Here is a 72,089-nt window from a genome sequence, read left to right as displayed (position 1 = left end):
TTCCGAGTTACCAACTTACACACAAAGGCTCCTGAGTAGCGTGCTTCCAGACTGTTCACCTCAAGATTTGCTTATTGATTGGGTAAAGCAACTCCCGACTCTCCCATCTGATGTCCCGAGGGACGTAGTGGTTCGGCTCCACTATTTACATGTGAAGGCGAAATTTATGACGGCGGTGAGGGACAAAATAAATCTCCCGAACGACTACAACAGTGTCACAGTATTTACTGATCTATCTCCAGGGACTTTGCAAAAACGTCGAGCTTTTTCTGGTGTCACGAGATCTTTGAGGGAAAAAGGAATCTCATATAGGTGGATAAACTCAACTCAGTTGTTGGTCCCATACCATGACGTACAACACCGTATTACCAGCCCGGAGGAGGGCCAGCGTTTGCTAACTACATGGAACTCTGCTTAAGCTTTTTCGTTTGAACATTACAGCCTTATCATTGGATACTCCTAGGTCTCTGACCTTTTTTTCCTGAGCATTCTTTACTACCTTTTAGCTTTTGATAATCTTCTATGTATATTCATATCAGCATAATCTAACACTCTCTTGCTTTTTGTTGTCGTGTGCCCTTTGTTTCCCTCCATCGTATTGTTACTTATGTGCTACGACTAGCGAGGTTGTATATTATGTGATCTTTAAGCATACGTCAGCTGTTGTTTATCCCAGCCTGTACATTGTCATTTTATTATGCCATTGTTTTCCAATCTATGTTTGTTATAATTATGAAAATCTTTCAATAAAAACTATTGAAACATATAGGTAATCTGGGATGGGTACCTGTAATTTGGGGTCGTTATAGGCAATCTGGCGTGGTTACGGGCAATCTGGAGAGGGTCACTGGCAATTTGGGGTGGTTAGAGGCAACGTGCGGTGGTCGGAGGCAACGTGCGGTGGTCGGAGGCAACGTGCGGTGGTCGAAGGCAACGTGCGGTGGTCGGAGGCAACGTGCGGTGGTCAGAGGCAATCTGGGGGGAATTACGTGTGATTAGGGGCAACATGGGGTGGTTACAGACAATCTGCGGTTACGGGCAACATGGGATGGTTACAGACAATCTGGGGTGGTTACAGATAAACTGAAGTGCTTATAGGTAATCAGGCGTGGGTACATGTAATTTTGGGTGGTTACGGGCAATCTGGAGGGGGTCACTGGCAACGTGTGTAAGTTAGAGGCAACGAGCGGTAGTTAGAGGCAAGGTGCGGTGGTTATAGGCAACGTGCGGTGGTCAGAGGCAACGTGCAGTGGTCAGAGGCAACGTGCGGTGGTTACATGCAATCTGGGGGGTTACGGGCAATCGGGGCTGATTATGGACCATCTGGAGGGGGTCACTGGCAATCCGGGGTGGTTACGGTCAACATGTGGTTATAGGCAACGTGCGGTGGTTATGGGCAACGTGCGTAGGTTATGGGCAATGTGTGGTGGTTATAGGCAACGTGCGGTGGTTATAGGCAACGTGCGGTGGTTATGGGCAACGTGCAGTGGTTATGGGTAATGTGTGGTGGTTATAGGCAACGTGCGGTGGTTATGGGCAACGTGCGGTGATTACATGCAATCTGGCGTGATTACAGGCAAATTGGGGCGGATACGGGCAACCTGTGGTGGTTACGGGCAACCTGGGGCGGATATGGGCAACCTGCGGTGGTTACGGGTAATCTGGGGGGGTTAGGGGTAATTTGGGAGTAAACTGCAATTATTACTATAATAAAAAGTGTGTGTTTTATTTTTTTGTATGTTTTTCACTTTTTGTACTTTATACATTCATTTTCACTGTATTACTATGATTACTGTGATATTTTCTATCACAGTAATCATAGTTCAGTGACAGAGACCAAATTGGTCTCTGTCACTTTAAATTTTCCAAGATAACTGATTCTGGAGCGCATGCGCACTTCAGAATCAGCCTGGACGTCGAGGAGGATGGACCTCCCTGGATCAGGTAATGTATATGGGGAAGGGGGGTGACTGGGGGGCGACTTGGGGGGCGACACACTGACACTTTTTATCCCCTGTCACCAATGATTTATGGTGACAGGGGATAAAAAGTGCATCTTTGCACTGGGAATAGGCGATAAGCGGTATATAGTATATACCGCCGATCGCCTGCTCCGGGACCACACGGGGGGGGTCCCCGATCACTACCCCATGCTCTTCGCTACCTCCGGTGGCGGAGAGCATGGGGCTTTGATCATTTATTCATTTCCATCCCTGCAAACAAACATCGTTTGTTCGCAGGAATGGGGGTGGCCATCTTGGATGTGATGGCCGCCCGGGGAGGGGAGCGGGTTAGTGATCGCCCACTAGGGGGGCTGATCTGGGGTCTTATTTATACATTTTCATCTCCCCCCACCGTGGATTCACGGTGGGGGGAGATGAAAGCTGGCGGCGGTGCAGGTAATGCCAGGTACCGGCGGATCGCCGCTATAACGGTAATAGCGGCGATCCGCCGATATCGGGGGACGCGGGGAGGGGGCCGGGGGACATACTGGTAGTGGCGGTGGGGGGAGGCAACGTTCTGCAGCCTCCTCCCCGCCGCCCGATTGGCGGGAGGCCAGGAATCTCCCCATAGACGCTGCGGTCGCATTGACCGCAGCGTTTATGGGGTTAACTGCCCGAGGGGAGCGCGGCTCCCCTCCGGGCAGAGGCAGGGGGAGGATGCTGTGTGACATAGCCTCCTCCCGCTGCCCGATCACCATTAGGTGTCACTAACTCATCTGTTTGCAGTTGGTCACAGGAGTAGTCCCGGAGCCGATCCCTGCCGATCTCCAGCAGCTCGGTTTGCAGTTCCTGAGCCCGCAGCAAAAGCGCCACCACCCCTTCCAGCTATACCCACCTGGGCTCCACAGAGGGCGCAGCCAGCTGGGTCCTGGGAAGCTGTAGGAGGGCAAGCTCATTCTCCTCTGGTAGATACCAGGCTGCTAGAGAGGTGATGGGGCAGGTGTCGAGGGATCATTTTTCCTGACCTCTTCTTCCTCCTCCTCTTTGGCTTCTTCCTCCTTGCTCTGGAAGGGGTTCGCACTGACCACACCAGCTGACCTACCTGCACCGCCTGGGCCTGATGCTTATCATGGAGACATGAGCCATGCCGGGAGATGTTGTTTCCAAGCCGGCGCCATTTTGACTTTGGTCCACGAGTTACAAAATCTTAAAACAGAACAGTGCGGGAGAGGATTCGATTGTGTGGGGAGGGCCTGGGTGGAATGCCCCTTTAATCATTTTATGGTCATGTGTGTACATTAATTATCACTATTGTTTAATGTACTAGATAACCTGATGAAAGGGTCAGTTATATCATAAACCACACAGTCCTAAACAAATCACCATAATCCATCTACAGAAGCCAGGGCAGCGTCTTCAATATGGCTGATCTGCAGATTCATTGGTCCCTGTAGTGTAGAGGGTAGATTATTACTCATATTATGTAATGGTGGAGCTCATGTAGTGTGGCCTTAGAGCTGATGGTAATAGCAGACCTGTCCATGTCAGGAACTGTCGACAGCAGTATCACAGCTTCATAGAAAAATTTTCCAGACTGGAATAAATACAACACTTTCTGCAGAACATACAGCAGTTGATAAGTACTGGAAGATTAGATTTTTTAATAGATGTAAATTACAAATCTCTGGCACTTTCTGGCACCAGTTGATATGAAAGAATTTTTGCTTTGCTGGAGGAATCCTTTAAAAAAAATGTCTTTATTGGATTTATCCCAGAAGAAATTACTCTGTCTAAGGCCTCCTACGCTCAGTTATTGTACACAGACGGCCATATCCAGGAATAAGCTTCCTCTGAAGACCCTTTTTGACCAGTGTACAGTCTGCCTCACAGTATGGAGATGGCGGTCCTGCTTCAGGGACCATGTCACCAAGCGGAAACTACATTTCCCAGCAGCACACTGCATCAGCTCCTTCCTCCCACTCCTCTCCTGTATAAGTGCATCAGACAACTGTAGCGGTAACTCCCATCATCCCTACACACGTCTGTCCCAGCTCCTGTGCTGTCTTCTAGGAAAGATCCTCCTATAGGTATATACAGTGCATGTGGTGACAGCTGTCAGTGAGCAGTCTGTACTCAGCTTTGCCAGTCCCCTTACTGCACTCCACTATCTACCACCATTGTATCTATCTGTGACCCAACACCTGTGCTGTGTATACAGTCAGAGGGTCTCCTCTATGTATATACAGTGCAGGAGATACTGGGACATACTGAGTAATCATATACAGTATAAGACACTTACATGGGACACACTGGGCAAAATCTGGGGCACATATAAATATTATAGTAAATTATGATTTGGACTTATAAACACTAATGTATATATAATAGCATATATGTCAATAAAATACAAGTGCGTTTAAAGGAGAAGTCCGGCGGATTATAAAATCCTGCAGCCGGCAGGGGGGAAATTGATTACAAGTACTAACTAACCTCTCCCCGTGCCCGCGGTGAGTAGACAGTCCATCAGCCGGGTCGTGACCTGTCAATCTCCGGAGATCCCGGTAGGGGTCCCACGATCGGTTCAAACACTTACTGCAGGCACTGGGTAAGTTAGTACTTGTAATCAATTCTGCCCTGCCAGCCGCCAGATCTGATAATCCAACGGACTTCTTATTTAAAATGACAGTACTATATAAGGTCCAAAAATTGCATAGACACTAACACCACATATATAACCTATAATACCATGAAGTCGGGTCTCTGAAAAGATCATGATTAGAGATGAGCGAACCTGGAGCATGCTCGAGTCCATCCGAACCCCATCGTACGGCATTTGATTAGCGGGGGCTGCTGAAGTTGGATAAAGCCCTAAGGCTATGTGGAAACATGGATATAGTCATTGGCTGTATCCATGTTTTCCAGACAACCTTAGAGCTTCATCCAAGTCCAGCAGCCCCCGCTAATCAAATACCGAACGTTCGGGTTCGGATGGACTCGAGCATGCTCCAGGTTCGCTCATCTCTAATCATGATCTTTGCAGCCGCAGAGTTGTGATGCGGGCACATCCGTGCGCGCCTGCATCAGATATCCCCACTGCACACTATTACCTAGGTTGTATCCATGTTTTCCAGGCGGTACTCGGGCTGTCTCCATCTTCCCCACGGAATGGAAAAGCATCAGGAATCAAATGACAAAGGTTCAAGAAGGTTCGAGTTTGAATGAACCTGAAAATTCCCGATGTTCGATCATCTCTAGTGACAATTACGCTTGCAGTTTGCTCATTCACACCAGTATTCTTGGAGGGTGACAAGCCACTTGGATCTTAAAACAGCAGTGTATTATCTGGTCCCTTACATACTACATTTCATTCGTCCATAAGAGGTCATTTTATTAGGTAGGATATATACAAAAATCATATGGTGTACTATAGGATAGTAGATACCAAACAGGCTAGTCCTATTCCTTTTGATATGTGACCTTTTTCTGTTTGGTGTAAGTGTTATTACCAGTCAGCAGAAAATAATGCAATAGAATGGAAGGTTTACACAGGATACACACCCTCCGCAATGTACAATGACACTATCTATACTAAACAGCAGAGGGGGTATAGCTCAGTGGTAGAGCATTCGACTGCAGATCGAGAGGTCCCTGGTTCAAATCCGGGTGCCCCCTTGTAAGTCCTGTTTTTCCTGTAAGTCCTGTAAAAAGTTATTTATAGTAATAACACTCATATCACCTGGGAGCATAGCCAGCTGGAGGAACTGCAGAGATCACATACTACCACTCATACAGAGTATCTGACGTGTGGTAGGCCCAAGTCATGTGACCATCATGATGGTAGAGGCCGGATTACAGAACTGAGACAGGATCTGTATTACATTATAGGGATGTCTTATTACATGGGGGTCTGTCTATGTATTATATTATAGGGGTTTGGGAGGGCATTATTACATTCTGGGGTCTATATAACATTATGGAGTCTGGGGTCTAAATTATATTATAGAGGTCTGACTGTGGACATTTATTACGTTATGGGGGTCTGTCCCAGGTAAGTATTACATTTTGAGAGTCTGTACTGCATTTTGAGAGTCTGTATAACATTTTGAGGGTCTTTATAACATCATGGGGGTCTGGTTACATGATGGGGGTCTGTCTGTGGTTTGGCTACATAATAGGGTCTGTATTACATTATGGGAGTCTGTCTGGGGGTCTGTATTACATTATTGAGGTTTCTCTGAGGTCTGGTTACATAACGGGGTCTGTATTACATTATGGGGGTCTGTCTTGGGTCTGGTTACATAACGGGGTCTGTATTACATTATGGGGGTCTGTATTGGGTCTGGTTACATAATGTAACCTGTTTAATTATGGGTTTTTTTTGTTACTTACAGAATTATATTATATGAACTGTTGGCTACATTTTAGTTATCTTCATCGTTGGCGCTATCAATGATGTTATGTGTTCTGACTATTTGTGCCCAGCAGCAATCTACTCTAGAAATTTTATTATTCAGTCCTTGTGTAAGACATAGGGCTGGGCGATATGGGCAAAAAATTAAATCTTGATTTTTTGGGACAATTCTCGATTTAAATCTCGATTTTTAAATTTTTTTGCTAAATAAACAGAACATTTTCTCCCTGCAGCATCAGATACTATTTTAACCCCTTAAGGACAGAGCCTGAAATGGCCTTAAGGACAGAGAAAAATTTTATGAATATGACCAGTGTCACTTTATTCATTAATAACTTCGGGATGCTTTTACCTATCGAGCCGATTCTGAGATTGTTTTCTCATAACATATTGTACTTTACATTTCTGGTAAAATGGAGCCGATACTTATAACAAATCTTTATGAAAAACACCAAAATAACGTGAAAAATTGTGAAAAAATGCATTTTTCCAACTTTGAAACCTTTCTGCTTATACAGAAAATGGTTATACCACATAAATTATATATTAAATAGCATTAGCAACATGTCTACTTTATGTTGGTAGCTTTTATTAAACTATATTTCATTTTTTTTAGACAATAGAAAGCTTAAAACATTAGCAGCAATTTTCCAAATTTTTAGTAAAATTTCAAAATCAGATATTTTTAGGGACCTCTTCAGGTTTAGGCTGGGTTCACACTACGTAAGTTTCCGGCCGTAGCGCGTTCCGTGAATAAGCGGCCGGAAACTTACGTAGTTTGCGTACAATGTAAAGTATACGATCTACGGCCGCACAGTTCACACTACGTACGAACTTACGCCCAGATTGTATACGGCGCCGTAAAAAATGAACCAGACCATTATTTCGGGACGGAAATGCCGTAATTTACGCCCGTAGCGTTACATGCAGTCCCGTACGTAGTGGTGATTTCTTCATTTTAAAAGCTTGTTGTGCCGATCCAAAAGGTTCTGTGGGGTGTCCGAGGCTAGGCGAAGATTTCCAAGGAAAAGACCGCTGTCAGATCGCTACGAAGAGCGCTCAGGAAGCGTAAGTACACTACGGGCGTAAGTTTGCGTTCCGTACGTATCCGGCCACAACTTGCGTAAAGTCTCGGCCGGAGTTTCATACGTATGCGGCCGGACATATACGTAGTGTGAACATAGCCTGAAAGTGTATTTGAGGGGACTGTATGTTAGAAAGCACCACAAAGAACCCCATTTCAGAAGCTGCACCCCCCAAACTCCAGAAAGTTTTTTAACCCTTTAGGGGAGTCACAGAAATAAAAGCCAAGTGTGTAAGAAATTAGAAAATTTTATTTTCTGTGCAGAGATTTTATTGTAATCCAATATCTTTCATAATGATAAACCTATTACCAGAGAAATGCACCCCAATATTGATTGCCCCGTTTCTGCAGTTTATAGAAATACCCCATATGTGACCCTATTGCGCTATTTGACGCAACCACAAGCCTCAGATATAAGGGAGCGCCTAGTGAATTTCAATGCCTCCGTTATATTTGGTCATTTCTGACTGTACCACTTCAGGTTGGCAGAGGCTCTGGGGTGCCAAAACCTAAACAACACCCCTAAAGTGACACCATTTAGAAAACTACACCCCTCGAGGAATGTAACAAGGGGTGCGGTGAGGATCTGGACCCCACAGGTGCTTCACAGATTTTCAGAACAATGTGGTGTAAAAAAGGAAAAATTCTATTTTTTACACTAAAATGTTGTTCTAGCTTTCATTTTTCATTTTTACAAGGGGATAAAAGAAAAGAAAAACACCAAACATGTAGCGCAGTTTCTCCCGAGTACAGAAATACCCTACATGTGGACATAAAGTGCCAAGCGGGCGCAGGACGAGCCTCCAAAGGGAAGGAGCGCCAATTGGCTTTTGGAAGCTGTATTTTACTGGAATGGATTTCAAGGGTCATGTCGCATTTACAGAGCCCTCGTGCTGCCAAAACACTGGAAACTCCCTACAAGTGACCCCATTCTGGAAACTACACCCCTCAAGGAATCTAACAAGGGGTGCAATGAGGATATGGACCCCACTAGTGATGGGCACAAATGTGGAACAATGTGACGTGAAAGTGAAAATTTTCATTTTTTCACTTTCACGGCACTAATGTGCCCGTCATCAAGGGGTCCATATCCTCATTGCACCCCTTGTTAGATTCCTTGAGGGGTGTAGTTTCCAGAATGGGGTCACATGTGGGGGGTTTCCAGTGTTTTGGCAGCACAATGGCTCTGTAAATGCGACATGGCGTTCATCATCCATTCTGGCCACATCCAGCCTGCAAAATCCAAATGGCGCTCCTTCCCTTCGGAGGCTTGTCCTGCACCCACATGGCGCTTTATGTCCACATGTGGGGTATTTACGGACTCGGGGAAAATTGCTCTACAAATTATGTGTGTTTTTTACTCTTTTAACCTCTTGTGAAAATGAAAAATTTAAGGCTAAACCAACATTATAGTGTAAAAAATTTAATATTTTATTTTCACGCCATATTGTTCCACATTTGTGCCCGTCACCAGTGGGGTCCATATGCTTACTACACCCCTTGTTACATTCCCTGAGGGGTGTAGTTTCCATAATGGGGTCACTTGTGGGGGGTTCAACTGTCTTGGCAACACAGGGGCCTTTTGAATGCAACATGGCCCCTCGAACTCCATTCCAGCCAAATCCAGCCTCCAAAAGCCAAATGGCGCTCCTTCCTTTTGGAGGCTTACCCTGCACCCGCATGGTGCTTTATGTCCACATGTGGGGTATTTCCGTACTCAGGTGAAATTGCTCTACACATTTAGTGTTTTTTTTTATCTTTTAACCCCTTGTGAAAATGAAAAAATCAAGACAGGATCAATAATTTAGTGTAAAAAGTAAACATTTTTTACACTATATGTTAGTCTAGCCTTGATTTTTTTCCTTTTCCACAAGGGGTTAAAAAAGAAAGTGAACACAAAACGTGTAGGGTAATTTCCCCTGAGTACGAAAATACCCCACATGTGGACATAATGTGCCATATGGGCACAAGGGCAAGCCACCAAAGGGACAGAGCGCCATTTAGAGGCTGGAATGGAGGATGGAGGCCATGTCGCAATTAAAAAGCTCCTGTGCTGCCAGAACAGTAGAAACCCCCCACAAGTGACCCCATTATGGAAACTACACCCCATAAGGAATCCAACAAGGGGGTACAGTGAGCATATGGACCCCACTGGTGATGGGCACATATGTGGAACATGTACCGTGAAAATAAAAAATATTTTTTTTTTCATTTTCACGCCACAAATGTGCCCGTCACCAGGGGGCCATATCCCCACTGCCGCCCTCGTTAGATTCCTTATGGGGTGTAGTTTCCAGAATGGGGTCACTTGTGGGGGGTTTCTACTGTCCTGGCCGCACAGAGGCTTTGTAATTGCATCATGGCATCCTCTAATGGGAATGGCGGCCATACCTATTTAGCTGGGGAAAAGGGACAATTCTAATTTTTTTGGGGGGGTATTAGGCCAATTATTAGTTTATAAGGTTGAAAATGACAGGTGTCCATCAAATTCAACCTGTGTTGATCCAGAGGAAGGCAAAAAAAAAACCCTCGTAAGGCAGACGACAGAAGCCTCATCACAGGGGAAAAATTCCTTCCCGACTCCATAATGGCGATCAGAATAATCCCTGGATCAACGTGACCCGTGAAATAGGAATAAGGGACAGAATTTAGAAAATGTAGATCTCCAATAACGTGTGGAGCGCCTTGAAGCGATGCTGTATGCAGAGGCCGGGGTGATCAGGACATGTGTCACACTGGAAAATGGTGTCCTTTCTGATCCCCCTGTTACCCCACACTCTGCACTTCTTCTGGGGTCTCCTGTTTTCCAGTGTGGGGGACGTCACCTGGAAAATGTTGCCCTGGTGCGATACGGGGTCCTTCATATCCAGAAGTGCTGGGTCCGCTCCATGGCTGCTAAATATGAAGGCTTTATTACTGCTTCTGATATTTTCGGATCATGCCGCAAGCTACAGTAGCTCGGGCAGTGAGGGACCAGAAGAGGGGGTGCTGGTATAAAAGTTATCCCCGTACAGGTGGTAACCTTTATCCAGCAGTGGGAAGATCAGTTCCCAAACGATCTCCCCACTAACTCCGAGGATGGGGGGGCATCTGGGGGCAGGATTCGGGTGTCCCTTCCTTCATACACTGTAATGGTACCTGCACAATGCGGAATGGCGAAGGATAACCCTTTGTGCATTCCGCAGCTGGCACCCGCCGGCGGACTGATGCAGGCGTGTGTCTCCTCTCGTGTCACACTCCATTCTATGCACGGGCGAATTCCGCCCTCTGTCCAAAGAATGAACGTGTTCATTCTTTGGACGGACAATGGAATCCGCCCGTGCATAGAATGGAATCTATGACACGGGCGGAAACGCGCGCCTCCACCAGTCCGCCGGTAAGTGCCAGCTGCGGAATGCACAAAGGGTTATCCTTCGCCATTCCGCAGTGTGCTCGTACCCTGGATCTGTAAGTGCACCCTGAGGTACGCTCACAGAGTTTGTAGAATTTCACGCCATACCGTGATCTCTTATTGGGACGGTACTGGCGGAAAAGACGTGTCTGGGGGGCAGCGTACGCTACGCTACCCCCAGACACGTCACTGGATGATAAGGACGATGAGGATGAATGGAGGAACGAAGGATCCCCCCATTCATCCTCACTGGCTGTTTCGGTGTCTGAGGCAATAATAGCGTATGCCTCTGATGCCAAAAACACCCTGGGGGCCATCTTTATCCGGGGATTGGTATATGGGGTATGTAAATGTGTAGTGGTGTAGTGTAAAACTTTATTCCATGTAGTGTGGTGTAATGTAGTGTTTTTTACGTGTTTTTGACAGTAAGAAAAAATATCCCTACGCCAAGAAAGGAGCTGCTGATAAATGCCGCACTTATGTGCGGCACTTATCAGCAGACAGTGGCGGTAGGATATAGGGGGGGAAAAAACGCCCCTACGCCAAAATGGAGGAGTTGCTGATCAGCGGCGCACTTATGTGCGATGCTGATCAGCATTCAGCGGCGTTAGGAAAAAAAAATTAAAAAATCTTTTTAACCCAAAGCAACTGATCAGTGAATGATATTCACTGATCAGCCGCTAGGGGGCAGTAGAGCGACACTGCCAGAGATTGCCGAGACCCGCCGAACCCGAGCGTTTCCGAAGATTTCCGACGCTGGACGACCGAACCCGGAAGTGAAGCGAAGAAGACGCGAGGACGGCGCGGACCGCAGATCTTCGCTCCGGACGCCCAGATCAGGTGAGTATGGTACACCTGCACCACACACACCTGTTCTGCACCCCTCAGCTACCTAGCTGAGGGGTGCAGAACTCAGCACAACTGTGTTTTTACAGTATGATCGCCGTGATGGGCTGGCCAGTACTTGCCGGCCTATTACGGCGATCGTGGGGGTGGCATCGGCGCCATCTTTGGTGGGGACACTTATGGCGATTGGTGCTATCTCAGACAGCACCAATCGCCATTGCTTTCCAGGTCACCGGGTCACCGATGACCCGGAAAGCTGAATTTAGCTGCTATATGCTGATCTGTATTGATCAGCATATAGCAGGGATCGTCGGCACGGGAGGGGTTAATCACCCCCCGTGCCGACGAGCAGAGATGGCCTGCTATACATTATAGCAGGCCATCGTCCCCGCCGCTGTGTGTGAACACACAGCGATTGGGGAAACATCGGGCGTAAGTATACGCCCGTTTGCGTTAAGGCCCACCCTGCGGGGGCGTATACTTACGCCCGATGTCGTTAAGGGGTTAATGATATTTCAGACAACAACTGTATTGCTTTCCAGTGTAACAGAGGCCCCATATAGTATAGGAAATCATGTTTGTGCCTCCATCTACGTAGGGTGTAGTAGTGGAGGTATAGTGGATAAGGGGTGTAGTAGTACAGGTATAGATGAGGGGTGACTGGGGAGGCTGAGGGGGAATGGGGTAAAACTAAAGGGGACTGGGGTGACACTGGGGGACACTGAAGGGGACTGGGGTGACACTGGGGCACACTGAAGGGGACTGGGGGGACACTCGGGGACACTGAAGGGGACTGGGGTGACACTGGGGGACACTGAAGGGGACTGGGGTGACACTGAAGGGGACTGGGGGGACACTGAAGGGGACTGCGGTGACACTGGGGGACACTGAAGGGGACTGGGGTGACACTGGAGGACACTGAATGGGACTGGGGTGACACTGGGGGGACACTGAAGGGGACTGGGGGGACACTGAGGGGAGACTGGGGGGACTGTGAGGGGACACTGCGGGAACTGGGGGGACACTGAAGGGGACGGGGGTAAAACTGAGGGGGGACTGAGGTGACACTGGGGGGACACTGAGGGGACACTGAGGGGACTGGGAGGAAGGGAGGGGTCTGTGGAAGTGGTGATCGCGTCGCTGCGGGTCACGGAGCTATACAGCGGGAACGGGGGTCTGCACTGAGCCCCCGATCCCTCTGTATAGCTCCAGGACATGCAGCGCCACGATCACCACCTACTGTAGTCCCTGCGGCCTCCTCCTTCACAGACCCGGGACCTCCACGTCTGGCCGGGAGGGGAGGGGGACGCTCAGTGGAGGGGGCGGGGGCAGGTCAGCGGCGGCACTGTCAGTGGCTGGAGGCCGCCAACACCACATCGCCCCTCTCCAGCCTGGCCACCCAGCATCTTCTCCCCGCTCACCCACACCGCCCCTCTACGGCTCTCCCGCTGGCCCGCACCGCAACCCCCCTTCCTCTCAGCTCCTCTCTGGCACCGCAGCCCGAAATTATTTTTTGTGAAAATCGATCTTGCGATTTTCACAAAAAATCTAATCGCTTTCAACGTTCTGGATGATTAATCGAATTAATTCGATTAATCGCCCAGCCCTAGTAAGACATTAAACTGTGTTTTTATGACAACTTAAAAAGACTGTATATTTCTATGTTACTACATAAATATTTCATTTGCAGCTACTTTATAGATCTTGAAACAACTATGCATTATATGGTCCCTCACATGTAATGCTACACTCCCCTTGAAGTGACAAGGTTTATTGTTTTGAGAATACACAGGGGGTATTTGACTGCAGATCGAGAGGTCCCTGGTTCAAATCCGGGTACCCTCTTGTGAATCCTGTTTTATGAATTAATTGTGGAATATGCTATAAAAATAGTACGGAGTCTCTGATATGCAAGGTCATGTGACCATTATGCCCTTTTTGAATGGTAGAGGCCACTGATTGCTTTAGTCTGCAGCCTGGAAATGGCAAGGATGACAGTCATAGGTCATGGACTGTATCCATCTTTTTCAATGGCCGAGACATCAGGTTCATTTACGCCCAACTTACTGTAAGTTCACTCATCTCTAGTCACAGAGTTTCTCCATTGTAGGTGTCAGCAGAAGGATTCTAACTGTTGCGCACTGCTCCGAGTGAGTATATGTCCTTAAACCCTCCCTTCACAGGGCTGGTGAGATTAGCTGACATCACATTCTCATGATGGATAAGAATACATCCTTTTAGAATGGCTTACAATATTTGATTGGTTGCATATATGAGAGCTGCTATTGGTGCTATATGTTTTTTTTTTTACTGCTACTATAGAAGTGATAGGACCTAGGACATAGGACTTAGATTGGAAACATCCAGAGGGGACAGTATTTTTTAACCCTACAACTATGGGTCCTCCATACTGATGTACATTGCAGATACACCAGTCACTAGCCTTAATCTAGTACAGTACCACTAGCCAGGAGACCTTTATTACACTTTTCTATTAATTATTTTGGGCTGAGCTTTTAATATCACCATTAATAAAGATAGAGAGTTAAAAAGTTCTTTTGGGTGGGTAACATATGGTGAGCCGTGACCACCCTGGTAGTCTAATGGTGCTACTACATGGGCCGATGGCAACCTGATCAATACTGTAAACGAGCGCCGATCTGCTAGATCCGATTATAGCTCCGTGTAATAGGGCCCTAAGGCCACATTCACACCTTCTGTGTTCTGCATGGAACACGATAGATAAAATAATCTAAAAGAGATGAAAGGCGCCATAGGGTGATACCATAAAAACAGTAATGACAAGGGGAGCACAAATGGGTATGCTCACCTTTAAGTGTTGTACGGAGGGTGCAGCGCTATCAGTGAAGATAGACAGAGGGGCCGCAGCAGCCGGTCCACAAGTTCAGTCTAAGATCTTGAGGCACAGGATCCAAGACTTCAGATGGGTATATTCGTGTCACAGCCTCGGATGGGTTACTGTTATCTACAATAAATAACTGATACTTTTATCTACTGTTATCAAGAGCCGCTCAGCGCCGAAATAGGTCCTATTCACCTCATCCACGGTTAGGTCTGAGGCTCTGACACAGCAAATCTATAGTGTTTTAGCCATTTAAAATTTCACCTCTCCATGTCTAGTGCAGGAAAGGATTTCCACCATTAAGGCCGCATTCACACGTTCCGTGTTCTGCACGGAACATGGCCGTGGAATGTATGTAACGGACTTCTCCCCCGCGTGGGCAGCGTCTGTGATAAGATGCTGGGAGCGGGGGAACTATATTCATATGCACCGCTCTGTAATGAATCAGCCGTGCGGCGCTGTCATTACAGAGCGTTGCATATGCATACAGTTCCCCCGCTCCCAGCATCTAATTACAGATGCTGCCCGGGCGGGGAGAAGTCCGTTACATGCATTCTACGTCCGTGTTCCATGCAGAACACGAAACATGTGAATGTGGCCTAAGAATGTGTATGAATAGTTACAATTACAACCTCCATCCAAATAGGTCTGACATGTTTTGATTGTCCTATTGTCCTGCTTAGCGTATTGGTCCATAAAAGTTTAGCTCAAGCAGATTTCTGGGATGTTTGCTGGGGTGTGGTCATTGTGCCTGTGATCAGGCAGCAGGATCCCTCACCTCCCCACAGTTTAATTCCTCAGAGTGTCACATGGAGGGAGTTTGCTATGGATTTCATGCTGCGGATTTGCTACTCATTGCTTTCAACGGGTAGTAAATTCACTATTAAAAGGGTTATCCAGCGCTACAAAAACACCGGCCACTTTTCCCCCTACTGTTGTCTCCAGATTGGGTGGGGTTTCAAATTTAGTTCCATTGAAGTAAATGGAGCTTAATTGCAAACCACACCTCGACTGGAGACAAGAGAGGGGGAAAAGTGGCCGTGTTTTTGTAGCGCTGGATAACCCCTTCAACTTGCAGGCAGCCGCTCCATTGGTCACATAGTAAGTACATTTATTTATTATTTTTTATTACATTACGAGGCTTGTGGCATTATGGGGCATTATGGGGCATTAGGGGGCTCGGGTTTGTATTACATTATGGAGGTCTGTAATATAATATATACAGTACGTACCACCAAAAGTAATGAGTATATTTCAGGAGTCTGTCTCATGTCTGTATTACATTTGGGGATCTGAGGGTGGTATGTCTCTTGGAGGCATATATACATTTTATATGGCAGCACCGAACAGGAGTACTCTCAAAGGGGGACATTTATCATGGAAAATGGCCAGATGTGAATAAATTCATTTGTAAATGGCCGTTTTGCAAATAAATATTCGCATCTGGCCATTTTCCGCCCAGTACACCATAGGGACGGGGTGGGGTTTTGAAGGGGGCGGAACGGGGGCATCTACTCAGAGTCCGCTCAATTTATAATTTTTTGGGCGAGGAAAACAGTCAGGAAACCTACTCCAGCTCTGAGCTGACATAGGTTCCTGGCGCGCACACTGATGCGCACGGGATGTATGTACAGGCAGTGCCCCTATACATAAATCTCCGTACTGTCGGAGCTTCGAGGACATTTTTAAGTCTGGCGCAGAAAACACTGGACTTAATAAATGTCCCCCATAGGGTATATTTACAGGGCAGTGTGCTGAGGATTTTCCACATTCATACACAAAAAATCTGTAATTTACACAGAATCAGCTCCCAGATTTGTAGTAGTAAATCAGCAAAACATGAACACCAAAAAAAAAAACACCATGTGAGGACACAATCTTCAGCAAGTGGAGTTCCCTTCTGTAATTCACCACCACATGTACAAGCCATGGCAGCTGGCTCATCAGAGAGAACACCCCACTAATATATTCTCTTCTGTTTTTGTTTTTCAGATACCCGTATCCATACAATTACATCAGAGTTTTTTTTAATTGTCAAGGAGGGGAATGGGGGAATTATTATAATAAAATTATTTTACAGTTCTTTTCTTTTACTACTTTAGTAGTGAAGCTGTTTAATAGAGGGCATCCAGGGCTTAGTATTACCTCCTCCCCCATTATATTCTGGCCTACACGTACCTTCCCTGCACCCCTGTGCCCAGTGGGTACTAAAGTAATAAGGAGGGGGTTGGTGCTAGGTGTTTTATATGCTAGCACTAAGCCCCAGATTAATATATGTTTATAGTTAAAGAAAAGGGATCACAGCTGAGGCAGCTAACTAGTACCCTACACCCAGGGGCGTAGCTAAAGGCTGATGGGCCCTGGTGCAAAATGTTAGCTTGGGGCCCCCCATCTCACCCGATCAGGGAAAGTCATATCTAACGTTATATCCAATTACTCTAATGTGCCACCATGTTCTAATGCACTGCCACTGCCTCCACCTCATGTACTGCACTACTGCCCCCCTATAATTAATGGACTGTACTGTGTCATTGTCTAATCATTGTATTCCAATCTTTGACTCTCCAGCTGAAAAACTACAACTCTCATCATGAACTGCCAGTTGGATATGATGGGGGTTGTTGTGCTGCAACCTGAAGAGCCACATGCTGCAAAACTCCCATAACAAACTATCAGCAGGGCATGATGAAGTTTGAACTTCTGCAACCTGGATAAGTCACCTGATGTCACCTGCAGTCCTATGTAACAGCACAGATAACACAGTGATATCCCTCTGAGTACAGATAATGTAGTAGATGTGTCCTGCAGTCCTATGTAACAGCACAGATAACACAGTGATATCTCTGAGTACAGATAATGTAGTAGATGTCACTGCAGTCCTATGTAACAGCACAGATAACACAGTGATATCCCTCTGAGTACAGATAATGTAGTAGTCACCTGCAGTCCTATGTAACAGCACAGATAACACAGTGATATCTCTGAGTATAGATAATCTAGTAGATGTCACCTGCAGTCCTATGTAACACCACAGATAGCACAGTGATATCCCTCTGAGTACAGATAATGTAGTAGTCACCTGCAGTCCTATGTAACACCACAGATAACACAGTGATATCTCTGAGTACAGATAATGTAGATGTCACCTGCAGTCCTATGTAACAGCACAAATAACAGGGATATCTCTGAGTACAGATAATGTAGTAGATGTCACCTGCAGTCCTATGTAACACCACAGATAACACAGTGATATCTCTGAGTACAGATAATGCAGTAGATGTCACCTGCAGTCCTATGTAACACCACAGATAACAGTGATTTCTCTGAGTACAAATAATGTAGATGTCACCTGCAGTCCTATGTAACACAACAGATAACACAGTGATATCTCTGAGTACAGATAATGTAGATGTCACCTGCAGTCCTATGTAACACCACAGATAACACAGTAATATCCCTCTGAGTACAGATAATGTAGTAGATGTGTCCCTGCAGTCCTATGTAAACAGCACAGATAACACAGTGATATCTCTGAGTACAGGTAATGTAATAGATGTCACCTGCAGTCCTATGTAACAGCACAGATAACACAGTGATATCCCTCTGAGTACAGATAATGTAGTAGTAACCTGCAGTCCTATGTAACAGCACAAATAACACAGTGATATCTCTGAGTATAGATAATCTAGTAGATGTCACCTGCAGTCCTATGTAACACCACAGATAGCACAGTGATATCCCTCTGAGTACAGATAATGTAGTAGATGTCACCTGCAGTCCTATGTAACACCACAGATAACACAGTGATATCTCTGAGTACAAATAATGTAGATGTCACCTGCAGTCCTATGTAACAGCACAGATAACACAGTGATATCTCTGAGTACAGATAATGTAGTAGATGTCACCTGCAGTCCTATGTAACACCACAGATAACAGTGATTTCTCTGAGTACAAATAATGTAGATGTCACCTGCAGTCCTATGTAACACAACAGATTAACACAGTGATATCTCTGAGTACAGATAATGTAGATATAGACCCCTATGTAGCCCCCTCCCACAGTATAGACCCCCTGTGTAGCCCCCCACAGTATAGACCCCCTGTGTAGCCCCCCACAGTATTGACCCCCTGTGTAGCCCCCCACAGTATAGACCCCCTGTGTAGCCCCCCACAGTATAGACCCCCTGTGTAGATCCCCCACAGTACAGACCCCCTGTGTAACCCTCCTCATAGTATAGACCCCCTTTGTAGCCCCCCTCCCATAGTAAAGACCCCTTTTGCATCCCCCTCATAGTATAGACCCCCTGTGCAGTTCCCCTCATAGTATAGACCCCCTGTGCAGCCCCCCTCATAGTATAGACCCCCTATTTCAGCCCCCCCTCATAGTATAGACCCCCTGTGCAGCCCCCCTCATAGTATAGACCCCCTGTGCAGCCGCCCCCCCCATTGTATAGACCCCCTGTGCAACCCCCGCTCATAGTATAGACACCCTGTACAGCCCCCCCCTCATAGTATAAGACCCCCTTTGCAGCCGCCCCCCCCATTGTATAGACCCCCTGTGCAGCCCCCCCATTGTATAGACCCCCTGTGCATCCCCCCCCTCATAGTATAGACCCCCTGTGCAGCCCCTCCATTGTATAGCCCCCCTGTGCAGCCCCCCCCATTATATAGACCCCCTGTGCAGCCCCCCATTTTAAAGACCCCCTGTGCAGCCCCCCACCATTGTATAGACCCCCTGTGCAGCCCCCCCCCATTGTATAGACCACCCGTTGCAGCACCCCTCATAGTAAAAACGCCCTTGTGCAGCCCCCCCCCCTGTATAGACCCCTTGTGCAGCCCCCCCACATTTACAACTATTATGTAAAAAATGAAAATAAATAAATAAACTCACCTCACCTGGATCCTTGATCTCCCTCAGGCCTGGCAGCTTCTCTTTTAAGTTCAGTGAGCTTCCGGGACGCCGCCCCTGCCGGAAGCTCACTGATGCAGGACGCGGCGCCCGGACTTCTCCTCTCTACTGCACCGCAGCTGACATGTGACGTGATGACGTCACATGTCAGCTGCCGAGGAGGAGCGAGGAGAAGGTCCGGGCGCCGCGGTCCTGCATCAGTGAGCTTCCGGCAGGGGCCGGCGTCCCGGAAGCTCACTCAATTTACAAGAGGTCCGGCGGCAAGAGGTCCAGAAGTGGCAAGGGGGGGCCATGCAGGCCCCCCTAGCGTAGGGGCCCGGTCGCCATGGCGACCCCTGCGACCCCTATAGCTACGCCACTGCCTACACCCAAAGCATATTAAATGAGTGTCCAGGAGAAATCGTTGGGTGCTTAGAAATTGTGTCAGAAACATATAAAGGTTTGTAAACGACTTCTGTTTAAAAAGCCCAAGCCTTCAAGTACTTGTCAGCTACTGTATGTCCTGCAGGAAGGGGTGTATTCTTTCCAGTCTGACACAGTGTTCTCTGCTGCCACCTCTGTCCATGTCATGAACTGTCCAGAGTAGAAGAGCTTTTCTATGGGAACTGTCCAGAGTCAGTAGCAAATCCCCATAGAAAACATCTTCTACTCTAAACAGTTCCTGTCTCAGACAGAGATGGCAGCAGAGAGCACTGTGTCAGACTGAAAAGTATACACCACTTCCTGCAGGACATACAGCAGCTGCTAAGTACTGAAAGGCTTGAGTTTTTGTTTTTTTATAGAATGATTACCAAATGATTTTTGTCTCTGGAGTACCCTTTTAAAAAATATGCTAAAAAAATAATAAACAAATAATATTAAATAGCTATCACACCTCCAGGCTGTAAATGAAATATTTAAGTGGTAATATAGAAATATACAATCTAGGTTGTCATACAAGCAAATTTCAATGTCCTTACACTATGACAGAAAAATTACAACGCTATTTCAGGCTAGGTTTCACACTATGTAACTGTGCGGCTGTATTTTTTATGCGGCTGTAAATGTGCGGATGAAACTCCGGCCGTGGGAAAAAATAGACATGCGGCTCAAAACATACGGTCATTACTTGGAAATCTGGTTCAACTAAAAATAACAAATAAAATCTTAAGAAAGTGATGCAAACACCTCTGGATGCATCTGGGAAAGCAGGGAAACAGTTTACATGAATTGCTATTACCGGGGTTTGCGATCCTCTGCACTAATGCCGATGTCTCTCATGGTTAATCTATTAAAATAATAAAACACATTTTCGTTGTAATAAAGTCCCTTTCGTTGGTTCACTAATTAAATTTAAACTAATCCATCATTTTGCAATTAAATATACTGTTAAAATAAATAGATATATAAATAAATGTATATTTATATATATATTTATTTTTTGACAGTATATTTAATTGCACAATGATGGATTCGTTTAGAATTAAATTATTGACCAACGAACTGAATTTATTTCATTGAAAATGTGTTTTCTTAATTAAATATTAATTAGTACAGGAAGCTCCATAAATCGTTAATTCATATTGCCGGCAATAGAGCATTCTGTACTAATCATCACTTTACTTTAATGAAAACATCAAATGTTTCTTCTAATTATGTTATCACAATAGCATTATTAGAAGAAACATTAGAATTATATGTGCGCTCAGCTGATTGGCTGAGCGCACATATAATGAGCCGGTCCGCAGCACAGTGACTTCATTGGACACATCGGGGTGAGTATAGAGCTCTCCCCACCCCCTCCCCAGCACTGCACCCCTCCCAGCAAGGAAGGGGGGTCACTTAACCCCTTCCTTGCTGGGATGGGTGCAGTCTGACATCAGTCTGGCCCCCAAGGGGTTAAGGGGGATGCAATACATCCTCCCTTAACCCCTTGGGGGCCAGACTGTAAGCAGCGATCTGTAAAGATGCTGCATACTGTAAGGTGCACAACACCGCTCACAATGATGGGTGTTGTGCTCCTGTTTGTGTGTTTTTTGTGTGTTTCTCCCTTTTTGTTTTTCAGTATCGGTATCCTGGGGATTACGTCGGATTCCGTGGACTACGTCGATCGACCAGCGTTTTTTTAATGTTTTTTTTTTATAAAATGGTCAATGAGGGGTGTGGGGGTGTTTTATTTTGAATAAAAATTTTTTTTAACTTGTGTCTTGTCTTTATTCTTTACTTTATAGACTTAGTAGTGGAAGCCGTCTAATAGACGGAATCCATTACTAAGTTGGGGCCTAGTGTTAGCCGGTATAAATGGCTAACACCTAACCCCCCATTATTACCCCAGTACCCAATGCCACCAGGGGTACTGGGTAGAGCCGGGTGCCAGTGGTCCCGGAGCGTCAAAATTGGAGCTCCTGGACCGGGCGGCAGCAGGCTGGTAAGATTTAGGCTGGGGAGGGCCTAAACCAATGGCTCTTCCCACCCTGGTGTTACCAGGCTGCTGTCGTTTGGTTTTTAACCCGGCTGGTTATAAAAATAGGGGGGACCCTATGCGTTTTTTTTTAATTATTTATTTATTAAAAAAAAAACGCATAGGGTCCCCCCTATTTTTATAACCAGCCGGGTTAAAAACAAACGACAGCAGCCTGGTAACACCAGGGTGGGAAGAGCCATTGGTTTAGGCCCTTCCCAGCCTAAATCTTACCAGCCTGCTGCCGCCCGGTCCAGGAGCGCCAATTTTGATGCTCCGGGACCACTGGCACCCGGCTCTTCCCAGTACCCTGGTGGCATTGGGTACTGGGGTAATAATGGGGGGTTAGTGTTAGCCATTTTATACCGGCTAACACTAGGCCCCGACTTAGTAATGGATTCCGTCTATTAGACGGCTTCCACTACTAAGTCTATAAAGTAAAGAAATAAAGACAAGACACAAGTTAAAAATTTTTTCTATTCAAATAAAAACACCCCCACACCCCTCATTGACCATTTTATAAAAAAAAAACATTAAAAAAACGCTGGTCAGCGACGTAGTCCACGGAATCCGGCGTAATCCCCAGGATACCGATATCTGAAAAACAAAAGGGAGAAACACACAAAAAACACACAAACAGGAGCACAACACCCATCATTGTGAGCGGTGTTGTGCACCTTACAGTATGCAGCATCTTTACAGATCGCTGTTTACAGTCTGGCCCCCAAGGGGTTAAGGGAGGATGTATTGCATCCCCCTTAACCCCTTGGGGGCCAGACTGATGTCAGACTGCACCCATCCCAGCAAGGAAGGGTTAACTGACCCCCCCTTCCTTGCTGGGAGGGGTGCAGTACTGGGGAGGGGGTGGGGAGAGCTCTATACTCACCCCGATGTGTCCTCTTCGCTGGTCCGCAGCACAATGAAGTCACTGTGCTGCGGACCGGCTCATTATATGTGCGCTCAGCCGATCAGCCAATCAGCTGAGCGCACATATAATTCTAAATGTTTCTTCTAATAATGCTATTGTCATAACATAATTAGAAGAAACATTTGATGTTTTCATTAAAGTAAAGTGATGATTAGTACAGAAAGCTCTATTGCCGGCATATGAATTAACGGCTTATGGAGCTTCCTGTACTAATTAATATTTAATTATTAAAACACATTTTCGATGAAATAAATTCAGTTTCGTTGGTCAATAATTTAATTCTAACGAATCCATCATTGTGCAATTAAATATACTGTCTAAAAAATATATATATATAAATATACATTTATTTATATATCTATTTATTTTAACAGTATATTTAATTGCACAATGATGGATTCGTTAGAATTAAATTATTGACCAACGAAAGGGACTTTATTACAAAGAAAATGTGTTTTATTAATTTAATATATTAACTATTAGAGGCATCGGCATTCGGCATCATTGCCGGCTATTTTTGAAGTACTCCGTACGGACCGCCTGTCAATCCTCGGCCGCATGTCCAGCCGCAAACAATGGTCTTGTTCATTTTTTACGGGTCCGTTTACGATCGGGCCGTAGATTCATACATAGTGTGCACTGTGCAGCCGTATATCCTATACTTTCCAGCGTACGCATGAACCACCAAAAATACCGCCGCACAATTACAGCCGCAAATACAGCCGCACAGTTACATAGTCTGAACCTGGCCTCACAATGGATTGCTGCAGGGCATCTACAAATAGTCAGAACAAAATAGTATATTTGATTGCACCAATTATATAAATAACCAGAAAGTAGCCAAAAGGTCACATGACGAGTCTCCATTACTGCTTAGTTGGGTTCTGTTCTGTCTGCATGCAATTACAATACGTCCTACCAGCACCTCCGTTATGACCTAGGTATAGTTACAATCTCACCATACAGTTGATTCCACTGTTTCTGCAGCTCAGTGGTTGTGCTACACAGTTTATGTCTAAGACGCTGTCTGTGTTCTCCCTGCTTGTGCGCTTACACTTCATATGGTGAATTGAAAGGGAACCAATCATAACACTACACACATGTGGGACTTAAATGGAACCAATGGAACCAATCAGCCCAAGTTCCCTGGAGCACAGTCTAAAGCTCCTGTGCAGCTCGTGGCATGTACCGGCGGCAGCTGAAGCTTCATACCAGAGAAAATGAAGTTTTAATCCGCCGCTGCGCGGCAGGCAGAGGACGGCAGGTGGTCATTTGGGCGGCTTCCCGTCCTTGTGTAGTCACCGCTCTCTACCTGCCAGCGCTCTCTGCCTGACGCAGCGGATTGAAACTTTATTTTCTCCAGTATTAAGCTTCTGCTGCAGCCGGTATGTGCCGCGAGCTGCACAGGAGCTTTATACTGTGCTCCAGGGAACCAAATCAGCCCGACTGAAATGATTGATTCCCTTAAAGTCCCACATGTGTGTAGTGTTATGTAGAGATGACATAGGAGTAATGATATAAGGGAGACTTCCTTTGAAATATGAAAAAACAGAAAATAAAGAGGGAAGGATGGGAGAAAAGTAGAGAAAGTAATTAAATCAGACAACTGCCATACCCAAACCTTCCTCTGGGTATTTTGAGTGCACAATACTGTCAGTTAAAGGGGTACAGAGACCGAAATTTTTTATAATTTTTTTTTTTTTTTTTTTACATATTTCGCAATATAACATCATTAAAAATATGTATCTTTTTTTATTACATCTGCGCTTCCATTGAATGGCAGTAGTGAGGGGTGACATGGGCCCATTTGCTGCACCAGTGTTTGTGCTGGGAACTGCAGGTCTGTCTAAGCCCTGCAATTGCCAATCCTGTTCTCTGCTGAAGTGCTTCTGCACAACGTTATACAGAGCAGGGTCTTATGTCCCTGTGTACTGTATATTCTTATATACAGTATCCGGGGGACATGACTGCGATGTGCGGCCACCTTTGTTCAGCGGGTGGTGATTGGTATCACCATTTGCACTGTTAGTGGTTCTAGCACAGTGAGCAGTAATAGCAATCACCACTCACCTTGATGGCCAGTCTTCCCCCCTGATACTGTATATATGAATATACAGTACAGAGTGGGAACGGGACCCTGCCTGGCATTGCGTTGTGCGGCGGCGCTTGAGCAGAGCAGGGAATCATAGAACTGCAGGGCTTAGACTGTCTATTAATAATCAAAACAGTCCCAGAGACTTCAGCACAGTAGTCTTTTTCCTTCCATAATCTTCTATGGTTCTATATAAGTGGGCTAAGAGTCTGTGTTAGGTGCAGGAGCCAAGTGTCATGATGGGGCCTGAATAAAGTTGGGGTCCACAGTAATGTAGATCAGCTCTGAGGGCGCACAGAAGAGGGCACCTACACATGGAGTACAGCATTTACCCATCTAGATCCCACAGCCAATGGTTACTGTGGCATCTAGATAGCTAAAACCATGTGCCAGTTACTTCCAGTGTCCAAACAGCCACAGAGTACAAACTCTATATAACGTCATCCATGGGGCCATACTCTCCCAAACACAAGATGTAAAAGGCAATCTGCAGTTTCGCAGCACACTACAATACAAAAAGTATTACAGCATACCGAACAGGAAAATACATATTCAATTCCTTTAAGTTAAAAAACAACAACAACAACAACATATCTATCATTATATCATGAATGTCTGAATACCTAAAATATAAGTGTACTGTCAATAAAACTGCTGTTTCTTTAGACTGATCCAAACTGCTACAAAGACTTACAGCTAATGGAATTTGGGAAATACAAAACCATGATAGTATAGACACTATGGGGGAGATCTCCTTCTCCTTGTTGCCCATAGCAACCAATCATATCCCAGATTTCATTATATCAGAGCTTGTTAGTACACGAAAGCTGAGCTGTGATTGGTTACTATGGCCAATAAAGAGACTCTGACTATAAGACAGCTGATAAATCTCCCCCAATGGTTTTCTATCACCCATACATACAGAGTAGAGTCAGTCCTGGTAAGATCTGTTACACCAATCAGGTTGTATTTTGTCTCTCAAGAGAAATCAACAGTATTTTAAAAGTCTTGAACCAAAGTGAAGCCGCCATTATACTGACTGCAATACATATAACTATAGCCCATAGAGTTGAATGGTGTCAGATACTGATCACATGACCAATGCCATGCATGCGGCCAGGGCAGGTGTGATGTCACCTGGGATACTGTTGCTAAGGAACGACAGAGAGAGATGTCTGCTGGACCGAGCCACAGCGCAAACATGGAGGACGAGGAGATTGTTGTGAGGAGGAAGAGGAAGAAGACAGGAGGGCGCATCTTGGACTCATCAGACGATGAGAAGACTTCGTTGAAGAGCCAAGGTAGGAAGAGGAGACGGGAAACCTTGGCCTCTGAGAAGACACCAAGATGCCCTCTGGACTCATCGGACGATGAGATGAAGACTTCAGTGAAGGGCCAGAGGAGGAAGAAGAGCTCTGAGAAGTCCAACGATGGAGAGGCCAAACAGATGAAGAAAGAAGTCGTGGCTGGCAAGAGGAAGGCCAAGAAGAGACACATTGTGGATTCTGCAGTGGAAAAGAAGCCACCAATCAACATCCACATGGAAGAAGATATGGCGGGGAGGAGGAGAGCCAAGAAGAGGAACATCCTGGATTCTGCAGTGGAAGAGAAGAAGCCACCAATCAAGATCCAGAAGAAAGAAGAAAAGAAAGAAGACCAGGCAGCCTCAGGTACACCCCTATATGTACACTTATATAGTTCTATGCATGGGACATATGGACTTTATCACGTATTCAGCACATTGAGTAACTCAAGTATAATGGGGGGGGGGTACTATGCTGAATGTTCCTGATTTTTTTCTGGTTTATAATGTACCATTGAATCCCAAAAATATCACAGCAAGTGTTACAGTAAAATAAACCAACAATAGGAGGGTATAAGGAAAAAGAAGGGTCTAGTATATCTAGTAATGTTCCCCAAATGTATTATATAGGGTGAGACACTGTGATTACTGTACTTTATCTTCTCTCTGCTTGTCTAATTTTAGGATTTTACCTGCACTAATAAACATGCCCCCAAAAGAGAAAAATGTTACATCGTATAATGCAAAATACCCAAAAGTATTTCCCATTGTTATTATGTGATGTATATATAGTACATGTGCTCCTAATGTTGGCAAATAAACCACTGAATGTTTGTCTCCCCACAGTTTAATAAATCACTGGAGTAGGTGAATGTACATTTTAAATTGTCTTGCATTCAGAGTGTGTCTTGTAGCAAACATCACAAACATGACAAACATCGTGGTAATATGTCTTCATTCACATTCTACGGTATTAAAACGGTGCAAGCCACCATGAGAGGCGGCAACAAACAACAGCTCTTACTGCATAAAGAAGCGGAGTATATCTTTAAGTTGAATACTCGCTACCCGAATGGTTTAAATTTTAAAAATGATTTATTATACCATACTACACATACTAATACTATTATACATTTATGACTCTTTTCTCTTTTTTATCCATTGTGTTTCCCACATGGCTATATCTACATTCTCATATTTATATCATATTTACATCATACGTTATGCATTTATATTGTTTCTAATTTTTACATGATTAATTTTTGTGTGTACGTATATCTATATTTATCTAATGTTCATTTCTATTTATGCTCATTACAAATTTCATTTATCTTCATTTCTTTTTCTTGCTTATATCTTGAATTATCATTCTTTTTTTCTTTTTTGGTCCGCTTCCTTTGTGTGAACTTGCTCTATATTGTTGCATTCTTCCAGTAACTAAGTATGTTGGGTTGCTTTTTCCACCTGTGCAGTAGGCTCTTTGGGCCTCCACTTGATAGGCTGCTTTTTGTTCTTAACCATGTGTTGTATCAGGTGTTCATTATACCAGGACTAAGCGCGCATGTGCGCAAAACGCGTCGGTGTTACCTTGCAGCATGTTTTAATTATGGATATGAAATAAAGCTTATAGATTTTAATTGCTACCGGAGTGCTGGAACCCCTACTTTTCTTCACTATGTCTGGTAGCACTGGCTTCACTGCTCACACACTCTGAGTGCAAGACAGCACAGAGTGTATTACGGCGCCTTGCCACTGCAGTAGCCATTTAGCCTACTTCTAACCCATTCCCAATTGGCCCTTACTTCCCTGAAGATTCCAGCAACCTGGAGGAAACACGTCGGTCAGTAAAGGACCTGCATTATTACTAAGGGCTTCATAGGGTCGGTACCAAGGGGTAGAACAGGGAAGGGGTCGCCCTTATTAGGGCCCCTCTCCACCCTGAGCACGCAGGGGTAGAATATACACTATACTCGGATAGGGCATAACAGGGTGAGGTGGTCCCTACTCCGGTAACGCTTTCCTACCCTGATGAAATTTCACCGGTGTTGACAACTCACTTGTGATATTGACTCAATTGTGATCATGTCCAGTTTTAGACAAAATGTGGCCCTGGGCAAAGTTGAAGGTGGGGCCCCAAATGCTAAAACATTGTAGCAGCAATTTAAGGTCCCCATACACTTTACTTTTTTTGTCAGCGGTTGGCGCACTGCTCGAGGTGGGGGGGATCTTCTGTGACCTTAAATAAGACCCCTCTGTGCCCAATATAGTAGGTAGGTCCCTCTGTGCCTCCATAGTACATATAGTCGGTATCCCTCTGTAGGTAATTCTCCTGGTAGTTACCTCCACCACCCAGTATGTAGTATTAACCAATATAGGAGGCATCTCACTGTAGGTTATACACCTGTTAGATAGCCCCCCCCCCCAGCACATAGCATCTCCACTGATAGTTACCTCCCCAGCACATAGCATCTCCCCTGATAGTTACCTCCCCAGCACATAGCTTCTCCACTGATAGTTACCCCCCCTCCCCCAGTACATAGCATCTCCACTGATAGTTACCTTCCCAGCAGATAGCATCTCCCCTGATAGTTACCTTCCCAGCACATAGCATCTCCCCTGATAGTTACCCCCCAGCACATAGCATCTCCACTGATAGTTACCCCCCAGCACATAGCATCTCCCGGGATAGTTACCCCCTAGCACATAGCATCTCCACTGATAATTAACCCCTCCCCAACACATAGCATCTCCACTGATAGTTACCCCCCAGCACATAGCATCTCCTAGGGCTGAAGCGATATGGGAAAAAAATAAAATCTCGTTTTCCCTTTTTCAATTAAGGGGTGTAGTAACAGTAGAAGCATAGAAGATGAGGGGTGTAGTAGTAGATAAGAGGAGTAGCAGTTTTGGTAGTAGTAGTATCAGGAGTGGGGGTAATAGTAGCAATGGTAGTGAGAGCAGTATTGGGGGTAGTAGTAGAGCAGTATTGGGGATAGTAGTAGAGCAGTATCAAGGTAGTAGTAGAGCAGTATTAGGAGTAGTATTGGGGGTAGTAGTAGAGCAGTATTAGGAGTAGTATTGGGATAGTAGTAGAGCAGTATTGGGGGTAGTAGTAGAGCAGTATTAGGAGTAGTATTGGGGATAGTAGTAGAGCAGTATTAGGAGTAGTATTGGGGGTAGTAGTAGGGCAGTATTAGGAGTAGTATTGGGGGTAGTAGTAGGGCAGTATTAGGAGTAGTATTGGGGGTAGTAGTAGGGCAGTATTAGGAGTAGTATTGGGGGTAGTAGTTGGGCAGTATTAGGAGTTGTATTGGGGGTAGTAGTAAAGCAGTATAGGATTAGTAGTAGAGCAGTATTAGGAGTAGTATTGGGATAGTAGTAGAGCAGTATTGGGGGTAGTAGTAGAGCAGGGGAGAGATATGGGGGTACTGTATCATACAGAATCCCCTCCGCATATACTGTTCACTAGGCCCTGAATGGGGGAGGGGATCCTGTGTGATTCAGCACCCACCTCCATCATGTACTGTGTACTGCTCAGGGGCTGGTGCCCATAGATACAGAGGGAGGAGGGGAGGACTGCATCACACAAGATCCCCTGCCCCCTTCTTGTATACTGTTCATGGGGAGGGGGTTACTGTTTTATAATGACCCCGGAGACTCCGCCCACCCGCGGCCGTAAGCACCGCCCCTTGGTCGCAAGTCCTGCCCTCAGCCTCCACAACCCTCTAAACCCCCCAACCCCCCCACCTCCTTTTCTTTACCTGGGCTTGCCGATCCTCCTCTAGGGCACAGTCAGCCCTGCAGTAGGGGTGGTCCCTCTTCTCCCTCTTCTTCTGCGGTCCTCACAGCTCAGCTCCTTGGTTGGTTAGTAGAGCAGGGGAGCTGTTTGTGCTGCTCAGCTTCCTGCTCCACTAATAAAGGAAGGAGCTAGGGGTCCCAGAGGGATGGGGGCCCTGGGCAAGTGCCCAGCTTGCCCCCCCCTAACGCCGGCCCTGATTGTGATATAGTAACATAGTAGTTGTCAATACCAAAAACAGCTGGTAGCACCAATACACCTATAGGCGGCTACATAAGGTCAATGTTTGTATGTTGGTCTTTATTGTGGGGTCAAAACCTTTTTATAGTGTTTATTAAAAGTTAGGGTTTAAATGTACATACACCTATTCCTGTGATTTAATCTTGGATTGTATGGGGTAATAGACATAGTTTCATAACTGAATCTGTGCACTGTGTTGCTTTCCCCCTTGCTTTTTTACTAAACTAAATCCACTGGGCCTGTCCCTTCCCCTGCAGTCCCTGTACACGGCCTCCCTCTTCAGCAGCTCCCAGGCCGGGAACAGGCATAGCTATCTTCCTGCCTGTCAGCTGGGGCCCCTCCACACAGTAAGTAAACCACCCAACGACAGGCAGGAAGATGCAGAGAGCAGCAGAAGGACCCCCTCCTCTCTCCTGACACCCCCTTCCCCTGCAGTGACCCCCTCCTGTATACAGCTCCGCAGTCGGTGAGGTGGGAGAGGGGCTGCAGGCTGCACGGTCCAGGCTGGAAGCAGAGAAAGTGGAAACTTCACAAGAGAACACCCCTGGAGTTTCCTGTCACGCATAAAAAGTAAGTGTGCGAATATCTGTGTAACATCAGTGTGGTGTGCATCCATGTCATCATTTGTCATTATTTGTGTGTTAGTACTATAGATGTATATATATATATATATATATATATATATATATATATATATACATGTATAATCAGCATGTGTTTGTATCTGTGTAATTTTTGTGTGTGTTTGTGTATTGGGGCATCTATTATGTATTTATGTCATGTGATTGGTATGTTAGCATATGTATATATATATATATATATATATATATATATATATACAGTATGTAATGTATACTGTGTGTGCATATTTGTGGGTATTATTGGTAACGGTGGTATTAGTATATATTGGATTTGTGTTGTAACAGTATGATGGTGGTAACTATCTCTTGGTGGGGGTCTCAGCAGTGAGGTCCCAAATGATCTAAACTTTTGTCATATCTGTGTGCCATTAAGTAATAAGCGATCCAACAGCATCCATCAGAGAAGATATGGGGAGGTTTATTCCAGCATCACACACAGTGCCAATGTGTCGACCCTATCGTCTATTGCCTATTTTTAAGCATGTTAAGCCTGGCTTGAAAAAGACCCAATAGGGTAGAAACATCGCCACTGTGTATGATGCTTGAATAAACCTCACCATAACTTCTCCACTGGATGCTGTTGGATTGCTTCTTACTTGATGTCATGTGGTCTCCATTCGGCATTGGAGACCCTCTGGCGTGCGTCCCACCTCTATTTCAGAGAAGGCATTTCTTTAGACTTTTGTGACTGATGCTGTTGGATGCTTTATGGTATGTAAATAGCCAAAGATGCACCAGCACCCTGGACAGCGGCTCACATTGGTTCCTACCAGCACCCACACCCACCAACTTCCTGCCCTGCCAGCCTGTCCTGGTCGCAGACAGCATTGCACCTCCAGCCACAAGGCCCCTACCCCATACACATAGTCCCCTGCCCGCTGCTGAGGAGCTACTGGCGTCCTCGCTACCTACTATGTCGTTTATGGACTTTTAAAGATTTTTCTCCAATAAAGATGTAAATTTTTAAATGGTGAGTGCCCTTATACTTCTACTACTCTATTTATGAAGATAATTTATACACCTATCCTATAAGTGAGCACCACCTCTCTAAGCACTAGTCTGTTGCAATCCATATCATCACCACATGTATTGGATACAGTAGTGCCCATTACTTTTTCTACAGACGTTGCATTGACCCAATCAGTGTTACATCCATTCTGTGGCTGGAAGTTCAGATATCCATGGATACAACCATTCCGGGTTGGTACTGTGTACAAGCCCAAATAGATCAGAATAGGGATTACACACAGTAGAGCTCCTAGTCCGATAAATAGCTTTAGAAGGTGATGTGTATTGTGTGTGAGATGCTGGGGGCAAAAGGAACATTAGGTTCGTCTAACCTGCTGATAGTTTCCTTTAAACAAACAGCAAAAATTACATGTGTGCTAATCTCTGATATCTATTTTTCCCCCTTGTAGGAGGACCCAGCAGTGTCCAACCAACTGGCAATGACAGCACCATCTCTAACACCATCCTACAGAGATTACGATTCCATCATGTGCTCGGCGAGGGAAACTACGGAATGGTCATGTTGGCACAAGACACCGTCACCAGCCAACAGTTCGCTGTCAAGATCATCAAGAAGCGAGTCCTGCTAGACGACATCGAGGAGGCGGATGTGATGGTGGAGCGCCGAGTCTTACAGCTGGCATCTGGGAGCCCCTTCCTAGTCCACGCAGACTTTGCATTCCAGACCAAGTTGTTTGTTCTATTTGGGCTGGAATACATGAGCTGCGGGGACTTTGACCAACTTTTGCGATCGGAGGGGCCGCTGAAGATCTCCAGTGCAAGATTCTACGCCGCTGAGCTCGTGTGTGGCATCCAATATCTCCACTCAAGAGGCGTCATCCACCGAGACCTCAAGCCCGAGAACATCCTGGTGGCTGAAACAGGGCACATCAAGATCACAGATTTCGGTCTCGCTCTGGAAAACATCTTCGCAGACCGAAAAGCCACCCAATACGCTGGGACCGCAGGCTACATGGCTCCCGAGGTAAGAGATCTTCCTATTGTCCACTAATTTGCTTCTATTACAGGGTATAGCAGGTGATGGTATACTGCTAGAATATGCCATCTCTGGGGGTCTGACCTCTGGCTTCACAAAAATTAGAAGACTGCCGGGGGCGCTGATGTAGTATTTGTCTCTTTTTTCCTACATAGCCATGTGACTAAGAACATCTCTATGCAAGACAAAACTCCAAAGGGGGGGTAATGCCACACTAATGTGAATAGTGTCGCTTTAGAATGCCTATAACTGAGGGTTACTGTGCAGGAGGAAAACATTCAGGGGCATTCAGTGCTGCACCAACGTTGCATCTCCCTGTTACAGTTTATGCGGCTCCCAGAGATCAGTCCCCCACCATTCTTAAAGTCATGGCACATCCTGGCGACATCCCACTTCAATAAACTCAAGATAATATCTGTTGTTTTCTTTATTGCAGATGCTGGCAAGGAAGGGATATGGCGCCGGAGCAGACTGGTATTCATTTGGTGTCATCATGAAGAAAATGATTACCGGAGGGCGTGACTACCATCCAACCCCCATCGATGACACCAGCTCCGGCGCCGAAGACTTCATCACACAGGTCAGTGTCTATCTGATCGGATCAGGTATGAATGGTTCAGACCATGCACGCACATCAAGCACTCCATTCATTCTTTATGGGGATAAGGAATATTACACTTAATGTGTCATTATGCAGAAGCCCATAGACAATGAATAGAGTGCTGGCTGCACATGCAAGACCCCTTTTAACCCTCTCTGTAGACAAATTATGTCAAATGAGAAAATTCTGAAGACTTTACAATTCATCAGAATTAAGGCTCAATCATCTCTATGCCATCCAGTAGACAATAGGATAGGCTGCCATTCACAAAGATAAGTGCTCTCTCTTATCTACACAGCCTCAAGAGTTATGGTCACTAAATAATATGTACATTTCTCATTCCAGCTCCTCCAGCAAGATCCTGCACAGCGCTTGGGAGCCAACCGAAACACCAGAGAACATCAATTTTTCCAGCCTATTGATTGGGTCAAGGTGGAAGCCCTCGAGATGACCCCACCACGCATCCCATCGAAACCATCTAAGCCTCAGCAGACCGAAAAGTTCTATCTGAAGACCATGGAGGTAAAAGAGGCCAGGACGTGTCGTCTGACATCGGAGGAACAGGCCATATTCCGGGGGTTTTCGTTTGTCACCTCGAAGACCTTTGGCCAGCTCTAAAGTCATCAGAGTGAGCTTAACCCCTGAGCACCTGGCAGAAGAGGATCCACAGACCGAAGACCATGAAGAGTGGACCCCCAATGACCATCAGTCATCAAGGACACCAACAAGACACCTGCAGGAAGGAAGCGGACACATGTGGAGAAGAACAACATGGCTGGACCCCTACACTGCACAACAAGCCAGTAGGTAAGCCACACTGGTAAGGTAAGTGGAAGCGCCAGCCCATCTGCGCTGTATAACTATAGGCATGTGTGAGATTTTTTTCACCGGTGAAAGGATTTCCTCACATCCATGACCGCACCAGCTCCTAGTGCGGTGTTGGATATGAGAGAAAAAGAAAAGATTAAGATTTTTTTAGCACATGTCTATAATAATTCCATCCTCATGGTACTATATACAGATTTATACTCTGTGTATAGTATAATATTATATACCGGTGATTGGATTTCCCTGGGTCAATGACAATGCTGTCATAGGTCTGGGGAAAGAGGTGAGAGATGGCCGGCTATTAAGGGGTGGAGGAGGCCGGATTTATTTATTTTTTTTTAATTCTAAATAAGACTTTAAAAAAATAAATAAATAAAGCGTATGCCAATTGTCATCAGGTTTTAGAATATCTTCAGTATCCACCACAGTCACTTACAGGAATCAAGAAGGAAGGGGACACCATGTCAAGAAGAAGAACAGGGAAGCATTAAGGTCATAGGCTTGCACTACACTACAGCTAAGTGGAAGCGTCAACTAATGGGTTTACTGCAAAATGATTATTCTTATTTGAATATAACTGTATGCTACTGAGAACCAATCCCTGAGCTGGGTACCTCACACTTTTCCATCCTCTGTCTCCTAACCTATCACCAGCTATAGTTTAGCACCTTCTAGAGGATTTCTACCAAATCCTACAGTCCCTGAGAGGTATGTATAGGGGGGAGGGGGGGAACTAGATTGGTGCACAATCCAGTCAGTGTGTTCCAGAGAGAGTATACAGAGAGTGTTCCTGCTGCAGTTTATTCTCCGCCACCACCCCAAGTCACTAAAAGGTCACTCACATCAAGTCTAGTCAACTAAAGTCACTACAGTCAGGTATCTCAGAGTATCCATAGACCTTATCATAAGTATTATCCACCAGCAACAAACTGTGATTTATAAAGTATTCCAAGTCTAAAAGTATTATTCTCAAGTTCCCAGCTCATCAAGGGATCTCAGTCAAATGTTACCTACATGGTATCTTTATGGAAACAAGGTCTGTTTATTGTGTACTGTGACATTAAGATGATTTTCTAGAGTAAAGTTTACAAGTGGTTACGTATATATTTGCTGGACTCTGTGGTTCCTCTACACCTGCACTACAGACTGTTCTATCATACATTGTGTGTCGGAACATCCAGGGGTGGGAACATACTGTATCACTCCTGGCCGCTGTGACAAGTGCCCCAGCAGTACACCAACATCTTGCCCCCAGCTAAACACCACCTGGCTCCCCTAGGTCCTGCAATGCAGTGTTAGAAAAACATGGCGACTTTCTTCCAGAGACAGAACCTCTCTCGTCTCCAGTTTGGGTGTAGATTTTGCAACTCTGGAAGAAAGTGGTCAGGTTTTTCTTACGTTGGATAACCCCTTTAAGTGCACTGCTGGGGGGCAATATTGAGGGGTTAAGTGCATAGCATAATATTAAGTGCAGCAGCTGTGTAGTCTATGGCCCTCAAATAATTTTATAAATGCCTGAATGGCCGTCGACAGGAGAAAGGTTCCCCACCCCTGGTCAATAACAACTGCAGAGCCTGGCTAAAAAACGCTTGCAGCCTTAATGTAAGTTACAGGCCCAGTGTGGTTGTGTGATAAGGACCCAGTGTGACATCAGTTTGGTAATTGTACAAATGTTCCTAATGTCATAGCCACATATACAGAACACTGTGACCATGCAATGTCACACAGGAAGGAGAAACCTATTACCGGTACTTATAGATGCTACATTTTACAGAAAGCAAAGCTTGGCCTGCACCCCCAAAGCCACATAAACTAAAATCTTTTTCCTTTTTTTAGAGAAAACAAACAATTGATTCTTAACAATTTCACCCACTATTGTTACTAAATTGTACGGGTGCAGTTTATTATATTCAATTTCCATGTATTGTATGATCCCACCTGCAGCACTTCTACCCTCAGGTGGGTCCCTACACTAACATCGTATATGTAGCACAAGACCCATGTGGTGTAAAAGTTTTATCACCTGTAATGTGCTTTTATATTCATAGTCATTCACTGTAGAGAAGCCCATAGTAACTAGATCAAATGAATAAAAAAGTTCAATAAATAAATAGCGTTAGTGTAGGGACCCATCTGAATGAGGTCGCCGTGACGTGGCAGATGGGCTCGCACAATGTGAGAAATTGTGCGCTAAGAACCTCACTCCTAAGAACGCTCACTCCTGATAATGGGGAAAAGGACCAGTGATCAGCTGATAAATCACCTAATGCTAATGTGCCCTCAATAACAATGCTTGGTGGGACGTCTAAAAGAAGCCTTAGTAGTGTCCTGTCACTGCAGGAATCCAGACAATCTCTTGATATTTATTGCACATACAGATACACACATCACAGAGAATTCAGCATCCACTGTATGTCTTGCAGTTATATTCTGGTACACTAGAGGGCACTGTTGTTGTTGCTGTCCATTCATATAAAAAAGTCTTTCAGGATACAGTCATTGATCGATTATTTTATACAACATGATCTGCAATACAACAGAACACAGAACAGGATAGTATTTTTACCTTTTAGTATCTGTATATGTATTTTTTGTGATTTACTTAGCACAGCGCATTCTATACTTAGGACATCACTTCTGAAGCCTCTCACTGTTTTGTACTTTTTCATTTTTTGTTGATGTAATTTTTCATTTGAAATTAGCAGAAAACAGTACTTTTACATAGTTATAAGAATATGCATACTAATCCAAGTTGGTTTGTTTTTTAATTTTGATTGACTGGCAGCACTAAGTAAGGGAAGACATGGCTCCTCTGCTGCCACCAATGGCTGTTTTGGGAACTGCAGGGCTTCAGAAGCTCTGGTCCTAGCAGTTACATATCACTGAATTAACTTTTTCCAGAATACCACTTTAATAAGGTGACAGTATGCAACAGCAGTAAATTGTGTTTTTTTTCTCTTCCCTCTAACACACCATTGTAAAGAAATATTTTTTGCTGTCATGTCCCTATAGGGCCGGGAACACCAAGAATAAAGGTAATTTTCTTACCTTCCTCCTCAGCACCACTGTCGATAAATCCTGTTTTATCATATGTAACTATGGTGCACTGGGGGCCGTACTACAGCCTTCGGAGCACAGATCTGCCCTGCCAGCTCACCCCTCAGATATCAAATATTGATGAGGAGGCAGTTGGCCGGGGGGGGGGGGGGGGGGGGGGGCTGGATGAGTGTCTGCTTTGTACATCTAAACACCTAACTTATATATTCATAAAAAACATGGGTTACCAAGAACAGCGCTGAGGTTAGTGGTAAGAAAGTCACCTTTATTCTTAGCATCCCCGGCCCAATAGGAACGTGACAGCTGGTTAAAGTCTCCCTTTAGTTTCCCTTTAATAATTGTTGGTGTTTAGCTGATCTGTGAAGGTCCGCCTCCTGAAATCCCTGGAAAAATGTTTTGGTGTTGGAAAATGCCTATGGTTATATATTACCCATGTTTTGGTCACTACAGGGAAAATGTCTACAAGTTTGGATTCATGTCCCAATTTCTCCCCAAATAGAGATGTTTTGAAATTTTAGGCAACATAACGTGGCTATTAGCAGGGCCGATTCTGGGGTCTGTGCCGCCTGAGGCAAACCTCAGGCCGCCGCCCCCCTCACTGGCACTCGAACCACCTCCCCCCCCCCGCGCGCGCGGGCCCGCAGCAAGCCCACCACCAACATACACTACCAGCCCCCACCTTCCTGGAACACCCAGGGGCCGCGGCCGCCGGAGCTCTTCAAGGCGAATCTGCCCCTTTAAAAGCAGGGGGCTCTGCTACCACTAGCTGTTCTAACCAGTCCACTGAGCTTCCGGACAGGTCACCTGAGGCACGCCGGCCCCGTAAGCTCACAGCTCCAGCCCTGCGTGCCGCACCTCTCTATTCTCCTGCTCGGTGGCATACATGTAACAGCTGACCGCACAGGACCGCGGTAGAGGTGCGGCGCGCGGGGCTGGAGCTGTGAGCTTACGGGGCCGGCGTGCATCAGGTGACCTGTCCGGAAGCTCAGTGGACTGGTTAGAACAGCTAGTGGTAGCGGAGCCCCCTGCTTTTAAAGGGGCAGATCCGCCTTAAAGAGCTCCAGTGGCCGCGGACCCTGGGTGTTCCAGGGAGGTGGGGGTGGTAGTGTATGTTCTGGAGGGGCCCGGCAGGCGGCCCTACAACTGATAATCTGGGCGGCCCAGCGGGCATTTGCCCGGTCCGCCAGATTATCAGCCGGGCATGCCGCCCCCTGCAGGTCTGCAAAATCTGCCGCCTGAGGCGGAATACTCATTCCGCCTCATGGCAGAAGCGGGCCTGGCTATTAGGGGAGATATGGGAGCACAGTTTCCACCATGATTGAAACATGTTGTTAAAGGGGTATTCCCCTCAAGAGCTAAAAAAAATGAAATGCTCACAAACTTAGCTGGTCTTACTTACCAATGCCAACTGAGTATTTTGAGCCACTACATTTCCCATCATGCATTGGTTCTCCCTGCTTTTGTACCTGCCCCCTTTGCTTTCTTTCTGCCCACTGCTGGTTATTACCTGGTGTTTACTGTGTAACAGAACATACACTGTTATCATAGGGGGCTGGTTGGCACGCAGTGATTATGGGGGTGACGGCACACATTTATGGGGGGGGGGTCATTAGCTTTAAAGGAAGATGTTCGCAAAGTTCATTATCTCCCCTGCAGCAGACCGTCGATGCTGTGAGTGACGGCGCCCGCTAGTCCTGCTCCAGCTCTGCTCCAGGCGGGGGAGAGATTCGGCAGCAGTGGGTGACATACAGAATGCTCTGCTGGCTGTGGAGTATCACTGCTCTGTGGAGGCTGAGTGACGGGGCCCGCTACTCCTGTTCCAGTCCTGCTCCGGGGGGAGATTTGGACAGCCGTGGGTGACATACGTGGAGGCTGAGTGACGTAGCTGGATCCCCGGGCACCGTCGCTCACAACCTCCACAGCCTGCTGCAGGAGAGATGATGAACTTTGCCCCCATGTAAGACCCAAGTAGAGGCGGGAGAAGGAGCTTGCCAGGTCACCGCACATAGGAACGGCGCGGCTTTCACTAGTGACCCGGCAAGCTCCTTCTCCCGTCGGTACTTGGGTCTTACATGGGGCAAAGTTCATCATCTCTCCTGCAGCAGGCTGTGGAGGTTGTGAGTGACGGCGCCCGGGGATCCGGCTCTGTCACTCAGCCTCCACGTATGTCACCCACGGCTGTCCGAATCCTTCCTGCACTTCTGTCATTATATTTCTACCACTTCATCATTATACTACTACCCCCTTCATCCTCCTGCACATGTATAGAAGAACATAGTGTCACCTATATAGAGATCACTGGTCATCACACATGGTATATTCTGTATACTGCACCATGCAGCTTTATATAAGAACATAGGGGAAGATTTATGAAAGGGTGTAAATATACAAACTGCCCACAACAACCAATCACAGCTCAGCTTTCAGCTCTGGTAGAATAAAAGAGGAGTTGTGGTGATCGGTTGCAGTGGGCAGTTTACACCAGGTGTATATTTACACCCTTTCATAAATCTCCCCCATAGTGTCCTCTATACAGGTCACTGGTCATCACACATGGTATATACGGTATACAGCACGATACACCTGTATATAAGAACATAGTGTCCTCTACTGTTATGGCCTATAGCTCTGCATTCTCACAGAGGATTTTCATTCTGCTGCGAGAATGTAGCCACTGCCTATTTACCTTATTAGCTCCTGGCCCTTAACAGATCATACCTATCTGCCTGTACTTCCACCTGCTTCTCTGGCTCCCGGCTCACTGATGGCCTTCTCAGCCAATCAGTGTTTACGGTGGGACAGTGCACTGATTGGCTGAGCAGGCCGTCAGTAAACCGGGTACCAGAGAAGCAGGAGGGATATATCCCACAGAGCTGGATATGTCCCCCTGCAGCCAGATAGCTCCCCCCATGTAGTCAAGAGGCCTCCTTCTATGTAGCCAGATACCTCCCTCTCTTGTAGTCAGATACCTCCCCCCATGTAGTCAGCTACCTCCCCCCATGTAGTCAGATACCTTTCCCCCATGTAGTCTGATACCTCCCCCCATGTAGTCAGATACCTCCCCATGTAGTCAGATACCTCCCCCCATGTAGTCAGATACCTCCCCCCATGTAGTCAGATACCTCCCCCCATGTAGTCAGATACCTCCCCCCATGTAGTCAGATACCTCCCCCCATGTAGTCAGATACCTCCCCCCATGTAGTCAGATACCTCCCCCCATGTAGTCAGATACCTCCCCCCATGTAGTCAGATACCTCCCCCTCATGTAGTCAGATACCTTCCCCTCATGTAGTCAGCTACCTCCACCATGTAGTCAGATACCTCCACCATGTAGCCAGATACCTTCCCCATGCAGTCAGATACATCCACCATGTAGTCAGATACCTCCCCATGTAGTCAGCTACCTCCCCATGTAGTCAGCTATCTCCACCATGCAGTCAGATACTTCCCCCATGTAGTCAGATACTTCCCCCATGTAGTCAGATACCTCCCCCATGTAGTCAGATACCTCCCCATGTAGTCAGATACCTCCACCATGTAGTCAAGAGGCCTCCTTCTATGTAGCCAGATATCTCGCCAATGTAGTCAAGAGGCCTTCTTCTATGTAGCCAGATACCTTCTACCCATGTAGCCGAATACCTCCCCCTATGTAGCCAGATACCTGCTCCCCATGTAGTCAAGGTACCTCCTTATATATAGCAAGATACCTCCCGCCATGTAGACAGATACCTCCCCATGTAGTCAGATACCTCCCTCATGTAGTCAGATAACTCCCCATGTAGTCAGATACCTCCCCATGTAGTCAGATAACTCCCCATGTAGCCAGATACCTCCCCCCATGAAGTCAGATACCTCTGCCCAGATAGCCAGATACCTCCCCCCATGTAGTCAGATACCTCCCCTATGTAGTCAGATAACTCTCCCATGTAGCCAGATACTTCCCCCATGTAGCCAGATACCTCCTCATGTAGCCAGATACCTCCCTCCATGTAGTCAGATACCTCTCTCATGTAGTCAGATACCTCCCCCCATGTAGTCAGTTACCTCCCCCCATGTAGTCAGATACCTCCCCCCATGTAGTCAGATACCTCCCCCCATGTAGTCAGATACCTCCCCATGTAGTCAGATACCTCCCCATATAGTCAGATACCTCCTCATGTGGCCAGATACCTCCCCCCATGTAGTCAGATACCCCCCATGTAGTCAGATAGCTCCCGCCATCTAGTCAGATACCTCCCCCATGTAATCAGATACCTCCACCATGTAGTCAGATACCTCCCCCATGTAGTCAGATACCTCCTCATGTAGTCAGATACCTCCCCCCATGTAGTCAGATACCTCCCCCCATGTAGTCAGATACCTCCCCCCATGTAGTCAGATACCTCTCCCCATGTAGTCAGATACCTCCCCCATGTAGTCTGATACTTCCACCATGTAGTCAGATACCTCCCCCATGTAGTCAGATACCTCCCCCCATGTAGTCAGATACCTCCCCCATGTAGTCAGATACCCCCCCCCATGTAGTCAGATACCTCCCCCCATGTAGTCAGATACCTCCCTCATGTAGTCAGATACCTCCTCATGTAGTCAGATACCTCCCCCCATGTAGTCAGATACCTCCCCCCATGTAGTCAGATACCTCCCCCCATGTAGTCAGATACCTCTCCCCATGTAGTCAGATACCTCCACCATGTAGTCAGATACCTCCCCCATGTAGTCTGATACTTCCACCATGTAGTCAGATACCTCCCCCATGTAGTCAGATACCTCCCCCCATGTAGTCAGATACCTCCCCCATGTAGTCAGATACCCCCCCCATGTAGTCAGATACCTCCCCCCATGTAGTCAGATACCTCCCTCATGTAGTCAGATACCTCCCTCATGTAGTCAGATACCTCTCTCATGTAGTCAGATACTTCCACCATGTAGTCAGATACTTCCGCCATTTAGTTAGATACTTCCACCATGTAGTCAGATACCTCCCCCATGTAGTCAGATACCTCCCCCCATGTAGTCAGATACCTCCTCATGTAGTCAGATACCTCTCCCCATGTAGTCAGATACCGCCCCCCATGTAGTCAGATACCGCCCCCCATGTAGTCAGATACCTCCCCCATGTAGTCAGATACCTCCCTCATGTAGTCAGATAACTCCCTCCATGTAGTTAGATACCTCCCCTATGTAGTCTGATACTTCCACCATGTAGTCAGATACCTCCCTCATGTAGTCTGATACCTCCCCCATGTAGTCAGATACCTCCCTCATGTAGTCAGATACCTCCCCCCATGTAGTCAGATACCTCCCCCATGTAGTCAGATACCTCCCCCATGTAGTCAGATACCTCCCCCCATGTAGTCAGATACCCCCCCATGTAGTCAGATACCTCCCCCCATGTAGTCAGATACCTCCCTCATGTAGTCAGATACCTCCCTCATGTAGTCAGATACCTCTCTCATGTAGTCAGATACTTTCACCATGTAGTCAGATACTTATACCTCCCCCATGTAGTCAGATACCTCCTCATGTAGTCAGATACCTCCCTCTCTTGTAGTCAGATACCTCCTCATGTAGTCAGATACCTCCCTCTCTTGTAGTCAGATACCTCCCCCATGTAGTCAGATACCTCTCCTATGTAGCCAGATAATAATATCCCCTTCTATGACCCCCCCCCCCCCATATAGTAATAATGCCCCCTGCCCTGCCCCCATAGTAATGTCCACCATTCTACTCCCTTCCCCTCCTGCCACAACATGCACACACACAAAAATTATACTCACCTAATCCGGGCATGGAGAGGGTCTTCCTCTCTTCTCCAGCCTCTGAGCCACGAGGAGATCAAGGTGAGCGTAAGGTCTGAGGGAGATAGAGGAGGTGAAGAGGGGAGAGGAAGAGAGAGGAGGTGAAGGGGGGAGAGGAGGTGAAGAGGGGAGAGGAAGAGAGAGGAGGTGAAGAGGGGAGAGGAAGAGAGAGGAGGTGAAGGGGGGAGAGGAAGAAAGAGAAGGGGGAGAGAGGGGGTGATGGGGGTAAGAGCAGGTGATGGGGGAGAGGAAGAGAGAGGAGGTGAAGGGGGATAGAGGAGGTGAAGAGGGGAGAGGAAGAGAGAGGAGGTGAAGGGGGGAGAGGAAGAAAGAGAAGGGGGAGAGAGGGGGTGATGGGGGTAAGAGCAGGTGATGCGGGTAAGAGGAGGTTGTGGAGGCACAGAGGAGGTGACAGAGGAGGTGATGGGGGTGACAGAGGAGGTGAAGGGGGTGAGAGGAGGTCAGAAGGTTATAGGGGTGACAGACGAGGTTATGGGGGTGACAGAGGAGGTGATGGGGGGGGGGACAGAGGAGGTGATGGGGGACCAGAGGAGGTGATGGGGGACCAGAGGAGGTGATGGGGGGGACAGAGGAGGTGATGGGGGGACAGAGGAGGTGATGGGGGTGAGAGAGGAGGTGATGGGGGGGACAGAGGAGGTGATGGGGGTGAGAGAGGAGGTAATGGGGGGGACAGAGGAGGTGATGGGGGGACAGAGGAGGTGATGGGGGTGAGAGAGGAGGTGATGGGGGGGACAGAGGAGGTGATGGGGGGGCAGAGGAAGTGATAGGGGGGGCAGAGGAAGTGAAGGGGGGGACAGAGGAAGTGAAGGGGGGGCAGAGGAGGTGATGGTGGACAGAGGAGGTGATGGGGGGGACAGAGGAGGTGATTTAGCATTGGGGATACAATTGGGGCAGGAGAATCCTATTGCGACATGAGAGCGGTCCGGCCAGCTGTCAGAGATGAGTCGTGGTGCGCGGGGTTACCCCGCCCCGGGCTCTTACAGGAGTGGGATGTGGACCAGAAAATGGAGCACCCCCCTGTGTCCACCGGCCGCCGCTGCTGTATCTACCTGGCGGCCCTGGACGCCGGGACTGCCCCATCTCCCAGTCCACATCCCACTCCTGTAAGAGCCCGGGGCGGGGTAACCCCGCGCACCACGACTCATCTCTGGCCCAGTTCTCTGACAGCTGGCCGGACCGCTCTCATGTCGCAATAGGATTCTCCTGCCCCGATTGTATCTCCGTCCCCGATGCTTAACCCACCACATCACCTCCTCTGTCACCCCCTCACTATCTTGCTGTCGATCTGGATGCCGCAGCTCCCGGATCCGGCAGCCGCAGGGGGACAGCGTGCCACAGACGCTGCTGGTCCTCTGCTCCCCCAGACTCTCTCCTTCTTTTCCCTGCAGCATCTCCAAGCCCTGTCCCCCACAGAAAGCTGCTGAGCTGCTGCTGGGGGAAAGAAGGAGAGAGCTGCGGCAGTGACAGTGACTGAATGATAGCAGTGTCCCGGCACCCAAAGTTTATTTTTTCCCCCTCCTGCATATCCCCTCAACCTGTGGCACGTGCCCCCTATGGTACGCGTACCGCAGGTTGAGAAACACTGCTCTATAGAGATCACTGGTCACCACACATGGTATATACTGTATACTGCACCATACACCTGTATATAAGAACATAGGGGGACATGTATGAAAAGGCGTAAATGCTTTTAGGCGCAGATGTATATTTGCAAAATATTTGCAAACGGTATATTTTTTCCGAATCTGCGCCACCTTCGCCAGTGGAGTGGAGAGAGGGGGGCGTTACCGGGAGGTTGGGGGGGGGGGGAGGGGTTCGCTCCCCTGAGGTCTGGAGCAGCGGCGACATTCGTAAGCCGGGGGTAAAAAACGTCCCCCATAGTGTTCTCTATACTGATCACTGGTCACCACACATGGTATATACTGTACACAGCTCCAAGCACCTGTATATAAGAACATAGTGTCCTCTATACAGATCACTGGTCACCACACATGGTATATACTGTATACAGCACAATACACCTGTATATAAGAACATAGTGTCCTCTATACAGATCACTGGTCACCACACATGGTATATACTGTATACTGCACAATACATCTGTATATAAGAACATAGTGTCCTCTATACAGATCACTGGTCACCACACATGGTATATACTGTATACAGCTCTATACACCTGTATATAAGAACATAGTGTCCTCTATACAGATCACTGGTCACCACACATGGTATATACTGTATACTGCACCATATACCTGTATATAAGAACATAGTGTCCTCTATACATATGACTGGTCACCACACATGGTATATACTGTATACTGCACCATATACCTGTATATAAGAACATAGTGTCCTCTATACAGATCACTGGTCACCACACATGGTATATACTGGATATAGCTCTATAAACCTGTATATAAGAACATAGTGTCCTCTAAACAGATGACTGGTCACCACACATGATATATACTGGATATAGCTGTATACACCTGTATAAAAGAGCTGCAGGCAGGCACCATTCCATGGCAGCACCTCCCATTACACATAGGTCCCGGCTCCCGGCAGCCTCCTCTCTCCCCCCAGGCTCTCTAGCTGCAGGAGTGTCCTCCCTGCCAGGCCCTGGAGCTGGGAGGAGAGAGCGGCCTCTAGTGGCTGCAGGGTGAATATATTGGAGCTGGGAGGAGAGAGCGGCCTCTAGTGGCTGCAGAGAGAATATACTGGAGCTGGGAGGAGAGAGCGGCCTCTAGTGGCTGCAGGGAGAATATACTGGAGCTGGGAGGAGAGAGCGGCCTCTAGTGGCTGCAGGGAGAAAATACTGGAGCTGGGAGGAGAGAGCGGCCTCTAGTGGCTGCAGTGAGAATATACTGAAGCTGGGAGGAGAGAGCGGCCTCTAGTGGCTGCAGGGAGAAAATACTGGAGCTGGGAGGAGAGAGCGGCCTCTAGTGGCTGCAGGGAGAATATACTGGAGCTGGGAGGAGAGAGCGGCCTCTAGTGGCTGCAGGGAGAATATACAGCCTCCAGCCAAAACTGCCACAGCACATTGCTCATATCTATAAGCCTGAGCTTCTATTCCTAGGGGCGGGGCGTGCCGTCACGGGGGGCGGGGCTTTTATGGCACACTAGAGCACAGAGTGATGTATGTGTGGATTATATAGAGGGGCAGTATACAGTGTTATCATGCACAGGAGATTATCTGTCATATTCACTATTAGTGCTGACACTGTCTCCACATTACACTTATACTTGTCTCTCCTGTACATGGTGCCATCACTGGTTATTGTGGCCCCTCCCCTACACATGATGACATCACTGGTTATTGTGGCCCCTCCCCCGCACATGATGACATCACACATGGCTCCTGTATAGGTCATGATGACATCACACACAGTATATAAGCAGCTGCAGAGCTCTAGAATTTACCCTTGAGGGCTGGAGCAGTTGGTGCAGGTAAGTCTGCTGTGTCCTCCCTACTCTTCTATAATAATAGGATGAAACTATCGCTAGAATATCCTCATCCCTACAAGTATATACTATATTATATACGATGTAATTACTCCTCTATCCTGAACCTTACAGGTATATACTATATTATATATGATGTAATTACTCCTCTATCCTGAACCTTACAGTTATATACTATATTATATACAATGTAATTACCCCTCTATCCTGATCCCTACAGGTATATACTATATTATATATGATGGGAAAACCCCTCTATCCTGATCCCTACAGGTATATACTATATTATATATGATAGGATTACTCCTCTATCCTGATCCCTACAGGTATATACTATATTATATATGGTAGGATTACCAATCTATCCTGATCCCTACAGGTATATACTATATTATATATGATGGGAAAACCCCTCTATCCTGATCCCTATAGGTATATACTATATTATATATGATGGGAAAACCCCTCTTTCCTGATCCCTACAGGTATATACTATATTGGGTGAGGTGGGAATCCCCCTTTGCTATAAATGTACAATGTGTCTGATAAGGCCATATTTTGTGAGCTCCCCCTGGTGGACGTTCCGGGATAAACAATAAATATACAATTCAGGGCGATACACAATGCAGCAGCCCCGTAAAAGTTAATGCCATTTTGATGATCTAATTTCTGGTACATTACTTTTGGGGCAGCCAACTTTCTGAGCTGTTTTTACCAGGATTTAGTGATATGCTTTATTGTAAGCCTTATAGACACAATAGGCTGGAGCAGCCCCTATTCACATTAGTAGGATAGTTTACTAGGCATGTTCTGTGGCCTGTGCAGAGATTATTGTATAGGGAGGGGGAGGCTGATCTATGACATCTTTGCCTTTGGCTCTCCAGCCATGATGGGGATTTTGCAACAGCTTGAGGACCACAAGTTCCCCATCCCTGGTATAGATAAAGGAGTTGTGGTAATAGATTTAGTCATGTTTTTAAGTGCCGGTAGTTAAAGGGGTTATCCAGGATTAGAAGACTTCCTGCAATAACAGTGCTACCTCTGTCCTCAGGTTGTGTGTGGTATTACAATTCAGCTCCATTTACTTTAATAGAACTGACCTGCAATACCACATACAAACTGAGGACAAGATTCGTGCCGTCTCTGGAAGAAAAAGTAATGTTTTTCTAACGCTGGATAACCCCTTTAAAAACAGATCTAAAATATGAGAATTTCCCATTGCTCCCATATCCACTACTGTCTGATGTTCATTTTTGCCATCTGTAAATCTGTTAATTCCTGACTGTTCTTCTTTATTTGTAGGAGAGAAAAACAGAAAACAGAGCAAACAGAAAAGGTTTTGTTGGCGGTACAGGAGGTGGTGTTGGCGGTACAGGAGGTGGTGTTGGCGGTACAGGAGGTGGTGTTGGTGGTACAGGAGGTGGTGTTGGTGGTGGAGAAGGTAGTGTTGTTGGAGGAGGAGATGGCAGGGGTGGTGGTGGAGGATGTGATGGCGTTGATGGAGGATGTGGTGGTGGTGGTGGACGACTTTGTGGTGGGGGGAGTGGTGGTGAGGGTGGTGCGGGAGGTGTTGGTGCAGGTGGTAATAGTGGTGAGGCGGGTGATAGTGGAGAGGGTGGTGATGCTGGTGGAGGTGTTGGTGATGGTAGTGGATGAAATGGTGGTGATGGAGGCAGTGATTGTGATGGGAGAGGTGATGGAGGAGGGGTTACTGCTGGAGGAGGTGGTGGTTGTGGAGGATGAGGTGGTGGAGGAGGTGGTGATCGTGGAGGAGGTGGTGGAGGAGAAGGAGGAGGGGGTGGTGGTGGAGGATGAGGTGTTGGAGGAGAGGGTAGTGGAGGAGGGGATAGTGGAGGAGGTGGTAGAGGAGGAGGTGAGGAGGGGGTGGTGGAGGAGGGTGTCGAGGTGGTTGATGAGGTGCTGGAGGAGGGGGTGTTGTGGAGGAGGAGGGGATGAAGGTGATGGATGAGTGGGGTGGTGGATGAGTGGAGTGGTGGGGATGGGGAGGGGGTGGTGGAGGAGGAGGTGGTGGTGGTAGAGGAGGAAGTGAGAAGGGGGTGGTGGAGGTGGGTATCGAGGTGGTTGATGAAGGGAGGGGGTGGTGCAGGAGGGGGTGGTGGAGAAGGGGAGGGGGTGGTGGAGAAGAGGGGGGGGGATGGGGAGGGGGTGGTGAGGGGGGGGGGGTGGTGGAGAAGGGGGGGTAGGTGGTGGAGGAGGGGGTGGTGGGGATGGGGAGGGGGGGGGTGGAGAAGGGGGGTAGGTGGTGGAGGAGGGGGTGGTGGGGATGGGAAGGGGGTGGTGGAGAAGGGGGAGAGGTGGTGGAGAAGGGGGGGAGAGGTGGTGGAGAAGGGGGGGAGAGGTGGTGGAGAAGGGGGGGAGAGGTGGTGGAAAAGGGGGGGAGGTGGTGGAGAAGGGGGCGGAGGTGGTGGAGTAGGGGGCGGAGGTGGTGGAGTAGGGGGGGGGGGAGGTGGTGAAGAAGGGGGGTAGGTGGTGGAGAAGGGGGGTAGGTGGTGGAGGAGGGGGTGGTGGAGAAGGGGGGGAGGTGGTGGAGAGGGGGGGGAGGTGGTGGAGAAGGGGGGGAGGTGGTGGAGAAGGGGGGGAGAGGTGGTGGAGAAGGGGGGGAGAGGTGGTGGAGAAGGGGGGGAGGTGGTGGAGAAGGGGGGTAGGTGGTGGAGGAGGGGGTGGTGGAGAAGGGGGGGAGGTGGTGGAGAAGGGGGGGAGGTGGTGGAGAAGGGGGGGAGAGGTGGTGGAGAAGGGGGGGAGAGGTGGTGGAGAAGGGGGGGAGGTGGTGAAGAAGGGGGGGAGAGGTGGTGGAAAAGGGGGGGAGGTGGTGGAGAAGGGGGGGGAGAGGTGGTGGAGAAGGGGGGGAGAGGTGGTGGAGAAGGGGGGGGGTGGTGGAGAAGGGGGGGAGAGGTGGTGGAGAAGGGGGGGGGAGGTGGTGAAGAAGATGCATTTACTGAGGGTGATTTCTGCAAGCAACAGTAGTTTATTCAAGCGTGAAAGGTGTGGCCAGCTTGGACATGCGATATGGAAGCCTCTCAATCGCCCACACTCATGCGAAAAAGGCTGCCGAGGTGTTCACAACAAGTGAATCCGTGGATTTACTTAATTTGGAGCTTAAAGCAGATGTAAGAAAGTTGGAGAAAAGTCTGCTTAATGAAACTATGTTGGCATTCTACCTGAAAAATGATATGATCCCAAGAGGTCAACGCATTAAAAAGATACCGACAACCATATTCTCCGATACTTCATACAGGATTGGAATAAGACACTGACAAGCTGCTCGTTTGAACTTATGAAACTGATTGTGCAGCAGGAGAAAGTGAAACACCAACTTATCCAAACCGAGGACGAGGAGCTCAAGCAGGCAATGACCATGTATGAAAAGCTTCTTGAATATCAAACAATGACTAATGATATGTATAAAAGAATTGAGGAAATGGAGGATACTTTATTGGACATTAAAAAAGGAAAGTATCAGAGAGACACTTTTTATTACAAGAAGGAGCAGGTGTACGAGTGGGGGAGGCGTGAGAGGATGCCTCCGACGCCCAAATCCTAAGGAAGAAAAATCGTGCACCCACCAAACATACACCTGAGTTTGTAAGAAGTCATGTGGGCTTTACCTCCACAGATATGGATACATCTGACGATCAAACTAATGGTGAATCTGCATCGGGCCCCAAAGTTCCAACATATAAAGAAAACAAAAAGACTCTAAAGGTTCGAAGCCATCAAAAACCGGCAAAGGGGACGCCGACCGCAAAAACGGCAGATGTACCGGAGAACAAGAGCCCCGGAACTCGCACCAGACGGATGTAAAAAGTGTTCTAAGTTTATCCTCACAGACTTTAAGTGAACAACATGTTAAGGTCTCAATTTTTCTCCTACTCGGGACCTAAATCTGTTTGCCACAATGCTCGATGTCAACAAATGTGTTAGAGATCTCACAGCCAGGAAGCATTTTATCCCGCAACATGTTGAAAATACAAATAAAAATGTGCACGCAACTAATGTTGTTGAAAATGAGTATGTTACCAAATGTTTTTCTGAGCAAATGGCTTTGCAAGACCTTGTGTCATTACAGGATAGGGAGGTGGTTGACGTGGTCCATCGTTTTGATGGTTTCCAGGTGCGGAATCCACACTTCTACCCTGTTCAGATTAGGTCCAATGAGATGGAATTGTTCCAGAATCAGGTCATGGGCAAGTTAAAAACCCTGGCTGGCACACCACCCGTCCAAACTAGCAACAACCTTAAGGATATGTTCACATTACGTGAACATCCGGCCGTTCTTAGCCCGGATCATCCTGGCCGGTACTTAAGTACTGGCTGGATGATCTTTCCGGCCGCAGACCTCTGATGCGGACGCATCAGCATGCGCTCGCATCAGAGCTTCCCATAGCACACAGCTCCGGCCGCTCGCTTCACTGTGTGAACTGACAGGCAGGGCCGTCTTAACAGCATTATGGGCCCCTGGGCAGAGGTGTGAATTCCCCCCCCCCCAACCACCGACATCAAATCCCCCACATCTTTGCATATAGTGCCCCCCATAGTAGCCAATCGCCCCATATAGTGCCCCCCATAGTAGCCAATCCCCCCATATAGTGCCCCCATAGTAGCCAGTGCCCCCATAGTAGCCAGTGCTCCCCATAGTCGCCAGTGCCCCCCATAGTAGCCAGTGCCCCGCATAGTAGCCAGTGCCCCCCAAAACAACAAACCAGTTACTCACCTGTCCGGCGGCCCCAGCAGCTCCTCTCCCGGCAGAGCGCGCACTTCCGTCATCCTCCGGGCACAGGCGGCGGGGTACAGAGAGACTGCTTGTGCCGGAAGTGTCCGGCTGCACGACACATCCAGGACACAGGCAGCGTCTCTGTACCCCGCTGCCTGTGCCGGAGGATGACGGGAGCGCGCTTCCGGGAGACATCAGCTGCTGGGGCCGGCGGACGGGTGAGTTCCGGGACCGCCCGCCCCTTCTATCGCCGCTCAGCTGAGTCAATCAGAAGCCCAGGAAAGTGCTGCTCATTGCACTTTCCTAGGCTTCTGATCGGCTCAGCTGAGCGGCGATAGAAGGGGCGGGCTGAGCGGCGATAGAAGGGGCGGGCTGAGCGGGCTGGGCAGGCGGAGGGGGCAATACAGGGGGCGGGCGGGACGGCTTCCTTGCGGTGCTCAGCACTGCTTGGGAGCCGTCTTCGCTTTATAGGATGCACTTTGTTTTATAAGTGCGTCTTATAAAGCGAAAAATACAGGTCACAGAGGGCAGGGGCCCCCTAGGACGCAAGGGCCCCCGGGCAGCCACCTACTCTGCCCAATGGGTAAGACGGCCCTGCTGACAGGTCTTTCTGCGGCCGGAATTCACTGAATTCCGGCCGCAGAAAACTGACCTGTCAGTTTTTTCCGGTGCAGCACAGATCCCTGCCGGAGCGTATACGATGTGTGTACGCTCCGGCCGGGATCCCATTGAAGATAGGCTATGTCACACACCGCAATACTACGGCCGTAGTTCTGCGGCGAGAACTACGGCCGTAGTTTTACGTATCAGCAGGTTCTCCCCAATGAACCTGCTGATATGCCACAGAAGTCCTTTCTATCATGACTGCAGTATAGCCTAATTGCCCCTATGCTAATGAGGGGCTTAGGAGGATTTGGGGCGTCACCCGATGGACCGGAGCACTTGCTCGCCCCACCCAGTCCGCCCCCTCCCATGCCGCCCCCTCCATTGCCGCTCACTATGCTTACATGAATATGCATAGTGGGCGGCCCTGAGCAACCCCCTCAGCCAGCCCAGCACGCCCCCTCTCTTGCTGCCGATGCCCAGCCGATCAGGACCCCAGGACAGTAAGGTGCTCACTGCTACAGTATGCAGCTGGCAGGAATGTGATCGGCGCTGGGAGCCTGGGTTGAGCTGGATGGGCAGAGAAGAGAGGACGCAGAATGGCCCTGCACCCCACTATCACAGGACCAAACCCCAAGGGCCCCCCTAAACCCAGCAGGCGCCGGTGGCGGAGAAAGCGGCCACCAAGGAACACTACTCACCACTGCACTGGAGGTAGAATGGGAGAACTGGGAGGTACTTACCATGTGTGCACAGATGCTTACAGCTAATTGGGGTCACATGGGTCTTACCAGGAGGGGTGCTAGCCACTCTGAAAAGGGAGAAAAGTAAAGTACGGACATGGAGAGAAAGGAGCTGCTGCACCTCACACCTATGGCTGACACTAATGCCTCTCAGCTACATTTAAAAACCAACTCCAGGATGTTGGTATATAAATTGAGCAAACCATATTGCCTCATGTCCAACGTGCAGGTCCCCTGACCCACATGAGTCCCTGCACTAGATAATGACTACTGCATAACTACTACCCCCAGCATACCCCAACAGCTGAAACAGTGCATAACTACTACCCCCAGCATACCCCAACAGCTAAACAGTGCATAACTACTAACCCCAGCATACCCCAACAGCTAAACAGTGCATAACTACTGCCCCCAGCATACCCTCATGGCTTAAACCGTGCATAACTACTACCCCCAGCATACCCCAACAGCTAAACCATGCATGACTAATGCCCCCAGCATACCCTCATGGGTTAAACCGTGCATAACTACTACCCCGCGCATACCCTAACAGCTGAAACAGTGCATAACTACTACCCCCAGCATACCCTCATGGCTTAAACCGTGCATAACTTCTACCCCCAGCATACCCCAACAGCTAAACCATGCATGACTAATGCCCCCAGCATACCCTCATGGGTTAAACCGTGCATAACTACTACCCCCAGCATACCCCAACAGCTAAACAATGCATGACTAATGCCCCCAGCATACCCTCATGGGTTAAACCGTGCATAACTACTACCCCCAGCATACCCCAACAGCTAAACAGTGCATAACTACTGCCCCCAGCATACCCTCATGGGTTAAACCATGCATAACTACTACCCCGGGCGTACCCTAACAGCTGAAACAGTGCATAACTACTACCCCCAGCATACCCCAACAGCTAAACAGAGGATAACTACTACCCCCAGCATACCCCAACAGCTAAACAGTGCATAACTACTGCCCCCAGCATACCCTCATGGCTTAAACCGTGCATAACTACTACCCCCAGCATACCCCAACAGCTAAACCATGCATGACTAATGCCTCCAGCATACCCTCATGGGTTAAACCATGCATAACTACTACCCCGGGCGTACCCTAACAGCTGAAACAGTGCATAACTACTACCCCCAGCATACCCCAACAGCTAAACAGTGCATAACTACTGCCCCCAGCATACCCCAACAGCTAAACAGTGCATAACTACTGCCCCCAGCATACCCTGATAGCTAAACAGTGCATAACTACTGCCCCCAGCATACCCTGATAGCTAAAGTTTTATTGTCTGAACTATAAAATCACATTTCTGATCTTGCACAGTAAACTGTGTAATCGCAAAAAAGGCCAAGTCCAAATTTGCAGATTTTTTGTGAAATCACATCCTAGAAAAAAATTCAAAAAGTGATGAAAAGGTCACATATATAATGGTGGGGGGACGGTGGGTTTAGGGGTGGCGCTCGTTGTAGTAGGATTTAGTCTATCATATCTAAATACTACAGCCTCCCATCTTGTTTGTGGTTTTATTGTGGAGGTTGTCTGGAGAGGTGGGAGGCTGTAAGATATAGTCTATGGGCCACATGTATCATCCTGCGAACGGATGATTTTCGGCGGAAAGTGCTGATTTGCGTATTTTTTTATACGCAAATGGCCGATCTGCGAATAAAATATTCGCAAATCGACACTTTCCGCCGAGTACGCCAGGGGGGGGCGGAAAGGGGGCGTGTAGTGGGCGGAACGGAGGGCGCGGACTCAGATTCCGCGCGATTTACCATCCGTTCTGCCCAAATATATGCCGAAAACCTACTCCAGTCCTCAGCTGGCGTAGGTTTTCGGCGGTGCGCAGCGGCGCGCACGGGATTTATGTAGAGGCAGTTCGCCTCTACATAAATCTCCGTAGCGCCGGAGCTGCGGGGGCATTTTTAAGTCCGGCGTAAAAAACGTCGGACTTAATAAATGCCCCCCTATGAGTCAATGTCACTATTAGGGGGTATCAACAGAGGCGGGGGGGGGGGGGGGGGGGTAAGGAGACGCCAAATAAAGTTTTGCACAGGGCACCATCTACCCTAAGGCTGGCCCTGCCTCTATACAGGGCCGTTTCTTGCAACGTGCGGGCCGGGCTACCGAACGGGGTGCCGAGAGCTAGAGGGCGCGGCCAGGAGCAGTACAAACCCCCTCCGTTCCCCCTGTCTGTCCATCTTTTCCCAACCCCCCCAGCATCCCACTCAGTTCCCGATTGCAACACCGCCCCGCCCCCTCCGCCAGTCTCAGCTAACCTGACAAACTCCCCACCCCAGACCCAAGCATGCCGCCCCCCCCACCACCACCATTGCACTGGTCCGTCCCCCCCCCCCCCCCGGTCTCAGCTCCTGGCCGCTCTTGCTCTTGCTGTTCAGTGAAGCTCCCGCCAGCCCCGACCTCCGCAGTTACTGAGATGTCAGAAAGGGAGCTCTCCAGCAAGCGCAGTGATGTGACGTCATGGCACCTGCTGGAGGATCCTTCCTGGCTGCTCACAGGCCGGAGAGAGGAAGACCGGCTTCAAGCTTGGATTGGGCAAGTGTAATGTTTTGTTTTTTATGTTGGGGCAGTGCAGGGGGACATTCTCAGGCCCAGATTGGTAATCTGGCAAACAAGGCAAATGCCCGCTGGGTTGCCAGGATTACCAATCCGGGGGCTGCTGGTCCTGGCCCCCATGTCCACCGGCCCTCAGTAGTGGCTGCAAGAATAGCACAGCCGGCTGCTGCGCTATTCATTCAGCCTCTGCAGAGGGCCGGTGCCCTGGCCCTTTAAAGGGGTAGTGCGGCGGTAAAGAATTATTCACAGAATAACACACATTACAAAGTTATACAACTTTGTAATGTATGTTATGTCTGTGAATGGCCCCCTTCCCCATGTCCCACCACCCCCACCCATGTACCCGGAAGTGTGGTGCGCTATACATTACCTGTCACGTGCCGACACCCGTCTCCGATCTTCAGTCAGTAACTTCTTCTTCGGCCGGCCGGCGAACAGCTCCGTCTGTTCCGAATGCCGTCCGCTCTCTGCAGCGTCATCCGATGCTCAGCCGCGATTGGCTAAGCATAACTATGCTCAGCCATTCGCGGCTGAGCACAATTGTGACGCGGCTGGGGGGACGGCGGCAGGGATTCAGCCGTCCGTCCAAAGATGACGTTTGGCACAAAATGGTGGACGGCCCTTGACACGTATCAGGTATGTATAATGCACCACACACTTCCGGGTACACGGGCGGGGGGGGGTGGGAAATGGGACAGGGGTGATTCACAGACATAACATACATTACAAAGTTGTATAACTTTGTAATGTGTGTTATTCTGTGAATAATTCTTTACCGCCGCACTACCCCTTTAACTGTGAGCGTTCAAAATTAACACTCACAGTTTGCAGCGGCCGCGCTCTGACTGACAGAGCCAGGAAGCCATTGGCCCCCGGCCCTGCCAGTCACTCTTGTGGCCGGAGCAGGGGCAGGCTGGGCGGGGGGGCATGTGCCCCCTGTGCCGGTCTTCGTAGCTGGAAGGTGTCAGGGCCGGCCCGAGGCCGCAGACATGCTGCTCGCAGGCACGTCTGCAGGAACCTACACTAGGCCCTCAGCGGCTGATGTCACTTCCCTGGCGCACCGCTGAGGATCTGTGAGAAGAAGCACCGCCGCACTGCAGCAGGGAGCAGGTGCGGGGGAGGCTATTCTATATGGGGGATGCAGGGGGGCTATTCTATATAGGGGGGGTGCATGGGGGCTATTCTATATAGGGGGATGCATGGGGGGCTATTCTATATGGGGATGCAAAGGAGGGGCTATTCTATATGGGGGGGTGCACAGGGGGGCTATTCTACATGGGGGGATGCACAGGGGGAGCTATTCTATATAGGGGCTGCACAGGGGGGCGCTATTCTATATAGGGGATGTAGGGGGGCTATTCTATATAGGGGGATGTATGGGGGGCTATTCTATATTGGGGGATGCAGGGGGGCTATTCTACATGGGGGGATGCACAGGGGGGCTATTCTATATTGTGGGATGCAGTGGAGGCTATTCTATATGGGGGATGCACGAGGGGGCTATTCTATATGGGGGGATGCACAGGGGGCTAATATATATGGGGGGATGCAGGGGAGGCTAGTCTATATGGGGGGATGCAGAGGGGGGTTTATTTATATAAGAGATGCAGGGGGGCTATTCTATATGGGGGGATGCACAGGGGTGCTATTCTATATGGGGGGATGCAGGGAGGGTAGTCTATATGGGGGGATGCACAGGGGGGCTATTCTATATGGGGGATGCACAGGGGGGCTATTCTATATGGGGGGATGCAGGGGGGCTAGTCTATATGGGGGGATGCACAGGGGGGGCTAGTCTATAAGAGGGGATGCAGGGGGGCTAGTCTATATGGGAGGATGCACGGGGGGGGCTATTCTATATGAGGGCATCTTCAGGTGAGGCTATTCTATATGGGGGATGCATGGGGGGCTATTCTATAGAGGGGGATGCATGGGGGGCTATTCTATATGGGGGATGCAAAGGAGGGGCTATTCTATATGGGGGGATGCACAGGGGGGCTATTCTACATGGGGGGGATGCACAGGGGGGGCTATTATATATGGGGGCTGCACAGGGGGGCGCTATTCTATATAGGGGATGTAGGGGGGGCTTTTCTATATAGGGGGATGCATGGGGGGCTATTCTATATTGGGGGATGCAGGGGGGCTATTCTACATGGGGGATGCACAGGGGGGCTATTCTATATTGTGGGATGCAGTGGGGGCTATTCTATATGGGAGATGCACGAGGGGGCTATTTTATATGGGGGGATGCACAGGGGGGCTATTCTATATGGGGGGATGCACAGTGGGCTATTCTATATGGGGGGATGCAGGGGAGGCTAGTCTATATGGGGGGATGCAGAGGGGGGTTTATCTATATAAGAGATGCAGGGGGGCTATTCTATATCGGGGGATGCACAGGGGGGCTATTCTATATGGGGGGATGCAGGGGGGGTAGTCTATATGGGGGGATGCACAGGGGGGCTATTCTATATGGGGGATGCACAGGGGGGCTATTCTATATGGGAGGATGCACAGGGGACTATTATATATGGGGGGATGCACAGGGGGGCTATTCTATATGGGGGAATGCAGGGGGGCTATTTTATATGGGGGGATGCACAGGGGGCTATTCTATATGGGGGGATGCAGGGGAGGCTAGTCTATATGGGGGGGATGCACAGGGGGGGCTAGTCTATAAGAGGGGATGCAGGGGGGCTAGTCTATATGGGAGGATGCATGGGGGGGCTATTCTATATGAGGGGATGTTCAGGGGAGGCTATTCTATACTGGGTGATGCAGGGAAGGCTATTCTATATGGGGGGGATGCCCGGGGGGGGGGCTATTCTATATGGGAGAATGCACTGGGGGGGCTATTCTATATGTTTGGATGCACAAAGGGGCTATTCTATATGGAGGGATGCACGGGGGGGGGCATTCTATATGGGGGATGCAGGGGGGGGGGGGTATTCTATATGGGGGGATGCACAGGGGGCTATTCTTTATGGGGGGATGCACTGGGGGCTATTCTATATTGGAGAATGCACTAGGGGGCTATTCTATATGGGGGGATGCACAGGGGGTTATTCTATATGGGGTATGCACGGGGGGGCTGTTTTATATGGGGGGATGCACAGGGGGCTATTCTATATGGGAAGATGCCCAGGGGGGGGGGCTATTCTATATGGGGGGATGCAGGGGGGGGGGCTATTCTATATGGGGGGATGCACAGGGGGCTATTCTATATGGGAGAATGCACAGGGGGGCTATTCTATATGGGGGCTGCACAAGGGGAGATGTTCTATATGGGGGATGAACAGGGGGGCTAGTCTATATGGGGGGATGCACGAGGGCTATTCTATATGGGGGGATGCACAGGTGGGCTGGTCTATATGGGGGGATGCACGGGGGGCTAGTCTATATGGGAGGATGCACAGGGGGCTATTCTATATGGGGGATGCACAGGGGGGCTATTCTGTATGGGGGATGCACAGGGGGGCTATTCTATAAGAGGGGATGCACAGTGGGGGCTATTCTATATGAGGGAATGCAGGGCGGGTGTACAAAACGTGTAGGGTAATTTCCCCTGAGTACGAAAATACCCCACATGTGGACATAATGTGCCATATGGGCACAGGGCAAGCCACCAAAGGGACAGAGCGCCATTTAGAGGCTGGAATGGAGGATGGAGGCCATGTCGCAATTAAAAAGCTCCTGTGCTGCCAGGACAGTAGAAACCCCCCACAAGTGACCCCATTATGGAAACTACACCCCATAAGGAATCCAACAAGGGGGTACAGTGAGCATATGGACCCCACTGGTGACGGGCACATATGTGGAACATGTACCGTGAAAATAAAAAATTTAATTTTTTCATTTTCACGCCACAAATGTGCCCGTCACCAGGGGGCCATATCCCCACTGCCCCCCTCGTTAGATTCCTTATGGGGTGTAGTTTCCAGAATGGGGTCACTTGTCGGGGGTTTCTACTGTCCTGGCCGCACAGAGGCTTTGTAATTGCATCATGGCATCCTCTAATGGGAATGGCAGCCATACCTATTTAGCTGGGGAAAAGGGACAATTCTAATTTATTTGGGGGTATTAGGCCAATTATTAGTTTATAAGGTTGAAAATGACAGGTGTCCATCAAATTCAACCTGTGTTGATCCAGAGGAAGGCAAAAAACCCTCGTAAGGCAGACGACAGTAGCCTCATCACAGGGGAAAAATTCCTTCCCGACTCCATAATGGCGATCAGAATAATCCCTGGATCAACGTGACCCCTGAAATAGGAATAAGGGACAGAATTTAGAAAATGTAGATCTCCAATGAAGCGATGCTGTATGCAGAGGCCAGGGTGATCAGGACAGGTGTCACACTGGAAAATGGTGTCCTTCCTGATCCCCCTGTTACCCCACACTCTGCACTTCTTCTGGGGTCTCATGTTTTCCAGTGTAGGGGACGTCACCTGGAAAATGTTGCCCTGGTGCGATATAGGGTCCTTCATATCCAGAAGCGCTGGGTCCGCTCCATGGCTGCTAAATATGAGGGCTTTATTACTGCCTCTGATATTTTTGGATCGTGCCGCAAGCTACAGCAGCTCGGGCAGCGAGGGACCAGAAGAGAGGGTGCTGGTATAAAAGTTATCCCCGTATAAAAGTATTCCCAAACGATCTCCCCACTAACTCCGAGGATGGGGGGGGGCATCTGGGGGCAGGATTCGGGTGTCCCTTCCTTCATACACTGTAATGGTACCTGCACAATGTGGAATGATAACCCTTTGTGCATTCCGCAGCTGGCACCCGCTGGCGGACTGATGGAGGCGCGCGTCTCCTCTCGTGTCACACTCCATTCTATGCACAGGCGGATTCCGCCCTCTGTCCAAAGAATGAACGTGTTCATTCTTTGGACGGACAACGGAATCCGCCAGTGCATAGAATGGAATCTATGACACGGGCGGAGACGTGCTCCTCCATCAGTCCGCCGGTGAGTGCCAGCTGCGGAATGCACAAAGGGTTATCCTTCGCCATTCCGCAGTGTGCACGTACCCTGGATCTGTAAGAGTACCCTGAGGTACGCTCACAGAGTTTGTAGAATTTCACGCCATACCGTGATCTCTTATTGGGACGGTACTGGCGGAAAAGACGTGTCTGGGGGGCAGCGTACGCTACGCTACCCCCAGACACGTCACTGGATGATAAGGACGGTGAGGATGAATGGAGGAACGAAGGATCCCCCCATTCATCCTCACTGGCTGTTTCGGTGTCTAAGGCAATAATAGCGTATGCCTCTGATGCCGAAAACACCCTGGGGGCCATCTTTATACGGGGATTGGTATATGGGGTATGTAAATGTGTAGTGGTGTAGTGTAAAACTTTATTCCATGTAGTGTGGTGTAATGTAGTGTTTTTTACGTGTTTTTTGACAGTAAGAAAAAATATCCCTACGCAAAGAAAGGAGCTGCTGATAAATGCCGCACTTATGTGCGGCACTTATCAGCAGACAGTGGCAGTAGGATATGAGGGGGGAAAAACGCCCCTACGCCAAAATGGAGGAGTTGCTGATCAGCGGCGCACTTATGTGCGATGCTGATCAGCACTAAGCAGCGTTAGGGCGCGAAAAAATAAAAAAAAAAAATTGGAAAAAAAAAAATAAAATCTTTTTAACCCAAAGCAACTGATCAGTGAATGATATTCACTGATCAGCCGCTAGGGGGCAGTAGAGCGACGCTGCCGGAGATTGCCGAGACCCGCCGAACCCGAGCGTTTCCGAAGATTTCCGACGCTGGACAACCGAACCCAGAAGTGAAGCGAAGAAGATGCGAGGACGGCGCGGACCGCAGATCTTCGCTCCGGACGCCCAGATCAGGTGAGTATGGTACACCTGCACCACACAGACCTGTTCTGCACCCCTCAGCTACCTAGCTGAGGGGTGCAGAACCCGGCAAAACTGTGTTTTTACAGTATGATCGCCGTGATGGGCTGGACGGTACTGACCGGCCTATCACGGCGATCGTGGGGGTGGCATTGGCGCCATCTTTGGTGGGGACACTTATGGCGATTGGTGCTATCTCGGACAGCACCAATCGCCATTGCTTTCCGGGTCACCGGGTCACCGATGACCTGGAAAGCTGAATTTAGCTGCTATATGCTGATCTGTATTGATCAGCATATAGCAGCGATCGTCGGCACGGGAGGGGTTAATAACCCCCCGTGCCGACGAGCAGAGATGGCCTGCTATACATTATAGCAGGCCATCTTCCCTGACCGCTGTGTGTGAACACACAGCGATCGGGGAAACATCGGGCGTAAGTATACGCCCGTTTGCATTAAAGCCCACCCTGGGGCGGCGTATACTTACGCCCGATGTCGTTAAGGGGTTACTGATATTTCAGACAACAACTGTATTGCTTTCCAGTGTAACAGAGGCCCCATATAGTATAGGAAATCATGTTTGTGCCTCCATCTACGTAGGGTGTAGTAGTGGAGGTATAGTGGATAAGGGGTGTAGTAGTACAGGTATAGATGAGGGGTGACTGGGGAGACTGAGGGGGAATGGAGTAAAACTAAAGGGGACTGGGGTAACACTGGGGGACACTGAAGGGGACTGGGGGGACACTGGGGGACACTGAAGGGGACTGAGGGGACACTAGGGGACACTGAAGGGGACTGGGGTGACACTGGGGGACACTGAAGGGGACTGGGGGGACACTGGGGGACACTGAAGGGGACTGCGGTGACACTGGGGGACACTGAAGGGGACTGGGGTGACACTGGGGGACACTGAATGGGACTGGGGGGACACTGAAGGGGACGGGGGGGACACTGAGGGGAGACTGGGGGGACTGTGAGGGGACACTGAGGGGATTGGGGGGACACTGAAGAGGACTGGGGTAAAACTGAGGGGGACTGAGGTGACACTGGGGGGACACTGAGGGGACACTGGGGGGACACTGAGGGGACACTGGAGGGACACTGAGGGGACTGGGAGGACACTGAGGGGACTGGGGGGACACTGAGGGGACTGGGGGAACACTGAGGGGACTGGGGGGGCACTGAGTGGACTTTGGGGGACACTGAGGGGACTGGGGGGGACACTGAGGGGACTGGGGGAAACTGAGGGGGACACTGAGGGGATTGGGGGACTGGGGGGACACTGAGGGGACACAGAGGGGACTGGGGGGGACACTGAGGGGATTGGGGGACTGGGGGGGACACTGAGGGGACTGGGGGGGACACTGAGGGGATTGGGGACACTGAGGGGACTGGGGGGGACACTGAGGGGACTGGGGGACACTGAGGGGATTGGGGGGACACTGAGGGGATTGGGGGACTGGGGGGACACTGAGGGTACTAAGGGGACACTGAGGGGACTGGGAGGACACTGAGGGGACTGGGGGGGACACTGAGGGGACTGGGGGGACAATGAGGGGACTGGGGGGACACTGAGGGGACTGGGGGGGACACTGAGGGGACTGGGGGACATTGAGGGGACTGGGGGGACACTGAAGGGACTGGGGGGACACTGAGGAGATTGGGGGACTGGGGGGACACTGAGGGGACTGGGGGGACACTAAGGGGACTGGGGGGACACTGAGGGGATTGGGGGACTGGGGGGACACTGAGGGGACTGGGGGGGACACTGAGGGGACTGGGGGGACACTGAGGGGATTGGGGGGACACTGAGGGGATTGGGGGGACACGGGGGATTGGGGGACTGGGGGGACACTGAGGGGACTGGGGGGACACTGAGGGAACAATGAGGGGATTAAGGGACTGGGGGGTGACTGGTGCAGCTGGAGGTGATTGGAGCAGGAGGGCACATACATCTCCTCCTCCTCTCACCTCCGCACACACGCTCCCCTCCCGGCCAGATATGGAGGTCCCGGGTCTGTGGAAGTGGTGATCGCGTCGCTGCGGGTCACAGAGCTATACAGCGGGAACGGGGGTCTGCACTGAGCCCCCGATCCCGCTGTATAGCTCCAGGACGTGCAGCGCCGCGATCACCACCTACTGTAGTCCCTGCTGCCTCCTCCTCCACAGACCCGGGACCTCCACGTCTGGCCGGGAGGGGAGTGGGACGCTCAGTGGAGGGGGCGGGGGCAGGTCAGCGGCGGCACTGTCAGTGGCTGGAGGCCGCCAACACCACATCGCCCCTCTTCAGCCTGGCCACCCAGCATCTTCTCCCCGCTCACCCACACCGCCCCTCTACGGCTCTCCCGCTGGCCCGCACCGCAACCCCCCCTTCCTCTCAGCTCCTCTCCGCCACCGCAGCCCGAAATGATTTCACAAAAAATCAAATCAATTTCAACGTTCTGGATGATTAATCGAATTAATTCGATTAATCGCCCAGCCCTAGTAAGACATTAAACTGTGTTTTTATGACAACTTAAAAAGACTGTATATTTCTAAGTTACTACATAAATATTTCATTTGCAGCTACTTTATAGATCTTGAAACAACTATGCATTATATGGTCCCTCACATGTAATGCTACACTCCCCTTGAAGTGACAAGGTTTATTGTTTTGAGAATACACAGGGGGTATTTGACTGCAGATCGAGAGGTCCCTGGTTCAAATCCGAGTACCCTCTTGTGAATCCTGTTTCATGAATTAATTGTGGAATATGCTATAAAAATAGTACGGAGTCTCTGATATGCAAGGTCATGTGACCATTATGCCCTTTTTGAATGGTAGAGGCCACTGATTGCTTTAGTCTGCAGCCTGGAAATGGCAAGGATGACAGTCATAGGTCATGGACTGTATCCATCTTTTTCAATGGCCGAGACATCAGGTTCATTTACGCCCAACTTACTGTAAGTTCACTCATCTCTAGTCACAGAGTTTCTCCATTGTAGGTGTCAGCAGAAGGATTCTAACTGTTGCGCACTGCTCTGGGTGAGTATATGTCCTTAAACCCTCCCTTCACAGGGCTGGTGAGATTAGCTGACATCACATTCTCATGATGGATAAGAATACATCCTTTTAGAATGGCTTACAATATTTGATTGGTTGCATATATGAGAGCTGCTATTGGTGCTATATGTTTTTTTTTCACTGCTACTATAGAAGTAATAGGACCTAGGACATAGGACCTGGAAACATCCAGAGGGGACAGTATTTTTTAACCCTACAACTATGGGTCCTCCATACTGATGTATATTGCAGATACACCAGTCACTAGCCTTAATCTAGTACAGTACCACTAGCCAGGAGACCTTTATTACACTTTTCTATTAATTATTTTGGGCTGAGCTTTTAATATCACCATTAATAAAGATAGAGAGTTAAAAAGTTCTCTTGGGTGGGTAACATATGGTGAGCCGTGACCACCCTGGTAGTCTAATGGTGCTACTACATGGGCCGATGGCAACCTGATCAATACTGTAAACAAGCGCCGATCTGCTAGATCCGATTATTGCTCCGTGTAATAGGGCCCTAAGGCCGCATTCACACCTTCTGTGTTCTGCATGGAACACGATAGATAAAATAATCTAAAAGAGATGAAAGGCGCCATAGGGTGATACCATAAAAACAGTAATGACAAGGGGAGCACAAATGGGTATGCTCACCTTTAAGTGTTGTACGGAGGGTGCAGCGCTATCAGTGAAGATAGACAGAGGGGCCGCAGCAGCCGGTCCAGAAGTTCAGTCTAAGATCTTGAGGCACAGGATCCAAGACTTCAGATGGGTATATTCGTGTCACAGCCTCGGATGGGTTACCGTTATCTACAATAAATAACTGATACTTTTATCTACTGTTATCAAGAGCCGTTCAGCGCCGAAATAGGTCCTATTCACCTCATCCACGGTTAGGTCTGAGGCTCTGACACAGCAAATCTATAGCGTTTTAGCCATTTAAAATTTCACCTCTCCATGTCTAGTGCAGGAAAGGATTTCCACCATTTACCCGGCCGCATTCACACGTTCCGTGTTCTGCACGGAACATGGCCGTGGAATGTATGTAACGGACTTCTCCCCCGCGTGGGCAGCGTCTGTGATAAGATGCTGGGAGCGGGGGAACTATATTCATATGCACCGCTCTGTAATGAATCAGCCGTGCGGCGCTGTCATTACAGAGCGTTGCATATGCATACAGTTCCCCCGCTCCCAGCATCTAATTACAGATGCTGCCCGGGCGGGGGAGAAGTCCGTTACATGCATTCTACGTCCGTGTTCCATGCAGAGCACGAAACATGTGAATGTGGCCTAAGAATGTGTATGAATAGTTACAATTACAACCTCCATCCAAATAGGTCTGACATGTTTTGATTGTCCTATTGTCCTGCTTAGCGTATTGGTCCATAAAAGTTTAGCTCAAGCAGATTTCTGGGATGTTTGCTGGGGTGTGGTCATTGTGCCCATGATCAGGCAGCAGGATCCCTCACCTCCCCACAGTTTAATTCCTCAGAGTGTTACATGGAGGGAGTTTGCTATGGATTTCATGCTGCGGATTTGCTACTCATTGCTTTCAATGGGTAGTAAGTTCACTATTAAAAGGGTTATCCAGCGCTACAAAAACACGTCCACTTTTCCCCCTACTGTTGTCTCCAGATTGGGTGGGGTTTCAAATTTAGTTCCATTGAAGTAAATGGAGCTTAATTGCAAACCACACCTCGACTGGAGACAAGAGAGGGGGAAAAGTGGCCGTGTTTTTGTAGCGCTGGATAACCCCTTCAACTTGCAGGTGACCGCTCCATTGGTCACATAGTAAGTACATTTATTTATTATTTTTTATTACATTATGGGGCTTGTGGCATTATGGGGCATTATGGGGCATTAGGGGGCTCGGGTTTGTATTACATTATGGAGGTCTGTAATATAATATATACAGTACGTACCACCAAAAGTAATGAGTATATTTCAGGAGTCTCATGTCTGTATTACATTTGGGGATCTGAGGGTGGTATGTCTCTTGGAGGCATATATATGCAGCGAGCCGGGGTAATGGGAAGAGAGTGAGGGGAGTGAGGAGAGGATGATGGTGATGGTAGTCTCTCCTGAGCGTGTGGCTGAGCTCCTCTGCGAGGGGATGCACTGAGGGCTACAGGGGGAGAGTGTGCTATACCTGCAGGATGGCTGGAGCTTGTCACGGTCACAGGTGGGCACGAGGGCTTCTGCAGGTACAGGGGGACTCTCTAGCGCTTCCCGGGTATCTCTCTCTCTTCTGTGGCTGCTGCAGCGGTTTCTGTAGGGGGGCTGCACCCGTGTGTAAGGTGGTCGGTGGTGTGGACTTGTAGTTCCCCCGGGGCCAACCCCAAAATACTGCTGCCTGGTAATATGGCCCTTGATGGTGGTGTGGTGCAGGTGGACCCGACAACAGGGAGACAAGGAGGGAGGCAGTGTAACAACAACTCCTTTACTGTTAGACGTGCAGATGGTATACAGTCCTTTAGCATACAGTGGTGACTACTGGCGGCTTTGACTGAGCTACTGTGCTTGTGAGAGCCTGGTGGTGTGTAGAGAGACGACCTGCCTTAGGTCCTGGTCTGCCAGTACGTGTGGGACGCTGGTGAGCACTGTGATCCTGTGGACTTCTCCCAATGGCGCTTGAGTCTGCTTCTCCCCTCCCTGTCTGCCAGGGAGCTTCCTGCAAAATTACTGGGCCGGGCCTTAGGCCACAACTTTCGGGTCCCAGAGGATCCAGGGGTCCTAGTCAATCCTACCCCCCGAATGTCAGGAAGATGGGTGCCGAGGCTAAGTTAACTCGGCTCCCCCTTACAGCCAAGTCTCTCCACTTGAGTGTCTGTCTTTAGGATTCCCACTGACTGTATATGTGCTGGCCCTTTCCTGAGGGGGCGCCTGACAAACTGTCTCTCAGAGTCTCTCTTTCTCTCACCTCCAGCTGTCTGTTCTCTTGCTGCTCTGTGTAAGATCTTTCTCCTTGTTCCCCTCAGCAGCTTCTCTCTCTGTGGTGATCTCCTGAGGTGATGTTATTCCCTCTACAGCTGGTCACTTGTCTCACTGGTCTCTTGTCTCCTGTCTCCTGTCTCAGCTTGTCTCAGCTAAACTCTGCAACAGCCAGCCTTATATAAGGGGGCCTATCTGCATAACCACACCCCCTTCTAGCAACTTCCAAGCTTACCACACTACCTAAGCAGTTCCCACTAAGGTCAGTAGATGGCGCTGTTGTGTGGTGTGCAGTGTAAGCATGTAACCCATCTCTGCCTGCCAGTTACTGGTACAGAGAAATACACAGAATAGTTGCACATAAAACATGTTAACTCCTAAAATATATAATAACACTTGTTGACAGGTGCCATCCTCAGCCCAGCCACAGGAACCATGCTCTGGTATACTACATAATTCCCCCTCTAAAAATAAGCCGGCCTCGGCGACGGGCTGGGGCGAGGATGAAAGCTGGAAACACAAATAAAAGGCACCATACCTGTATAAAAGTGTAAAAGTTTGGTTAGGCACATAGGCAAATATAGTGCAAACAATTTTGTAAACATAGTGGGCTCCTGCCCAACAGGGAACTCTTAAAGTCTCTCTATTGGCACTTAGCACAGCGTCCATATTAGAGTGCTTCTTTTGAATAAACAATACACATGGCTGCAATAACAGTGTAATAGTGCAAACAAACTCTTTGGCACATGACCTGGGTAGCGTCCATTAGAGTCTCTGAGTTAAAGTGGAACACTGGAGTGGGCAGTCCATGGCATATGTGTTTCTTTTTAACACACTAAACCCCAACAAAAACATAACCCCCCCAAACAATAGCACTTTGGTGCAAAACTTTCATGGTCCTAAGACCAGGCACTTTACTTGAACGTTGCAGCACACATAAAACTTTATAAAAGTATATTTCAGATCATGGCAGATGCCAGGCACATATCTTAAACGTTGCAATAAACAGTTAACTTGTAGTAGTTCCTGAGGTAACTAGGGCATTCCTGCCATTAATAGGTCAAACAGTACCTCAGACGAACTCAGCGCTGCTGCAACTTGTAGAGAGCCAGGATGGCGGCTCTGCCCTTAGCGCTGGATAAGGGTGGTCGCTCTTCACCTGGTGGGAGTGGCGGAAACGCTGGTAGCTGTGCTGCTGCTACTCCAGATGGTGTGGGGATGGAGGACTCAGCCGAGACCCCTGCAGGCACTGCTTTCTCCTCTCCGGTGGATGTGCTGGGACCACTGAGCACCTTCACTCCTGGGGCTAGGTGCATATGCCAGGTGGCATTCGCTTCCACAATGGTGGTGGTGGCGACGTCCCGGACACCCGGAGGGCTTGTGGACCAGGTTACCGTGGACACAGGCTTTGCAACCACCAGGGTGGCCTCTGTAGTTGCGGGTGGTACCTCTAGGGTGACGGTGGGTACCGCTGGAGCTGGGACAGTAGGGACCGGGGCAGGCGGAGCCGCTTCTGCAGCTATTGCTGGGGCTGAGGGGGGAGAAGGCGCTGGTTCAGCCATTTTGGAGCTGGGAGCACTCCCATCAGAGTCTGGGGGCGGTAGCGGCAACAGACGTAGGCCCTCTGGGGTCTCAGGGAGGGCTACGGAGGGTCTGTGGGGGTCTTCTGACCAGTCCTCATCCAAACCGCTATAAGGTGGGGGCGGTACCCTGGTGACACCCGCTGCCCACCACCCTCGGGGTCCCAGCATGGGGGTAAACTCCACCTGTTCTCCTGGGAACAGGGAGTGTAAGTGTTCCGGCAGGTCAGGGCGTTTCACCGAAGCCCGGTTTACGAAATACCACTTGGGCCCGTGGTTGTCCTCAATAAAACCATACCCCCGGTCCCGGCTGAACTCACGTACTGTCCCTTGCAGCCGTAAGGGGCGTGCGTCCTTCTCAGTGGGCTCCTTCAGCCTCTGGCGGATCTCCCGCTCTCGGTCCACTCTCTCTTGGTAGAACTGCCGATACTTTTGGTCGGTGTCGGTGCTTGGCCGCTGTCGGGGCTGGGTCCCCTGGACTGTGTTGGCTTCCCGGATCTCTGTGAGGATCTGCTGCAGGCAGCCTTTGTCCCCAAAGCACCATTTGGGGATCACGGATTCCTCCGGGCTTGGTGGCCGACCGTCCATCAAACGGGGTTGTATCGCTGCCCCATCCTCCCAGGGTATAAGGGGAACTTGGCGCGGTGGAGTCTCCAGCGCCCCGGCTGTCTCGAGCGCTGCGTCCGGAGGCATACTAATGCAGACCTGCTCCGAGGAGTGAGGGGCAGGCTGCGGCTCAGGCATGCCGTCCGGGTTGGCGGACATGGCGGATGCGGGAACTCTGGTCTCGGGTTGCTGCTTGCTCGCCATGCTGCTCGATACTGAACCCCCTCCTCTTCCGGGCGGTCCAGGCTCCGCCCACTTCCTGTGTGGGACGGAGGCGCTCTTTTTCCTATGAGGCTGGGACTCACCCAAGATGGCGGCACACAGTGGACTCCGGAAGCGCTGTCTGTGCAGACCTCTAGGAGACTTGGCGGGCGACCGTTGCTGTTGTGGTGCTGCGTAGCTGCTCTGAGGTGAGGCGGGACTTACTCTTTCCCGCGCTTCAGCGGAGCTGTAGTTAACCCCTTGAGGGGCGGTGCGCTGTGACTGTGACGCAGCAAACAAATCCTTCTTCTTTAGGATAGTGGCAATGTCTCTGAGAGCACAGTAAAAGTGGCACAGTGAAACAAACATGGTGGCTTGTAAAGTCTCTTTCAATAAAGCAAAGTCCATGCTGAACATCTGCAAATCCACACGCAGGGATATGGGTTCCATCTTCCCCCTCTTTTAAGCAAAGTTTCTCTCAGGCGAAACAGTTCAGTAAAACAGTAGCAGAAACACTTTAGCAGTCTTTTCTCATAAGCAGCATACAGTCAAAGTCTCTGTGGATACAGGGTTCCCCCTCTTTTGCGGTTAGCACACACTTGAGGGCAGTTTTCTCACAGCTGAGGTGTTGGTACTTTGTGACAGGCACACAGCCTATCCTGTTCGTGACGCCAAAAGAGAACTTGCAGCGAGCCGGGGTAATGGGAAGAGAGTGAGGGGAGTGAGGAGAGGATGATGGTGATGGTAGTCTCTCCTGAGCGTGTGGCTGAGCTCCTCTGCGAGGGGATGCACTGAGGGCTACAGGGGGAGAGTGTGCTATACCTGCAGGATGGCTGGAGCTTGTCACGGTCACAGGTGGGCACGAGGGCTTCTGCAGGTACAGGGGGACTCTCTAGCGCTTCCCGGGTATCTCTCTCTCTTCTGTGGCTGCTGCAGCGGTTTCTGTAGGGGGGCTGCACCCGTGTGTAAGGTGGTCGGTGGTGTGGACTTGTAGTTCCCCCGGGGCCAACCCCAAAATACTGCTGCCTGGTAATATGGCCCTTGATGGTGGTGTGGTGCAGGTGGACCAGACAACAGGGAGACAAGGAGGGAGGCAGTGTAACAACAACTCCTTTACTGTTAGACGTGCAGATGGTATACAGTCCTTTAGCATACAGTGGTGACTACTGGCGGCTTTGACTGAGCTACTGTGCTTGTGAGAGCCTGGTGGTGTGTAGAGAGACGACCTGCCTTAGGTCCTGGTCTGCCAGTACGTGTGGGACGCTGGTGAGCACTGTGATCCTGTGGACTTCTCCCAATGGCGCTTGAGTCTGCTTCTCCCCTCCCTGTCTGCCAGGGAGCTTCCTGCAAAATTACTGGGCCGGGCCTTAGGCCACAACTTTCGGGTCCCAGAGGATCCAGGGGTCCTAGTCAATCCTACCCCCCGAATGTCAGGAAGATGGGTGCCGAGGCTAAGTTAACTCGGCACCCCCTTACAGCCAAGTCTCTCCACTTGAGTGTCTGTCTTTAGGATTCCCACTGACTGTATATGTGCTGGCCCTTTCCTGAGGGGGCGCCTGACAAACTGTCTCTCAGAGTCTCTCTTTCTCTCACCTCCAGCTGTCTGTTCTCTTGCTGCTCTGTGTAAGATCTTTCTCCTTGTTCCCCTCAGCAGCTTCTCTCTCTGTGGTGATCTCCTGAGGTGATGTTATTCCCTCTACAGCTGGTCACTTGTCTCACTGGTCTCTTGTCTCCTGTCTCCTGTCTCAGCTTGTCTCAGCTAAACTCTGCAACAGCCAGCCTTATATAAGGGGGCCTATCTGCATAACCACACCCCCTTCTAGCAACTTCCAAGCTTACCACACTACCTAAGCAGTTCCCACTAAGGTCAGTAGATGGCGCTGTTGTGTGGTGTGCAGTGTAAGCATGTAACCCATCTCTGCCTGCCAGTTACTGGTACAGAGAAATACACAGAATAGTTGCACATAAAACATGTTAACTCCTAAAATATATAATAACACTTGTTGACAGGTGCCATCCTCAGCCCAGCCACAGGAACCATGCTCTGGTATACTACATATACATTTTATATGGCAGCACCGAACAGGAGTACTCTCAAAGGGGGACATTTATCATGGAAAATGGCCAGATGTGAATAAATTCATTTGTAAATGGCCGTTTTGCAAATAAATATTTGCATCTGGCCATTTTCCGCCCAGTACACCATAGGGACGGGGTGGGGTTTTGAAGGGGGCGGATTGGGGGCACCTACTCAGAGTCCGCTCAATTTATAATTTTTTGGGCGAGAAAATAGTCAGGAAACCTACTCCAGCTCTGAGCTGACATAGGTTTCCTGGCGCGCACACTGATGCGCACGGGATGTATGTACAGGCAGTGCCCCTATACATAAATCTCCGTACTGTCGGAGCTTCGAGGACATTTTTAAGTCCGGCGCAGAAAACACTGGACTTAATAAATGTCCCCCATAGGGTATATTTACAGGGCAGTGTGCTGAGGATTTTCCACATTCATACACAAAAAATCTG

At 48.9% G+C, this 72,089-nt stretch overlaps 1 protein-coding gene and 1 non-coding gene across 2 annotated transcripts; both read left to right on the top strand.

The window, feature by feature from the left end:
* Positions 1 to 5,543: 5,543 nt before the first annotated feature.
* Positions 5,544 to 5,615, top strand: TRNAC-GCA (transfer RNA cysteine (anticodon GCA)). Its single transcript has one exon. It is a non-coding gene; the product is annotated as a tRNA-Cys (tRNA).
* Positions 5,616 to 25,772: 20,157 nt separating this feature from the next.
* Positions 25,773 to 34,114, top strand: LOC138771827 (protein kinase C delta type-like). Its single transcript, XM_069951833.1, has 4 exons — positions 25,773 to 26,580; positions 32,309 to 32,883; positions 33,332 to 33,475; positions 33,842 to 34,114. Exons 1-4 carry the CDS (start codon positions 26,082 to 26,084, stop codon positions 34,112 to 34,114), a joined length of 1,491 nt encoding a protein of 496 aa, XP_069807934.1. The 5' UTR covers positions 25,773 to 26,081.
* Positions 34,115 to 72,089: the final 37,975 nt, after the last annotated feature.

Source organism: Dendropsophus ebraccatus, chromosome 14, assembly GCF_027789765.1.
Source record: "Dendropsophus ebraccatus isolate aDenEbr1 chromosome 14, aDenEbr1.pat, whole genome shotgun sequence".
In the NCBI taxonomy this organism is placed as follows: domain Eukaryota; kingdom Metazoa; phylum Chordata; class Amphibia; order Anura; family Hylidae; genus Dendropsophus; species Dendropsophus ebraccatus.
Note: the sequence above shows the minus strand (reverse complement) of the source record. Positions and strands in the feature narration are given on the sequence as shown.

What these genes read in the sequence shown, in the direction of transcription:
- LOC138771827 (XM_069951833.1), top strand. Translation starts at nt 26,082, where the DNA reads ATGTCTGCTGGACCGAGCCACAGCGCAAACATGGAGGACGAGGAGATT. An exon ending in CAGGCTACATGGCTCCCGAG is followed by an intron (nt 32,884 to 33,331) that starts GTAAGAGATCTT and finishes TCTTTATTGCAG; the next exon opens with ATGCTGGCAAGGAAGGGATA. An exon ending in CCGAAGACTTCATCACACAG is followed by an intron (nt 33,476 to 33,841) that starts GTCAGTGTCTAT and finishes TTCTCATTCCAG; the next exon opens with CTCCTCCAGCAAGATCCTGC.